The sequence below is a fragment of the Helianthus annuus genome, chromosome 13, assembly GCF_002127325.2.
Source record: "Helianthus annuus cultivar XRQ/B chromosome 13, HanXRQr2.0-SUNRISE, whole genome shotgun sequence".
Taxonomy (NCBI): Eukaryota; Viridiplantae; Streptophyta; class Magnoliopsida; order Asterales; family Asteraceae; genus Helianthus; species Helianthus annuus.
Window position 1 is genome coordinate 74,226,265 of NC_035445.2, and position 72,089 is coordinate 74,298,353.

Consider the following 72,089-nt stretch of genomic DNA (forward strand, 5'->3'; position numbering starts at 1 on the left):
TCGATTTCGACTTTTAGGGTTTTCCCAAATTTTGCTTATTATTGCATCGTAAAATTTCATCTGTATGATCACGAGAATCTCGATTGCTGTATCGAGCTTGCAAATTGATTCTTTAATTAAGAAATTTAGTTAACCTTAGGTCAATTAGGTTTAATTATTGTTCTATTGATAGATCATGAATAGGTTGTTGTTGCTGTTATGAATTTTGGATTCGTATTTGAAGGTAATTATTGCATAATGTAGTCTTGATTGTTGATAGAAGATTGATTGCTTTGATTTGTTGTTTATTTGATCTAAGATCAGAAGTTGTATGCTTAAGAGTTAAGTAATTAGAACTGTTTTATGGATCTAGGGTAATTTATAATGAATTGAAACTGAAAAATGTTTTTTTTTAATTATTATTATTATTGTCTTTTTAATGGAGTGTGAAGATTTGGTTTAATATTTTGAAGTTTCTTGCAGTGCCTAGAAATTTCAGGTTGCTCGAGGAGCTTGAGCGTGGAGAAAAGGGGATCGGAGATGGCACTGTGAGTTATGGAATGGATGACGGTGATGACATTTACATGCGGTCTTGGACCGGAACCATCATTGGCCCTCACAATGTATGATCTTTAAAATTTCAAGAACCAAGAACCTTGGTTTTAAAATGCGCGATGCGCTCCGATGTGTTTTGATCCCTGAACCCGATGCGCGATGCATGATGCATGTGCATCACGTATATGAGGCGTTTGTTATTTAAAAAAAAATATTTATAGATGGTATTTTAACTTGATAACTTTAAACACTATAAATTTGGAGATTAAAATAAATAATTACAACAAAATAGCTCTAGTACCATGAAAGAAGTTCAATTTAACCAAAATAAGCCTTGAACTCTTAAGTCAAGTAGTCTATGCAAAAGGCTCATTTAACAACTTCATCAGCTCATTGTACAAGCTTGTTAAGCACATTCTACAAGCTCATTGTACAATTTTACTGTCGATTTCAGAAAAATGTGCGCATCAGGAGCGCGTTATGCGATTTAGGGCGCATCATCCTCGCATCATGTACTCCATAGATGTCAATAGCGGCTATAGCGTGCTATGTAGCGAAGCGACCAAGTGTCGCTATTTGGGTCATAGCGACCAATAGCGTGAATAGCGACAGTTAGTTTAGCTTTTTTAATGTAAATAGCAATTAAATATAGCTATAAAATAGCTGGATTTATAGGTTTTTGTTAAATATACATGTAAAATAGCATATATACCAAGGTATTTTGATATAATATACATATAAAAATTTTCAAAGTTCTTTTTCTAGTGTATCGCTATATATAAAATAGCGCATAGTTATCAAAAGCGCTCGCTCTTCCCGCCTAGGCGATATTTTTGGGCGAGTCGACCTACCTGCGCTTCTCCCTCCTAGGTAAAAAAAGCCACGTGACTTTTTTTTTTTTTTTGAAATCTTATCTTATATATATACTAGATTATAGTTACAGATATTTATCTATTTTTTTGGAAATTATATCTCAATCAAATTTGAATTTTAAAAAAGTTGAGAGATATCATATCTTCTGTAAAAATATATTGTTATATACAGCCTATGTTGTAAACAAACGTTCATTTTTTTGGCTGGCAAAACATACAATACTACAATTATTTTTCGACCTTACGAGGATTTGCAGTATATTTTTCGACATTATGAGGATTCATGATGATTTTGGTTTTATTATAAGGATTATGGTATTCGAATACTTTTGGAATTTGAAGAGTGTTTTTTTTTCAATACATAATATTATTTTTTTATGTTTTTTTTGCTTGCGCTTTTTTTTCCTCAGGCCCGCGCTTTTTTTGCGCTTCTCGCCTAGGCGACAGCCGGGGCTTATGCGCCTAGAGTGCGCCTAGCGCATTTGATAACTATGAAATAGCGGTCGCTGTTTGTCGCTATTCGCTATGTAGCATATAGGTCCTTTGTCGCTATTCGCTATTAACAACTATGATGTAATCGCAGCGCATCACCTGATGCGATCTCATGCACGCGTTTTAAAACCAAGCCAAGAACAAAGCGAATGTAACCAACCAGTATCGGTTTGGTCGCGTTTGATTCGGTTTTGTTGGTCTAGGCTGGTTATTGCATACCTTGGTTTTGTTGCTTCACTTTGTGAAAAACATGATTTAGATTTCGAACTTGAGATTTGAGATCATGTATATGTTATTCAGTATATGAAAAAATGTATAATACTATTGTTTTTGTGGGTTTTTTAGTCTGTACACGAGGGCCGCATCTATCAGTTGAAGCTATTTTGTGACAAAGATTACCCAGAAAAGCCACCTACTGTTCGTTTTCATTCTCGGGTCAACATGACTTGTGTCAACCATGAAACTGGAGTGGTAAAAATCAATGCTGTTCAATTATTTTGCATCATAACTGTCGATCGTTGTGACATGTCGCTAAATTCTTGGCACGCTACGAACATAAATAAGTTTTGAGTTGTCATATCTTGCCTGTTTAAAAAACAGGCTGTGTTCAGGCTGGCCTGTTTAATACGTATAATTAATAGGGCCGTTGTAGGGTCACACGACTTTAAGTGTTCGGGTTACGGTTGATGTCTTTGACATGAATAAATATATGGGTTGTGTTCGGGTTCAACGATTCAATTCGCAACCCGATACAACTGACACCCTTAATTCTATGTATTCAAAACAGAAAATCAGTTTCAAGATGAAACATTCAAACACCCTCTCTAACTTAGATGTTGAGACTTCAAGATTTCATTTTGTTGCTAAAAAATTGTGTTTTTTTTTTTATTCACAGGTGGAACCAAAGAAGTTTGGGATACTGGGCAACTGGCAAAGAGAGTACACAATGGAAGATATACTGGTTCGGTTGAAGAAAGAGATGGCATCCCCACATAACCGCAAGCTTGTCCAACCCCCGGAAGGTACCTGTTACTAGGGATCTTTAAGAATGTTGTGACAGTTTAATTGAATCAAAATTGACACTTTAATGGGTTTGGGATGTCTTGAAAGAAAAAGCCATCTGATGGCAGAAATGTGGACTTGTTTGATTAATGGGATTCGTGTTCGTGCTTAATATATGTATTGGTTTGCAAAATATATGTTCGATTTAGTTAGTTTCGAGGCTTTGTTGAACTCATTATGTTACGAGTTTGTTGACCAAGGAACTTTTTTCACAGGTGTTATAATTTTTTCGGTCTGGATTATACTATACCCGGTCGGGTCATTGAAATTGGTCAGTTTTGTGGTTGGGTAATGGGTCAAAATGATAATTTGGCATAGGTTGCGCGGGATTAAGCTAAAGGCCGTTTTTTGTTTGGATATGTAGTTGTGTTAAATTGTTGTTGGGAAGGTTTACATTATTATTTTATAATTTATCTATAGTAAACCAATGTGTGACACGTGTCATTCATTAGATGCACCTATTTTTGGGTTTTCCCGCCTTTCTTTCATATTTATTTTCTAATAATTTATCTTCTAATTTGTAGATAATAATAAATAGAAAAATGTTTATCTGATAATTATAACCCTTTTATTGAAATTCGGAAAGGGTTTCACGCTTTTTTGGATTTTATTAAAATTCATGACTACATTATATAATTATAAGTTTGAATATATATGTCAAAATTAAAATTATTCTTCAAAAATTCAGTAACATCCATACTCTATATATACATTTAGAAAAATGTTAATAATTGCAAATAATACTAAATAGAAAAATGTTAATTGAATACAAAAAAAATATAGGATATCATCAAATGTATATCAATTACTTAAATGAGTATACACATGCATGGGCGGTGATAAGGGTGTGCGGGGAGGACCACCGCACAGGGTCTGTGATTTCGAGGGGCACATGTTTTTTATAAAAAAAAAAACCCGATATCTATGTTAATTTTTTTAAAATAGCATACCAAACATACTCTTAGTGAGCCCAATACCCATTAGCATTAGCTTTAGGGCATGTTTGGCTAAGCTTTCTGAAAAAATTTATTGACTTATTGGCTGTTTGAAAAGTCATAATCTACAAAATGATGTTTGACAATATGGGTGTATGTGAGAGGAAAAAACCAATAAGTCAATAAGACACTCTATACTGACTTTTCCAAAACCCCAATAAGTCTATAAGTTGTTTCAAAAAACATAACCAAACATGCTCTTACTGAGCCCAATACCCATTTTATTTTAAAATTAAATAATAATATTAAAACATTACGAAAGAACATATTTTTTCGAGCTCAAACAGGGTACATGAATTCTTACAGACGACTCTATACACATGTATGAGATTTTTTTACTATTATTATTAGTTTCATTATTTATCAAATATATATAAATGTCTCCGTCTTTGATTTGCATTTACAAGAAATATTTATTATATAGTTTAAATTGTTCAACCCGTGTAACACACGGGAACTAACCTAGTTATTATATATACATAATTCTGATTGTTTCAAAACTTCGTATAGTTTCTATAAAGTCCAATTCCATTAAGTAATGGGCTGGCCCCAAGTATATTGCATTTGATTAATAGTTAATTGTTGGCTAGTAAAAGCCCAAACCATTGGTAATGGGTTGGCCCAAAATATATCCGCATCTAGATATTAATGACGGTTAAAAATTAATTAAAATATGACAATATATGATAATAGGCATAATATTAACACAACTGAACAAAGGATACGCCAACTGGGGCTAGCTCAGTTGGTAGAGGCTCTTGCCTCTTAGTGAGAGGTCCTGGGTTCAAATCCAGGCAAGGTACATCCTTTCGTGTGGTTAAACTGAATGGGTTGTTCTTTGGTGTGTAAGCACGATGGTAGGCTAAGAAAGGCATAACTTTTACGATATAGTCGGGTTGTTCTTTGGTGTGTAAGTAGGTTAACAAAGGTATAACTTTTACGATATAGTAATCTTTCGAGTAGGTAGAACTCTACACACGTGTGCTTTAGGGACCGACTATCTGTCAATATTTATAGACTTTGGTAATTCGTTAAGGGGGAAGGCGCATATAACCCACAAGGCCTCAAGTTCAATCGAGTAGTTGCGGGTACACTGCCGTAACCGCGACGAGTAGGGATGGCAAGTACCACAACCCTGAGAAAGAAGGCTCACAACCCGCATCACAACCTCCGTCGCATTCTTCCCCATCAAGAACCCTAGTTCACATCCCGACCATAAATCGAAAAAATCACTTTCGATTTTCATATATTAACATCCCAACCATGGGGTTTTTGATCGGAACAAAGAGACTAGCTGATTGGCATTAAAATCACCTCCAATGTCGCCTGATTTGATGATGGTGAACCTTGGCCCGAAAACAAAGACGACGGTGGTGGTGGTGTTGAGTTGTTCGGAAAGCAAAAACGACGATGCTGGTGAACCTTGGCCTATATTGATTTTGATTAGCTATCTTAATTTAAAAAAAAGGTTAGGTTTTGAGTTGAGTTAGATGGGTGCCCCATTCTTTTTGGTTGAACTGGGTTTAATGGGATGGCATGGGACAATCATATTGGCTAATGGAGACTAATAATGTGGGTTGTGGGTTAAGTGTTTACATTGACCATTTCTGTAAGATGACTAAGCAGTTGCCCACCTCATGATCGACTTTTACACTAGTTTGTTAATTATGTTTTAAATATACGTTAAACCTAAAAACACTTTGTAGTGTATGCATTTCAAACCAAGGTGTGGAGTGAAACACCACCATTATTTATATGTTACGCATATTATCGTAGTTTGGGTAAAAGGGAAAATATCTTAAATTACCCTGTAAATACATTTTTCATAATTTCATTATTGTTGTAAAGATTCTTTCTTTACTAGTGACTTTTACTTTACGTTAAAAGTCGTTGATAAAGAAATGAATCTTGACAACAATTATGGAAAGGAATTTACAGGACCATTCAATGTATTTTCTCGTTTATCCAAATTACGGTAATATACATAACATATAAAATAAAATAAAAAAATCTGGTGTTGTTTCACCCCACACCTTATATCTTAGTTGCCCACATCATGATCGGATTTTACAAATTTTTTTTAAATGGTCAGCGTAAACACTTAACAGATTAGCGAAGTCTTAAAATAGTTAGTCAGTTGGCCTCTTAAAACACACATGTGTAAAGTTCTACCTACTCGAAAGTTCACTGTATCGTAAAACTTATGCCTTGTAAAGAAAGGAATCGTAGCAACTATGTATTTTATAAAACTATGCTCTTTTTAATCAAACGAAGCCAGAAATCTAGCACAACCATGCGAGATCATCTTACAAGCCTAAAGCGCAAAAATAATCTTAGATTTATGCCCCTGATAAACAAAACCAGGATGAAGAAGATCACCAAAAATGACACGCTTAGAATAACAATCAATAGACACATAGTGACGAGTTAACCAATTCATCCCAAGGATCACATAAAGTCACACATATGCATTGAATAAAGGTCTACTTTATGCACAATAGATTCAACACGAATAAGACAATCTTTATATAGTTGAGTAATTACGATCAAATTTCCATTCGAGTGGAATCAGACAGGATGTGCACTAACGTAGTTGATCTAATCGTAACCTACTTACTAAACGAGTGAGAAACTGTAGATTTCGTCACCCTATAGAATAGCATATTTTGTAAAAGGAATAATGGTTTTTAATAATCCAAACTATTAGCCGTTGGTCGGCAACAGTTCCAACTTTAAAATTAAGGGAATATACCATAGAATAGTAATGGAGTTTTAGGAGTGTTCCAATTAGGTCACTAATAAAATTTATTGTTTCAAATAGATCATTCTACTTTATTTTGATGTTCTATTGCTAGATATTTTACCTGAATAGCAGGTCATAGTCCTAGCATTTATTTATTCAGATTTTTCTTTCTGATGATAAATTCATTTACACGTAACATAACTTGTTTTTCTCAATTTTATAATGTTAATCAATAATCATGTGAATTCCTTAAGCATATCGTCTTCTGGTTCATCGGTTTTGAATCCGGTTTTTGTTTGGTACTTTTTGTTTGGCAATTTTTGTTTCACTTTATGATAATACAGCATGTATAGTGTTTAGCATATAGTTTCTACTGGCCTTTAAGTTACCAAATCCAACACATATATTCCTCAAGCATATCAAAAGGCAACTGTCAACATATTTTGGTCTTATGGAAGTGGGGCATCGAATGAGTCTCAAGATTCAAGATATGGTTTTGATGGAGTTCATGCACCAATAGAAGAGGCGAACGGAAAACGAGAGTGGCGGCCGCCATGGCTTGCTGCGACTTCTCCGAATGCTACGGGACGAACCGAGTGGTGCCGACCATGGGACGAACCGAATCACATTTTTTATTTATTTTATTTTTTTTTTGCATTTTTCTAACTTTTCTACAATTTTTTAAAAAAAATTTAAACCTATTTCGCATTTTTTTTTCTAATCCATTTGGCATTTATGTGCTATGTCAACAATTTTTTTTAAATAAAAAACCTAAATAAATGCCATGTAGGATAGATGACCTTCTATTTAGGTAAAATATCTAGGATTGAAACATCAAATGAAACTTGAATGACCTAATTGGAACAAAAAAAAAATATGAATTACCTAATTAGAACTAGGCCTGTAAACGAATCGAACGTTCATGAACTTGTTCGGCGGGAAGTTCGTTTAAGTTCGTTTATTTAATAAATGAACGAACACGAACAAAAAAAATTGTTCGTTTAATTAAATGAACGAACATGAACACACCTTGTGTTCGTTCATTTATGTTCATGAACATTCTTTTATGTTCGTTTATGTTCGTTTAAATTTTAATAAATACATAAATAGTTATATTTATATAAAAATTAGGTTTTCTAACTACTTATATAAATATAACTATAACTAATTAGTATATATATGAACACTTATTTAGATGTGTTTTCGGATGAAACGTAATATATTAGACTTGTTTCTTCAATCATGTTAATTTATGTTTATTCAAATATGTTCAGTTAATTTGTTTATGTTCGTTTGTGTTCATTTATGTTCGCGAACTGTTCGTTTAGGCTTTAAACGAACGAACATAAACGAACACCAACATGCCCGATTTCTTAATGAACGAACACGAACAAAAAAATGTGTTCGATTATATGTTTGTGTTCGTGTTCGGTTAAAGTTAAATGAACGAACACGAACATGCTTATGTTCGTGTTCGTTCGGTTCGTTTACAGGCCTGATTAGAACACTTTTGAAACTTGGTTACTATTGTACAAAGTTAACCCTAAAATTAATCAGTGGTGGTCCCCAAGGGCGTAGCTTTCAAGGGGCCGGGAGGGGCGCCCGACCCCCCGAACTTTTCGCTCAGTAGTGTTATGTATGTACATTTTGTGTAGAATTTTTTCGGTATATACGTTTTCGACCCCCCGGTTTTATAAATCTTTTTTTTACTTATATGGAATTTTTAGGTTCGGTGACTTCCGACCCCCCGGTGGAAATTTTCAAGCTTCGCCACTGGTGGTCCCACCTCTTAATATATTGTAAACTAATGAACCTTTACTAACATAATCTTAATTTCTTGTTGTCCCCTTATTCTTTTCGGTTTAGTAAAGGTCCATTAGTTTATTATATATAAAAAGATGGGACCAACATTGGTTATTTTTTAAGTTAGGACCGTTGCCGGCCAATAGCTAATAGTTAGGATTATTAAAATCCATTATTCCTTCCTAAAACTATGTTAAAAGTAGTTATAAAACTTTGTTAAAAGTACTTAAAAATACGTATTAATGAAAAAGCCATCTTAAGCTATCGATCCTTTGTAAAACTATGTTAAAAGTTGTTATAAAACTTTGTTAAAAGTACTTAAAAATACGTAATAATGAAAAAGCCATCTTAAGCTATCGATCCTTTATAAAACTATGTTAAAAGTAGTTATAAAACTTCGTTAAAAGTACTTAAAAACATGTATTAATGAAAAAGCCATCTTAAGCTATCGAAAACATCACATAGGACGAGGTTTAGTCGAACCCATTGACCAATTTCATGATTATGTTATGTTTAGTCATGAAAAAGGAAACGCTCCATACCATTTTAGGAAACACATGACTCATACCACGTGCACATGCTTGTTTCACATGGCATGATTATTAGGAAGCTACCAAGAAACAAACGTTAATTTCGAAGATATCATACAGATTTATGGATGCTTTAATAATGCTCTTCCACCAACATGTATATTACTTTATTTCTAGTCTTATGAGTATATTAATTAATATAAAAATATATGTTAAACATGTCTAAAAGTAGCACGTTCGGAGAATATAAGGCATCCACCATAAATTAAGATTGTATGGTAACGGGTAAACCGAATCAACTCATGACCCGACTTACCATTAGAGATAACGTCTTTAGTAGAATTCTACAAACGTTTAAGCAAAAAAATTCTTGTAACTTTTTTATTACAAGGTGAAGGATAAGTCACATGGGTTTTATTACAAACATATGACCCATTACATTCTACATGTCGCGTAGGACCCATTGTTTACTACGAGGTAAACATGTGTAGCGAAGGTAAGATACTAAGATCGTCCAAGTACACAAGAGCTTTCAATGACGAACGGTTATCAACGTCTAGTCAAACCAAAAGTAGTTTGTGAAAAGGTTTTAAACATAAAAACAAAACAATTAAAATTAAACGAAAGCAATAACAAAAAGAATCACTTGGATCCGACTCCCATTTGATATCTAAATTGACTTATTTGGCTATGGACATTTTAAGAGATCATTATACGAAAAATACACATCTTCGGTTTATTCTCCCGAGTACTCTATGAGAATACACCTAAAGTTGTTCCATGAAAAAATGAATTTATATGTTGTTAGTGCCAATAAGTGGTAGGTCTCCTTGGCCGGGCAGACATTACCATCGACTATATTGGTCAGAAGCAGCAGAGCGGTCATCCAGAAAAGTCGGATAAAGTATTAAATAAGTTTTGATTATAAGGGATTAGACCCATTATCTACTATGACTCCCTCGATTTGGTGCTATCTCCTCGAGAGTAGTAGGAACATGAAAATCCAAGTCCTTGCACATCGAGTATACAACCTCTCTGTGCAAGGCAAGAACTTAGCCCACACCACGTTTCTAACTCCCCTCCAAGTAGTTAACGTGTATTTATAAAGACGTAAAGATACGAATGTTTGAATCAACAAACACAAAGTAATCAATGGATTAAAACTCACTTTTAATATAACAAAATCATATTCAAAGTCATTAACACGCACTAAATGAAAAGTCCAAAACTAAGAAATTAGAAAGACATTAAAGGTTTGTCTTCACTAAGTGATGCAAGAACATTAGCCAATAATGGCCATAATGATGAATAAACATGTTAATCAACAATATTGAATTGTTACAAATATAAGTTCTTACAATTTGGGATCTAAAGACAAACCAAACTCTATACAATATGAAAATGGTGATGGATAGTGGTGGTGAGTGAGAGAGAAGGAGTTGGTGCCGAAGGATGAGGAGAAGGGCACCCCAAGCACTCTATTTATAGGCTAATTATGAGGTGGGGGCACGACCTCGTGTAAATGCTCTTTTGAACTCTTTTTGTCTTTTCTGATCAGGTTCGTACATAGACACGAACCATATGAGATACTTTGTGGGTCCCATTGTGTTAAAATTTCAGAATCTTCTGAGGATATGACACAGGGGCGTGCCAAAGAGGCACAACCTCGTGCATGGTGGCCTATGTTGTCTTATTCTAAAAAAGCTTGACACGAGTGCGTGTCAGGTAGGCTTGACCCATGCGTGGTGGTATATTTTGTCTTGTTCTACTGCAGGGGTGACACAGGGGCGTGTTTGATCAGGCACGACCCCATGTCAGAGGGTATTTCTGACTATTTCTAAGGGGATGAAGCATGAGGGCGTGTACTCTTCTGTTTTCTTGCAAAGTCTTGTTTTCGCCGTGAATTCGCTTCTTTTGTCAGTTTACGCATTTTTTTACTCTGAAAATCAAAAGTAAACAATAAACGACTTGTTTCCAAAATTAATACAAGAAAACAGTAAAAACGAGCTACATTTGATATAAAATATATATTAGGTTTTACATTTATCAAGAGGTATATACACAAAACTCACTTGAGTTTCAAAATCTAGTAAAAACTCAGGTATATCTAGTGACGTGGTGGCAAAGTTGTAAACAAAAGAGGATGTTGAAATGAGCTAATCAATTACTCTGGGTATATCTAGTTACAGAATTACTCTAATTATATCTAGTTAGACAATGTGTAGTGGGGCGTTATATGCCCTCATAAAGCCCCTATAAAGCCCCAAACACCACTACGAGGGGCTTTATGAGACAAAAAAAGGTGGGTGGCGCTATATATATGGCGCCTGATTGGGTGGGGGGGGGAGGATTTCAAAAATGGACCAATCAAAAATTAGTTAGTGTTTTTATAATTAATTAATAAAAACGAAAATTAATAATTAGGTATTGATGGGTAGGGGCTTTATGACTACGGGCTCTAGTGATATAACGCCCCATAAAGCCCCTATGTGACGTGGCACGACACGTGTCGCATAACGCCCCACAAAGGGCTTTATGACTACGGATGGCCTTATATAAATACATACGTACGCAAAACTTCATCAGATTCAAATAAGGCCATTCATAATTACCCTAATTATCATTAACTAATTACGCTACTTATGCGAATAATTACGCTAGTTATACAAATACATATGCAAAACTTCAGCATATCAAAATAGGTGATTACATAGACACTCTAGTTATGATTAAATAATTGCTCTGGTTATACAATATATACAACTTTAACAAATTCAAAATAGGTTATTTCATAATTATTCTACTTGTACAAACAATTACTTTAATTATACAAAGTAATTACTTTGGTTACAAGTAAAGTGATTACTATAGTTATGTGTAGAGTAATTGTTTGTATAACTAGAGCAATTACGCTACTTATAACCAAAGCATTTATTACCAACTCTAAAGCTAGAGTAATTTTTATTATATTATATATATATGGGTGAAGTTATTCTATAAAGGCTTCTAATTGTAAGAAGTGTAAGAAGGATTTATAGAGTGACAAATGTCCAATAAGCTAAAACTAAACCCATTACATCACCACAAAAAACCTAACCCCCCCCCCCCCCGGGCAAAAAACGAAAAAAACAAAAAAAAACTATACCTCACCAAAAAAACCCCAAAAAACCTAACCCCCACCCCCCAAAAACCTAAAAAAAACCTAACCCCCCACCCCCTAAAAACCTAAAAAAACCTACCCCTCACCCCCAAAAAATCTATAAAAAAAAAAACTAAACTGTCACACCCCAACCGATGGCGGAATCATCGGGGCGCGGCACTGAGCGAAACAGATTGTTCAGAAGTTTCCACAACAACTATCATACAATTCAGTTATATAACACGTCCCATACCGTGTCCCAAATAATAACAAGTTATCATAGAAATCAACTAAACAATATGGGAACTGTTCCGACAACTCAAATTCTTAATTATTACAGACCGTAAGTAAATATTGTTTTAAGACTTCTAGACGGCTAACTATAGATCTTACTGACTACAGGTGCCAGTACAAGATCTACAGATAATTATGACCCTGGAGCAGGTATATGGACACTGTCCTAAGGTCACAGGCTCCTAGAAGCTTATTATTGCCTCGCTTCCCTAGCACGCTAGTAGCTTAAACACCTGTCACATACGTTAAAAATAAAAGTCAATACATATAATGTAAAGGTGAGTACACAAGTTTGATATAGCATATAGAGTTCGAAAAGTTTACGCATAACCAAGCACGTACACAAGGGCAAACGATGCATGTAAATTATCAACATGGGACCATCGATACCAACGACTTCGGGTTGACTGTCCGAGACAGTTCGCAATACATGATTACCACTGTAATCCATGCAGGTAATTGTCCTTAGCAACCCCCGTGTGAACGGGTGCTGAGTCCAAACTATAGTACTACGTTGCTAAAGCAGGCAGATAGCACTCCACGTGTAAACATAATAAACAGCAATCATTTAGACAAGTAATACATGCAAGTAGGTTAGCGTTCAAATAGTTTGTGTTGTTTGTGAATTTGATAGATTACGTATGTAACACCCAAAAGTGCTGAAAGCAAAAAGGGATCGAGTATACTCACAGTGGTTGATCGTGGATTGAAGGGAGCACTGAGAATAGGTTAGCCTGAATAGTTCGATAACACAACGATGAGTAACGCGGAAAAAGTAAACAATGTACTTGGATCGAGTAGGCCATTCGATCGGACAGCAGTTCGATCGAGTGGGCTGTTCGATTGGTTTGAAAGTCCGTTCGAACATCCATTCGATCGGCCGGCTGGCTCGATCGGCTGGTTCCTTCAAGTGGATTGTTTCTTCCTTTGATGAGAAGGATGTGTTTGTGTATGATGGTTTGTACTACCTTTCAAGTTGGCCGATCGAACAGCTGTTCGATCGGTTAGCCCAACCGATCGGCTAGCACTTCATTGTTTTCAAATATGTCACTCGATCGGTTGGCATGCTCGATCGGGTGACATTCCAATGTTCAAAAAGGTTAAGTGTTTTGAAGTAGAGTATCTCATGATTCGAGCAGTAATGATTACAATCGAGTGGCGTAGTCGATCGAACAGTACCTCGTCAATACTACACTTCATGAGTTTGTGGGACTAAGTGCTAGTCGATCGGTTAGCCTAGTCGATCGGCTGGCATAGTCGTTCGGTTGGGCTGTTCGATCGAACAGCCTAGCCGTTCGGCCAGCTTCTCGATTCGGTTAACCTTTCACTTAACACTTGTTTCTTCCCGTTAATTGTTGATGTTTTAGAGATATTTTGACTACGAGTTGAACCACAAAGCTGAAGTCCCTACTTAGTCTACTGACTCGAGCAGGAATCACCCAAGCTCGGCCAGAGGCGGTTTGGAACTTAAGTTTAACATTTAACCCGGAATCGGTATATCTCTCGGTAGAACCCGAATCTTGAACCATGTGTTTGTTTAGATTGATTTGTAAATCGGTTCAAGTCTCGTTTTCACCTTTTTGAGTGTAAAAGAGTTGAAAGATAGATGAAAACCCATCTTCCAATCCTTTTCCATCGTGAAATGTTAAGATCTTTGGAAGATTTTAGGTTATTTGTGTGGAAATCGGTTAGATCTAAGTTATTCATGGTGGAATGATGCCAAAACTTAGTGTTCTTGAAGAACACATGATGACATCACCCAAGAACACCTAGATCTTGGTGATTTCATGGACGAAATCCAAGTTTTGAAAGATAGAAAGATAGAGAATCGATTAGTGAACAAAAACGTACAAGGATTAGAGCGGAATACTTACCGGTTTGAGAGAAATCTGAGATTTAGTGAGAAGAAGAGGCTGGTCGGTCAGAGCTTTCCCAAAAGTGGAAAGTTTGACAAGGACAGCCCTATTTATAGGCTTCCAAAAGAGGAAAGGGTCAGCTGATCGAACAGCATCCCTGATCGAGCAGCTGTCCGATCGAACAGCCTGTTCGATCGGCTAGCCTGTTCGATCAGGTTGCCCTGTTCGATCGGCTTGCCTGGTTTTGAGTGTTTCGCGACGATTTTTGATTTTTCGACTTCGATGAACGATGATTTGAGAATGATAGAATTCCTAATCAAATTACTTTTAGTCCCAACTACTATATCTAACATACAAGCATCCTTACACCAGTTCGGGTTCGATTTCCATTGAGTTTGATTCACCTTTGAGTCTTGACTGATTTGATTGATTCACCACACACTTTAACATAAAAGTAAACATGCACAAGTAACACATAAGGCACACACACACGTATAAAAGTACTAAAATCCCCACACTTGAGTTCGATGATTGACTTGATTAGCTTGATTATTGATTGACTAGCTTTATTGCATTGTTACTTCCTATCATTCACAGTCGGTCGTTGATTCACAGTTCGATTATCGGTCGATTAGTTTGATTATACAACACTTACTCCAAATAATATGAAAATCAAAATGAAACTAAAATGAAATTAATCTTTATTTATCTTTAATTCCAATAACAGTCAACACTTGACTTTGACTTTGACTTTTGGAAAACACGGGGTGTTACAGTCTCCCCTCCTTTAGGGAATTTCGTCCCGAAATTAGGCCGAGAACCGTACATCGCCGTGTGATTTTACCAATTTGATGCTTCAGATCTATCTGAACAACTGCGGGTACTTGGCCTTCATGTCACTTTCGAGTTCCCAAGTGAACTCCGCGCCTCGTTTGCCTTCCCATCGTACCTTTACAATAGGAATGCGAGAGCGTCTGAGTTGCTTGGTCTGTCGGTCCATGATTCCGCCATCGGTTGGGGTGTGACAGATGTTCGATCGGTTAGCCCAACCGATCGGCTAGCACTTCATTGTTTTCAAATATGTCACTCGATCGGTTGGCATGCTCGATCGGGTGACATTCCAATGTTCAAAAAGGTTAAGTGTTTTGAAGTAGAGTATCTCATGATTCGAGCAGTAATGATTACAATCGAGTGGCGTAGTCGATCGAACAGTACCTCGTCAATACTACACTTCATGAGTTTGTGGGACTAAGTGCTAGTCGATCGGTTAGCCTAGTCGATCGGCTGGCATAGTCGTTCGGTTGGGCTGTTCGATCGAACAGCCTAGCCGTTCGGCCAGCTTCTCGATTCGGTTAACCTTTCACTTAACACTTGTTTCTTCCCGTTAATTGTTGATGTTTTAGAGATATTTTGACTACGAGTTGAACCACAAAGCTGAAGTCCCTACTTAGTCTACTGACTCGAGCAGGAATCACCCAAGCTCGGCCAGAGGCGGTTTGGAACTTAAGTTTAACATTTAACCCGGAATCGGTATATCTCTCGGTAGAACCCGAATCTTGAACCATGTGTTTGTTTAGATTGATTTGTAAATCGGTTCAAGTCTCGTTTTCACCTTTTTGAGTGTAAAAGAGTTGAAAGATAGATGAAAACCCATCTTCCAATCCTTTTCCATCGTGAAATGTTAAGATCTTTGGAAGATTTTAGGTTATTTGTGTGGAAATCGGTTAGATCTAAGTTATTCATGGTGGAATGATGCCAAAACTTAGTGTTCTTGAAGAACACATGATGACATCACCCAAGAACACCTAGATCTTGGTGATTTCATGGACGAAATCCAAGTTTTGAAAGATAGAAAGATAGAGAATCGATTAGTGAACAAAAACGTACAAGGATTAGAGCGGAATACTTACCGGTTTGAGAGAAATCTGAGATTTAGTGAGAAGAAGAGGCTGGTCGGTCAGAGCTTTCCCAAAAGTGGAAAGTTTGACAAGGACAGCCCTATTTATAGGCTTCCAAAAGAGGAAAGGGTCAGCTGATCGAACAGCATCCCTGATCGAGCAGCTGTCCGATCGAACAGCCTGTTCGATCGGCTAGCCTGTTCGATCAGGTTGCCCTGTTCGATCGGCTTGCCTGGTTTTGAGTGTTTCGCGACGATTTTTGATTTTTCGACTTCGATGAACGATGATTTGAGAATGATAGAATTCCTAATCAAATTACTTTTAGTCCCAACTACTATATCTAACATACAAGCATCCTTACACCAGTTCGGGTTCGATTTTCATTGAGTTTGATTCACCTTTGAGTCTTGACTGATTTGATTGATTCACCACACACTTTAACATAAAAGTAAACATGCACAAGTAACACATAAGGCACACACACACGTATAAAAGTACTAAAATCCCCACACTTGAGTTCGATGATTGACTTGATTAGCTTGATTATTGATTGACTAGCTTTATTGCATTGTTACTTCCTATCATTCACAGTCGGTCGTTGATTCACAGTTCGATTATCGGTCGATTAGTTTGATTATACAACACTTACTCCAAATAATATGAAAATCAAAATGAAACTAAAATGAAATTAATCTTTATTTATCTTTAATTCCAATAACAGTCAACACTTGACTTTGACTTTGACTTTTGGAAAACACGGGGTGTTACAGTCTCCCCTCCTTTAGGGAATTTCGTCCCGAAATTAGGCCGAGAACCGTACATCGCCGTGTGATTTTACCAATTTGATGCTTCAGATCTATCTGAACAACTGCGGGTACTTGGCCTTCATGTCACTTTCGAGTTCCCAAGTGAACTCCGCGCCTCGTTTGCCTTCCCGTCGTACCTTTACAATAGGAATGCGAGAGCGTCTGAGTTGCTTGGTCTGTCGGTCCATGATTCCGCCATCGGTTGGGGTGTGACAGATGTTCGATCGGTTAGCCCAACCGATCGGCTAGCACTTCATTGTTTTCAAATATGTCACTCGATCGGTTGGCATGCTCGATCGGGTGACATTCCAATGTTCAAAAAGGTTAAGTGTTTTGAAGTAGAGTATCTCATGATTCGAGCAGTAATGATTACAATCGAGTGGCGTAGTCGATCGAACAGTACCTCGTCAATACTACACTTCATGAGTTTGTGGGACTAAGTGCTAGTCGATCGGTTAGCCTAGTCGATCGGCTGGCATAGTCGTTCGGTTGGGCTGTTCGATCGAACAGCCTAGCCGTTCGGCCAGCTTCTCGATTCGGTTAACCTTTCACTTAACACTTGTTTCTTCCCGTTAATTGTTGATGTTTTAGAGATATTTTGACTACGAGTTGAACCACAAAGCTGAAGTCCCTACTTAGTCTACTGACTCGAGCAGGAATCACCCAAGCTCGGCCAGAGGCGGTTTGGAACTTAAGTTTAACATTTAACCCGGAATCGGTATATCTCTCGGTAGAACCCGAATCTTGAACCATGTGTTTGTTTAGATTGATTTGTAAATCGGTTCAAGTCTTGTTTTCACCTTTTTGAGTGTAAAAGAGTTGAAAGATAGATGAAAACCCATCTTCCAATCCTTTTCCATCGTGAAATGTTAAGATCTTTGGAAGATTTTAGGTTATTTGTGTGGAAATCGGTTAGATCTAAGTTATTCATGGTGGAATGATGCCAAAACTTAGTGTTCTTGAAGAACACATGATGACATCACCCAAGAACACCTAGATCTTGGTGATTTCATGGACGAAATCCAAGTTTTGAAAGATAGAAAGATAGAGAATCGATTAGTGAACAAAAACGTACAAGGATTAGAGCGGAATACTTACCGGTTTGAGAGAAATCTGAGATTTAGTGAGAAGAAGAGGCTGGTCGGTCAGAGCTTTCCCAAAAGTGGAAAGTTTGACAAGGACAGCCCTATTTATAGGCTTCCAAAAGAGGAAAGGGTCAGCTGATCGAACAGCATCCCTGATCGAGCAGCTGTCCGATCGAACAGCCTGTTCGATCGGCTAGCCTGTTCGATCAGGTTGCCCTGTTCGATCGGCTTGCCTGGTTTTGAGTGTTTCGCGACGATTTTTGATTTTTCGACTTCGATGAACGATGATTTGAGAATGATAGAATTCCTAATCAAATTACTTTTAGTCCCAACTACTATATCTAACATACAAGCATCCTTACACCAGTTCGGGTTCGATTTTCATTGAGTTTGATTCACCTTTGAGTCTTGACTGATTTGATTGATTCACCACACACTTTAACATAAAAGTAAACATGCACAAGTAACACATAAGGCACACACACACGTATAAAAGTACTAAAATCCCCACACTTGAGTTCGATGATTGACTTGATTAGCTTGATTATTGATTGACTAGCTTTATTGCATTGTTACTTCCTATCATTCACAGTCGGTCGTTGATTCACAGTTCGATTATCGGTCGATTAGTTTGATTATACAACACTTACTCCAAATAATATGAAAATCAAAATGAAACTAAAATGAAATTAATCTTTATTTATCTTTAATTCCAATAACAGTCAACACTTGACTTTGACTTTTGGAAAACACGGGGTGTTACAGTCTCCCCTCCTTTAGGGAATTTCGTCCCGAAATTAGGCCGAGAACCGTACATCGCCGTGTGATTTTACCAATTTGATGCTTCAGATCTATCTGAACAACTGCGGGTACTTGGCCTTCATGTCACTTTCGAGTTCCCAAGTGAACTCCGCGCCTCGTTTGCCTTCCCGTCGTACCTTTACAATAGGAATGCGAGAGCGTCTGAGTTGCTTGGTCTGTCGGTCCATGATTTCGACAGGCTTTTCCACGAAGTGTAGTGTCTCATTGACCTGAAGATCGTCGAGTGGTATTATTGCGTCGTGGTCGGCTACGCATTTTCGAAGGTTTGAAATATGGAAAGTCGGGTGGACATTGCTGAGTTCCTCCGGTAATTCGAGTTTGTAGGCAACTTTACCGATCCTTTCCAGAATCTTAAAAGGTCCAACAAATCGAGGCGCAAGTTTCCCTCTTTTGCCGAATCGGACTACTCCCTTCCAAGGGGATACCTTTAGGAGCACGTAGTCGCCAACTGCAAATTCGCGGGGCTTGCGTCGTTTATCGGCGTATATCTTTTGTCTGTCCCGGGCCCAGTCAATTGTGAATGACCGACCTCGTGCCATACAATAGGCGAGCGACATCTCCTACCATACAAGGCTTCGAAAGGTGCCATTTCGATGCTGGAGTGATAGCTATTATTGTACGAAAATTCGACCAACGGTAGGTGTTTGCTCCAACTACCACCAAAATCGATAACACACGCACGGAGCATGTCTTCAATAGTACGAATCGTTCTTTCAGTCTGCCCGTCGGTTTGCGGGTGGAATGCGGTACTCAAATTCAGCGTCGTACCCAGAGCTGCTTGAAAAGTTTCCCACAATCTCGATGTAAACCGAGCATCGCGATCAGAAATGATGTCTCGAGGCGTACCATGATTCTTAATGATCTCGTCGGTGTAGATTTGGGCTAGTTTGGCCACCTTGTAGTCTTCTCGTATTGGCAGAAAGTGGGCTGATTTGGTTAGACGGTCGACTATAACCCAAATACTGTCGTGACCTGATGGCGTGGTCGGAAGCTTAGTTATGAAATCCATAGCTATGCTTTCCCACTTCCATACGGGTATCGGCGGTTGTTCGAGTAAGCCTGAAGGTCTTTGATGTTCAGCCTTGACTCTTGCACAAGTTAAACAGCTACCAACATATAAAGCAATATCCCTTTTCATCCCAGGCCACCAGTACTTGTAGCGAAGGTCCTGGTACATTTTGTCCGCACCGGGATGAATGGAATATCGGGATTTGTGGGCTTCGTTCATGATGATCTTTCGCAAATCTGTCCTCCTCGGAACCCAGATTCGGTCCAGATAATAGAATATCCCGTTGGCTTTGCTCACGAGCTGAGTTCCATCGTGATAGATTCGTTCTTTCTTCAACGTACGCTCGTTAAAGCAAGCGTGTTGTGCTTCGCGGATGAGAGCTTCGAGGTTATACTGAGCCTGGATGTTTCGAACACCTATCACGTAATTCTTTCTGCTGAGGGCGTCTGCAACTACATTCGCCTTGCCTGGGTGATAACGGATCTCACAGTCGTAATCGTTGAGAAGTTCCACCCATCGGCGTTGACGCATATTGTGTTCTCTCTGGTTAAAGATATGTTGTAAGCTCTTGTGATCGGTGAAGATCGTACACCTTGTACCATACAGGTAGTGTCGCCAAATCTTTAAGGCAAAGACAACAGCGCCTAGCTCGAGGTCATGGGTTGTATAGTTCTTCTCGTGGATTTTGAGCTGTCGAGATGCGTAAGCTATAACCTTGTCTCGTTGCATGAGAACACAGCCAAGTCCAAGGTTTGAAGCATCACAATAGACAACGAAGTCATCGCTTCCGTCCGGCAGTGTAAGAACTGGTGCATGGCACAGCATGTGTTTGAGGGTTTGGAAAGCAGTCTCCTGTGCGGTTCCCCACACAAAAGGCTTGTCTTTATGAGTAAGGGAGGTAAGCGGTACAGCAATCTTTGAGAATCCTTCGATGAATCGCCGGTAGTAACCTGCTAATCCGAGAAAAGAGCGAACTTCTGACGGATTCTTTGGCGTAACCCATCCCTTGACTGCCTCAATCTTTGCAGGATCAACGTGTATACCCCGACTATTCACAATGTGACCCAGAAATTGAACCTCCTCCAACCAGAACTCACACTTGGAGAATTTGGCGTAGAGTTGGTTTCCTTGAAGCAACTCGAGAACCAATCGCAAATGCTGCGCATGTTCGGCCCTCGATCTGGAATAAATCAGGACATCGTCGATAAATACAATGACGAAACGATCTAAGAACGGTTTACACACGCGATTCATCAGATCCATAAAGACCGCGGGTGCGTTGGTCAAACCAAAAGGCATGACAACAAATTCGTAGTGGCCGTATCGGGTTCGAAAAGCGGTTTTGGGTATGTCTTCCTCTTGTATCCGCAACTGATGGTAGCCTGAACGTAGATCAATCTTGGAGAAACACTGAGCACCTTGTAATTGGTCAAACAGGTCATCGATTCTTGGTAAGGGGTATCGGTTCTTGATGGTCAGCTTGTTCAATTCCCGATAATCGATGCACATTCGGAACGACCCGTCCTTCTTTTTGACGAAAAGGACTGGTGCGCCCCATGGAGAAGTGCTCGGGCGAATGAAGCCTTTTTCAAGTAACTCTTGGAGTTGGTTTGAGAGTTCTCGCATCTCAGATGGAGCGAGTCGATATGGAGCTTTGGCCACTGGGTTGGCTCCTGGAATAAGGTCGATTCGAAAGTCGATATCACGACTTGGAGGTAATCCAGGAAGATCATCAGGGAACACCTGAGGAAATTCTCGGGCAACGGGGACATCCTTGACTTCAACTTTCTTTTTCTTGTCCGTCTCTGCTACAACAATGTTGGCCAAGAAGGCTCGATATTCCTTGCGGAGATATTTGCGAGCTTGAAGACAGGACATGAGCTTGAGATCTTTTGCAGTAGTTTCACCATAAACACATAGAATATCACCACTAGCTAGCACAAAACGAATCATCTTATCGGAACACACAACTTCAGCACGGTTTTCACGAAGAAAGTCCATGCCTACTATGACATCGAAACTTCCGAGCTGCATCGGAATGAGATTAATCGGAAATATATGATTGTTGAGCTCGAGGGTACAATCACGGAGCACAGAATTGACAGCAATGGTTCTTCCGGTAGCGACTTCTACTTCGAAGGGTGACGAAAGATAAGAGCGCTTACGTCTAAGAAGTTTCTCAAACTCAAATGACACAAAGCAGTTATCGGCTCCAGTATCAAACAAACATGATGCATATATACCATTCACAAGGAACGTACCATTGACCACGTTGTTGTCAGCTTGAGCCTGGCGTGCGTTGATGTTGAAGGTTCTGGCGTGAGCGGCTTGTTGTTGAGGCTGCTGTTGTTGTTGCTGGGGTTGTTGGGCTTCTTGTTTCACCACCCTGTTCGGGCACCGGTTTGCGAAGTGGTTAGGGTCACCACATGCAAAGCAGGTCCGAACATTGTTTGCCGGGGCTTGTGCAGCTTGAGGAGCTTGAGGAGCTTGAGGAGCAGGGAGTAGAGCCTGGTTGACAGCGGCTTGAGCTTGAGCTTGACGGGGACCATAGCGACAACTCGCAGTGAAATGCCCGTAGACGTTACAGTGAGCGCAGAATCGGCAAGCCACACCCGCTGGGTGATGATAGGAACACGTTGGGCAGAGAGGGTGGGGTCCGGTATACGCACGCTTAGCTGGTGGCGCATTGATCACTGGAGCGGTGCGCTGTGGTTGCTGCTGCTGTGCTGGCACAGACTGAATGGGAGCAGCAGTGGTTGCGGCAGCGCAACTCTTGTTCTTCTTTCTCCTTTTTGAAGACTTGGAGGCTTGGGCAGTGGTGTTATCGGTTGGTGCTGCGGTGACTTGATGCAGAGACTTGGTTTGTTTATCCCAGAAACCAGCCTTCACCCGCTTGTCGTTAATCTCAGCGGCGAGTAGGTAGGTTTCCTCGATCGTTGCGGGCTTGGAGGCGTAAACAAAATCTGCGACACAATCCGGAAGAGCACGGATGTATTTCTTGATGGTCATGTCAGAAGTCTTGACCTGGTCGGGACATATGATACTCAATTGCTTGAAACGGGCGGTGAGACCAGCATTGTCTCCCTCCTTTTGCTTGATACTCCAGAACTCATCCTCCAACTTTTGGCGTTCGTGGGGAGGACAGAACTCGTCCATCATGATCGCTTTCAATTCTTTCCACGTCAGCTCGTATGCAGCGTCGTTCCCGCGCTTGTTCCTTTCTGCGGTCCACCAGTCCAAAGCTCGCGACTGGAAGACACCGGTAGCATTGAGAGTACGGAGGTGATCTGGGCATCCGCTTTGACGAAGGGTGACTTCTACCGAGTCAAACCAATGAAACAGAGCCGTAGGGCCATCTTCACCGGTAAATTCTTTTGGCCCACATGCCTTGAATTGTTTGAAGCTAAAAGTAGCTTTGTTGGAGTCTTTGGGCGTGAGGGTTCGGGATTCCTCAGATGACTTGCTTGCGTTCTCGAACACATCACTGACGGCCTTTGCCACAGACCTTGAGATGATCGCGGCGAGACGTCGATCTCTCTTTTCCTGACGGGTAAGAGGTTGGCGAGGCCTTGATGATGACGACATGGTCTGCAATAGACATCGCCATAGGGCTCAACACAGCGAATTCGAATCTCATCTCGCACGTCTTAGTTTACTAAAGCTTAGAATCACGTCGCATCTCACGTCACGTAACACATATAATCACATAAGCACATAATCATAGAGGCACATAATCACAGAAGCAATTAGAGCACATAAGCAATTAAGCAAATAGAGCACTTAATTTCCTAAGCACGTACGAAATTTTATCACAGAGGCTTTCAGAAAACGGAAACCTATAACCACAAGTCGAGTGTCGTTCGTTTTGCATATCGGATAGCATCACATTGTATCGTCTAACTTAGTCGTATAGCGTAGCATAGCACACTGGTTTCGTTTAGATCACATCAACAGGGATTCGAATCGAGATAGGATAGTAACAAAAGTCACGCAGATTGATAACAAATGGAGTAACCAACAAATCTTAAAACACGTAAACAGGTAAATCATATAAAATCAACGAAGTAACACTCAAAATCGGAAAATGGATTGTCTGCGGCTACTAGACTTTGACTAACCATGGCAATTTAACTATTCACAGTTTAACTTGTCGTCACTTTCGACTCTAGGGGACATGTTTCTGCCTCGATTCTTGGGCATTATGCATGCGCATTCTAGGCCATACTCGTGAGTTCAGGTCGTTGGAGTCCGTCAATTGCCTTGGCGAGATAAAATAAAGTCGGAATAACTGCCAAGGTTAGGGTTTCACCCCTAGCTCAGCAATTTCTTCCTTGTTTTAAGAAAATTCAGAGGAAAGTTTTCATCAAATTTCGGGTTTCAGCCCTGATTTGGGTATAATTCTCCCCCGTTTGTTGATAGAAATTTGCACAAATAATTGGCAAAAATTTGTAATTTAGGCAGGAATTTGCGGGTTTCACTCCTAATCCCGTCCAAATTACAAAATTTGGCTCGGAGTTCGGATGTAATGATAGAATAGAAGGAAACAACATAAAATAAGCACATAAACTTGGTCTCTTGGTTTCTAACTATAGTCTAGGTCTCTAAGACAGCGATCCGGACTAGATCGTGTCTAACCTAATTCCCTATAGTTATGGCTCTGATACCAATCTGTCACACCCCAACCGATGGCGGAATCATCGGGGCGCGGCACTGAGCGAAACAGATTGTTCAGAAGTTTCCACAACAACTATCATACAATTCAGTTATATAACACGTCCCATACCGTGTCCCAAATAATAACAAGTTATCATAGAAATCAACTAAACAATATGGGAACTGTTCCGACAACTCAAATTCTTAATTATTACAGACCGTAAGTAAATATTGTTTTAAGACTTCTAGACGGCTAACTATAGATCTTACTGACTACAGGTGCCAGTACAAGATCTACAGATAATTATGACCCTGGAGCAGGTATATGGACACTGTCCTAAGGTCACAGGCTCCTAGAAGCTTATTATTGCCTCGCTTCCCTAGCACGCTAGTAGCTTAAACACCTGTCACATACGTTAAAAATAAAAGTCAATACATATAATGTAAAGGTGAGTACACAAGTTTGATATAGCATATAGAGTTCGAAAAGTTTACGCATAACCAAGCACGTACACAAGGGCAAACGATGCATGTAAATTATCAACATGGGACCATCGATACCAACGACTTCGGGTTGACTGTCCGAGACAGTTCGCAATACATAATTACCACTGTAATCCATGCAGGTAATTGTCCTTAGCAACCCCCGTGTGAACGGGTGCTGAGTCCAAACTATAGTACTACGTTGCTAAAGCAGGCAGATAGCACTCCACGTGTAAACATAATAAACAGCAATCATTTAGACAAGTAATACATGCAAGTAGGTTAGCGTTCAAATAGTTTGTGTTGTTTGTGAATTTGATAGATTACGTATGTAACACCCAAAAGTGCTGAAAGCAAAAAGGGATCGAGTATACTCACAGTGGTTGATCGTGGATTGAAGGGAGCACTGAGAATAGGTTAGCCTGAATAGTTCGATAACACAACGATGAGTAACGCGGAAAAAGTAAACAATGTACTTGGATCGAGTAGGCCATTCGATCGGACAACAGTTCGATCGAGTGGGCTGTTCGATTGGTTTGAAAGTCCGTTCGAACATCCATTCGATCGGCCGGCTGGCTCGATCGGCTGGTTCCTTCAAGTGGATTGTTTCTTCCTTTGATGAGAAGGATGTGTTTGTGTATGATGGTTTGTACTACCTTTCAAGTTGGCCGATCGAACAGCTGTTCGATCGGTTAGCCCAACCGATCGGCTAGCACTTCATTGTTTTCAAATATGTCACTCGATCGGTTGGCATGCTCGATCGGGTGACATTCCAATGTTCAAAAAGGTTAAGTGTTTTGAAGTAGAGTATCTCATGATTCGAGCAGTAATGATTACAATCGAGTGGCGTAGTCGATCGAACAGTACCTCGTCAATACTACACTTCATGAGTTTGTGGGACTAAGTGCTAGTCGATCGGTTAGCCTAGTCGATCGGCTGGCATAGTCGTTCGGTTGGGCTGTTCGATCGAACAGCCTAGCCGTTCGGCCAGCTTCTCGATTCGGTTAACCTTTCACTTAACACTTGTTTCTTCCCGTTAATTGTTGATGTTTTAGAGATATTTTGACTACGAGTTGAACCACAAAGCTGAAGTCCCTACTTAGTCTACTGACTCGAGCAGGAATCACCCAAGCTCGGCCAGAGGCGGTTTGGAACTTAAGTTTAACATTTAACCCGGAATCGGTATATCTCTCGGTAGAACCCGAATCTTGAACCATGTGTTTGTTTAGATTGATTTGTAAATCGGTTCAAGTCTCGTTTTCACCTTTTTGAGTGTAAAAGAGTTGAAAGATAGATGAAAACCCATCTTCCAATCCTTTTCCATCGTGAAATGTTAAGATCTTTGGAAGATTTTAGGTTATTTGTGTGGAAATCGGTTAGATCTAAGTTATTCATGGTGGAATGATGCCAAAACTTAGTGTTCTTGAAGAACACATGATGACATCACCCAAGAACACCTAGATCTTGGTGATTTCATGGACGAAATCCAAGTTTTGAAAGATAGAAAGATAGAGAATCGATTAGTGAACAAAAACGTACAAGGATTAGAGCGGAATACTTACCGGTTTGAGAGAAATCTGAGATTTAGTGAGAAGAAGAGGCTGGTCGGTCAGAGCTTTCCCAAAAGTGGAAAGTTTGACAAGGACAGCCCTATTTATAGGCTTCCAAAAGAGGAAAGGGTCAGCTGATCGAACAGCATCCCTGATCGAGCAGCTGTCCGATCGAACAGCCTGTTCGATCGGCTAGCCTGTTCGATCAGGTTGCCCTGTTCGATCGGCTTGCCTGGTTTTGAGTGTTTCGCGACGATTTTTGATTTTTCGACTTCGATGAACGATGATTTGAGAATGATAGAATTCCTAATCAAATTACTTTTAGTCCCAACTACTATATCTAACATACAAGCATCCTTACACCAGTTCGGGTTCGATTTCCATTGAGTTTGATTCACCTTTGAGTCTTGACTGATTTGATTGATTCACCACACACTTTAACATAAAAGTAAACATGCACAAGTAACACATAAGGCACACACACACGTATAAAAGTACTAAAATCCCCACACTTGAGTTCGATGATTGACTTGATTAGCTTGATTATTGATTGACTAGCTTTATTGCATTGTTACTTCCTATCATTCACAGTCGGTCGTTGATTCACAGTTCGATTATCGGTCGATTAGTTTGATTATACAACACTTACTCCAAATAATATGAAAATCAAAATGAAACTAAAATGAAATTAATCTTTATTTATCTTTAATTCCAATAACAGTCAACACTTGACTTTGACTTTGACTTTTGGAAAACACGGGGTGTTACATAAACACCTACCCCCACCACCACCCAAAAACCTAAACCCCCACCCCCACCCCCTCGGCAAAAAAAAAAAAGAAAAATTGGGTGGGTGATGGGGGGGGGGTTTAGGTTTTTGGTGGTGGTGGATGTTTAAGTTTTTTTTTTTTTTTTTGTAGTGGGGTTTTTTTGTGTTGTGGGTTTTTTTAGGTTATTGGACACTTGTCACTCTATAAATCCTTCTTACACTTCTTACAATTAGGATCCTTTGTATTCGATCCTAATCCTTATGTATAATAGAAGAATTCATTAGCTACAATTAACTATATAACTAAGGTTTTTTATTTTTGAATTTGACCACCTGTCACCACCATACCCTAACTTTCATTTAGACCATATAATTCTTTAGTTAGTTTAACATTTAGTCCCTCAAGTTTTACTTAGTTATGTTTTTATTTTGAGTAAACTGTCATTTTGGTCCCTGTGGTTTGGCCAGTTTTGCCACTTTAGTCCAAATCTCAAACTTATTACATCTGGGTCCCTGTGGTTTGCATTTTGTTGCCATTTTGGTCCAAAATTTAAAAACCCTATTTTTTGACTGTTGCAACCTCCTATTTTGTCTTTTAGTTCAGGGGCATTTTGGTCATTTTGCTTTTCATTTAACATTTTCTTAATTCAAAAATTAATATATATATATATATATATATATATATATTAATATACACACATCACAGATCTGAGTTCATCTTCATCATCGACCAGCTCTCTCTCTCTTCTCTGAGAACCGGCGACATTATTCCGGTCACACACACCACGACCACTCATCTCTCCCTCAACCACCCTTTTATCTCTCCACAAACACACCTGAAACAGAGAGAGAGAATCGGAGAAAGGAGGATGGCCGACACCCAGTTTACAGCAACAGTGGCAGCGACGCCTCCGCTCACGGCGGCGGTAGTGGTAGATGGGGGCGGTGGTGGTAGATGAGGGTGGTGGTGGTAGATGGGGGCAGTTAACGGTGAAAAATTTGGAAAAAAGGGAAAATCTGTTAGGGTTTTGAGATGGCGGCGCTCAAGCAGTTAACGGTGGTGGTAGTGCTCAGCAGGTTGTGACGGTGGTCAAGTGGCGGCAGGCGAACTTTTCATTTTTTTTCTTTTGTTTTGAAATCGGTATTTATAGTTGATCTGATTTCGATTTGATTTAGTGGGCGTTTTGTAATTTGGATACGGTTATTGGGTTTTGTCAAGATTTGATTTTGTTTGTGGGTTTGTTTTTTAAGTTTGTGGGTGGTGTTGGAATCTGGGTTTTAATGATGTTCTTGATCTGGGTTTTATTGCAAATATGATATTTGATGATGTTCTTGATCTGGGTTTTGATGATGTTCTGATGATGGTTTTGATGATGTCTGGGTTTTGATGATGTTCTTGTCTGGGTTTTGATGATGTTCTTGATCTGGGTTTTGATAATGATGTTTGGAGTGGCGGTGGTGGTGGTGGTGGTGCTATAGAGAGAGAGAGAAGATAGAGAGAGGGAGGAGGTGGCGGTGGTGGTGGTGGTGCTGCTATATATATATATAGAGAGAGAGAGAGAATAGAGAGAGAGAAGAGAGAGAGAGAGAGATGATTATTTTGATTTGGGTTTTATTGAAAAAAAATGAAATTTAAAAAATGACCAAAATGCCCCTGCACTAAAGGACAAAATAGACAGCTTTTAACAGTCAAAAAGGGGGATTTTTGGATTTTGGACTAAAATGGCAACAAAAACCAAACCAAAGGGACCAAAATGGCAGTTTACTCTTTTATTTTTCCTTTTCGTTAACTCATTAACGCTATAATCTCTAAACTTTAATAAAGTTATCATTTTGAGTGTTTAATGAATTTCCAGTTACGTGATTTATTTATGGGTTTATTTTTTTATACCAACATCCCACGTAAGTTATTTTTATCTATGTTTCGACGTGAATTTTCGTAACATTTTTAAACTATCGGTTTTTTAAACTTTTTTATACCATTCGGTTTTTCAAACTGCTCAACACTCATATCTAAATAGACCATTACTATGTGTTTTTATCTACATTTAAAACAAACCACTATAATCCGCGGCCGCCACACCATGTTTATCTTTGCTTTTGTTAACGTATAGTTTTTTTAGTTTATCATAACTCAAAGTTTATTTAAAACCGTTTATTTTTAAGACAGAGTGACTACCATTACTAATTTACTATGTTGGACTACACGGTAACGCATGGATTTGAAAATAGCTAGCTAGTATACTTTATTTACAAGGATAATAATTAAGAAAACAAACATGCATTATCTCTTTGTCAAAGTAATAATGAAATTAGTGATAGGTTTAGTAATAAAACCAATGTATCTATTCAAGAAGGAAAAGGGTAGCGACAATTATGAATTATACAAAAACTAAAAACCAACACTCATTGTGAGCTCTTGGAATCACATGACAGTATACCCCCATACCCCTCCCTTCCTCCCTCCCTATATCTATTTATATATATGTTGCATGTATATATAAACTGGCAAAGCTTGTGTGCATTGACAGCATAGTTCATGATTACAAAGGTAGAGGTGAACCGTTTGACGACTATGATTAATTTTCCATATTTCCCCATGAAGACTTTATTATCACATTTACTCCTATGCTGTCTCCATTTACTTGTGGTAATTAAAAATTAAAACGTATAGCTTAATTTTTATTTTAATTGTGTACATAAGACCGGTATATAACTGTATTTCACTCGGTCTCTCTCATTATATTTGGTGGGCACAACAACTTACTTATTATTATTATTTTTTTTTAACTCTGATACATAATACGGTTCTTATGGTTATAATGTATTTTGATCCAAATGTGAGGGTCGATTCTTTTATTTTACAAGTTTGTTGTGCTTTTTATAGACGTAGGAAAGCTCTATAGCTAGGCAAAGGAGAAGTCGCGAAGATAACCGTTCTTAGGCAACTAGCGCGGTTGCTATAACGTACCACTTTTGTAACATTGATATACGTACATGACCAATACGACTGTATAGAAGTTAGAACATAATTAAGAAGAGTTATATATTATTTTCCTTTTTTATTTGATAATTCTATTTTTACATGAACTCGCATTGATTCGTTACAATATACATACGAATATAAATGCACCTACCTCAAAAGCAAATTTCAAAGCAAGTGTTTTTGAGAATTCATTTCACTGACAACTTAATTCAATGTTAAAAATTGAAGTCCATCATCAATTTCATTTGATGCGGTACAATCTACATGAAAGATTATTAAAACACTTTAATACACAATATCAAAAATCTATTAAATGTTATCTTTATAAAATGTTATCTGTATATACTTGTGATATATTAATGTTTAGCCGATTGTGTATTTATTTATGTTTATAACGTTGAATTCTATGAATGTTGAAATATTTAATTTTGTCATTAAATTGCATTAAACCACACTGAGTTGCACTTGTTTATATTTTATAAAAACTTACAAATCCCGATGGTTTTTCCACTTAAAGACAACTGTGGCTCTCCAAACCCTATGTTGTGCATCTTTGACCAACACACCCACTTATTTTCTTTTCTTTAGAGAAATAACATTGAAGATATAAACATATATTTGTTTGTTTGTCTATCATCCAATGTTTGTGACTATTTAACGATATACAATTCATGAATCGGAGTGGAATGTTATGGGATAAGTAGAAGTTGTATGATAAGACCATTAGATCTTATATGAGTTGGACCCAAGTATAGTTTAAACTTTAAAGGTTTTTTTTTTTTATGTAAATACTTGTTTCTTTGTAAGATTTCGTGTGTGTCTTTCCTTCGTGTTTAATTTAGGCATGTAAAGGACAGTTTGAGATTTACTTATTTATTATTTAATTATTTTCTATCTATATAATCATTTTGTAAGTATTTTTATGGTAACGACCGGAGATTGAGTCCCTTGGGGAAGGGAGGTTTTGGACGGAGCTAGGTTGGGTTTTTTATTTTAATTGATATAGTTTTTGTTTTATTTTATGTGAACTATTGTGAAGTGATTTTTTATTGGGTTTATGACATCATATGCATTAGTAACTTGTACATCATATTTAATTTTAATCATTATATATGTAGTATGTACTATGTAGTAATTGGGAAGAATGATAAAAGTATACAATGTTTTAGTTTTAGAAACATTCATTTAAATAACTTATTACACTACTTTTATATCTCCTAGACAATATTTTATTATATATATATATATATATATATATATATATATATAGGTATATATTATTTTAATAACAAATATGCATTTATTTCTTATTATAAGTTAAGTAAACTTTTGCAAAAAGTTTGATTTGTTATAAAAAGACAATTTAATTGTGAAAAAATAACGCAAAAGTGGCGGTGATATATATTAATTTAAGGATATATATTGTGTGTGTTTTAAAGACTTTGGTACATAAGAAATATTGAGAATCCTAATTCAATAAATCATTCAACACACATATATGCATATATGCACAAAGAGGAAGGTTCCACTACAAAGTGGAGATACACACAAGACACCAAAAACACAATAATACAAATTAAGAACATTGCATTAGTTATATATAAGATGTTAACACTCAAAGTTACACAGATTAAAACATCATTTGCTAACACTAACACTAACACTACACTAAACTAACACAAACTAAATCATTACAATATTATAATAAATGATGTTGTTAGCACTTGAAATAAACACATTCCAAAAACCATTTTTACTTCAAGTGCTAATAACATCACATACTTGATACTCCAACCCAACCCAACCAAACCAAACCCAACTTTGATTTTGTCTCACATTAATTCAACAAAACCAAACCAAACATAAAAAAAAAAAAAAAAAAAAAAAATTAAGGAAGAGAGTTGGGTGACACATCACTTGCACATGAATCAATTATTCAATGTTTCAATCACCATGCATGAGTTTTGAAGCCAAAACATTGTTCCAAATTTCCGTGAAAGCCCTAATGATGATTCCATGATAATAAGGAGAATTCAACTGCAAAAAACAGTTCAAAAGCTCCCTCAAATCATCTCTCCCATAAATCTGTTTCTCCATGATCATTTGCAACATTGAGTCTCTAAAATCCACGTAAGGATCATCAGAATCTTTCTCCACAGCCAAACTGTTGCCACCGATCCGCCCGAACCCTTGAACCGCTCTTAAACTCCTCACTTCAGACTCATCCACCGTAGAGTCCGGTGAGAATGTGGTAGTAGTGGTGGTAGTAGTAGTAGTTGAAGGGGTGGTGTTCCATGATGTGGATGTGGATGAGTGGTTGTGGTGGTAACGGCGGTGGTGGTGTTTGTATTTGTTCGGTTTCGGGTGGAAGATTTTCGAGAGTTTGATGCCGCGGCAGCCGCCGCCGCAGCCGACGTCCACGGTAGTGGTGTTGAGCAAGAGTTTTTTGTTGATGGTTGGCATTTTGTGTTAAGGTTAGGGAAGTTGACTCATTTGATAAATAATATGTGTGTATGTGTATATATATTGGTAACATGTATGTGCTAGGGTTACAGTACCTTTGTTTATGGTTTTGTGACAGACCAATCATGATAATGGATAGGTTATAGTTATAATTTAGAGCGATGGTAGTGGGGCGCCATATCCAGCCAAAAGCCAAACATAGCGCCGCATGACGCCATGAACACCGGGACGGGGGGCGGTATGGGACGAAAAAGAGATGGCAGCGCCATACATATCGCGGCGTGATGGAGGAGCTCTTTTTTTGTTTGGCCAATCAAAAATTAGTCTGTGTTTTTTTAATCAATTAATAAAAATGAAAATTAATAATTAGGTATTGATGGATATAGGCTTTATGACTACGGGCTTAAATGCATAACGCCCCATAACGCCCACCCGCACACGTGGTGCGCCACGTGTCGCATAACGCCCACAAAGGGGGGTTATGACTACACATGGCCTTATAACCCTTTCTTACCAATAGAAAAAAGAAAATAGTTTAAGTAGTTTTTCCTCTTTTCCTTGTAAAAATAATACATATTTGATAAATGAATAGGCTATTAAGTCTTAAGGTAATTATTTTCAAAAATATTACTAAGTGAGGTTGTAATAGAATACAATATGCTTGTTATTTAAAGTCTAATGTATGCAGATAAAAGTAAATTTAATATTATTATGATATGCACATTTTAAATTTTACATATGATGTATAAATAATTAGTAAGTATAAAATATGCTTGTTTTTTAAAGTCTAATGTATGCAAGATAAAAATATATTTGATATTACATTTGATGTATAAATAATTAATAAGTATAAGTATGAGACTTTAAAGAATCAACTTTAAGGATAACGTAAAAACAAATTATACTTTTGGATATTTTGGAAGTAATGGTATGTATTAAAATACTCTTTAAATAATAAATTAAAGTATACTCTAGCTTAAATATAATATAAAGAAAAAACAACTTTACCTTGCAGGTTTCAGAGTGATATTTAACTTCATCTAACTTGGAAAACTAACCACCCAACCTGTTAAAGTATTTTTTACTTTTTAAACTTCATTTATTTTTTTAACTATAAATTATTTTAAGAAATATTGCAGAAACAATATGTATATAACTCTTTTTTGAGTTCTTTTTTTATGTGAGATATGATTTTGAAGGAAATAAGTACGCATGGTGTAATTTTAAATGATTATAATGTGCAGATAAATATACAAAACCAGTAAGTTTGTAAGGAAATATTTATGACATTAAAGGTTTAATTAATATATTATTTCTGAAATTACTTATTAAATTTATTTTATGGGAACTGAATCACAGAAATATTATATTGTAGTTATGTAGATGCTGCCAAAAATATAAATAAAAAATAATAACAAGGTATAATCGGAAGAGTATGGAAGCTGGCATGACAGTAGGTGATTAGATTATACTCTAGATTAATTTAAAAATATGCATTAATAATTAGAAAGTGTGCATCAATTAATTTAGAAAAAATATAATATTTAATTTAATAAATTATAAAGAAAAAAACCCATATAACCCGCCGGGTTTAACTCCAATGGATCCGAGATGCCCAGATCCCACAGGATAACATCAATTTCACACACTCCATTTATTTCCTATTTAAAAAAAAAACAACCGTTTGTGGATTTTATATTGCTAGTTTAGAAACACTCAAAAACTTTATACTAAGTTTGTGAAATTTTACCATTTTATGAAACATAATTTATCTTATGATTTTATAACTTTATTTTCTTATTATTCTTATTGTCAAAAGTTAAATAACTTATACAATAATAACTATTTAGTACAAAAGAAAGTAAAAGGCGATTTTAGTCCATGTGGTTTGGGTCATTTTGCTAGTTTAGCCCAAAGATTTGAAACGTTGTCATTTTAGTCCAAATAGTTTTAAATGTTGTCATTTTAGTCCACCGAGTTAACTCCATCCCTTTATTTTGTTAACTAGAAGGGCATTTCGGTCATTTTATATGTAATTCTGTTAACTGGGAGGGCAATTCGACCATATAAAATGATCGAATTACCTTTCTAGCTAACATAAAAAATGGACAGAGTTAACCCAGTGGACTAAAATGGCAACACTTGAAACTATTTGGACTAAAATGACAACGTTTCAAACCTTTGGACTAAACTGGCAAAATAGCACAAACCACATGGACTAAAATGGCATTTAATTCTTATTAAAACAAGGATTTAACATGTTTAAATAATTTAAATGTATATAACAATGTTTAACAAAAGGGTTTAGAAGAAAATGTCACGCTAACTCGATTATCTTTGGGTTTGTCATGGACTCATGGTGGACGGTTTGATAACATGGTGAGTCATGAATGCCATCGAAAATAAACAACCATCTAAATAAGTAACGACGCCTCTATGAGATGTATGATAGAACTGATACACGGCTAATTATAAAAGTGCATATAACGTTTAACTACAAAAGAAATTAGTAACATACCGACAGAGCGAGTAACTCATACGCTTATATGTTGCATTTAAATAGTTTAGCTTAAAGAAGTCCACTGTTATAAAATGTATAAAATGACAAAGCGTAACGTTTGCCATGTACTAATGTGACATTTTTGAAGTCGCGACTTACGCGTGAAGTGATGGTTCGTACATAACATGGTACATATCCTAAAGAGAGAATTGCCTTATCAAAACTATTCAAAAGATATGAATAGTGGTTAGACAGAAGACAACAAGAACCAACACTGGCAACACAACACAACATAACACAATGTTGTACCACATGCATCATGAGTTGTACTCTTCATTAGAGCCCATTGACAAAATTTGAGGTGAGTAATTGAAATTAAAGGCTATATGAAAGACATGACAAACAATTCATCCACCCTGCAGACTGTAGTAAAAATTAAAAATGGGCATCATGACTCTTCAGAAATAGTGTAAATATGCATTAACTCTCAACATTTAAAGATTGTTCAGCCTCAAAACTTAATATCACCATTCAATAATCATATCTTCCAAACTCTGAATCTATACAAACAACACCACTCCAGACCCCATAACAGTTCCACTATTTCAAATCCCCACTAATAATAATACAAGCTGTTTCACATTATAGTTTCAAACTAATTATTACTTAAGGGCCTGCAATGGGATCTCAAGGATATTTGTTGTAACATTAGACGTGTCGTATCAATCAGTATGGTCTACTTGGTCCTTTGGAGCTCACAACTTTGTTTTTTGTCGCCTCGGGTTGAGACTTTCTAGGGCTGACAAATCAGGTCTTATCAGGTTTAAGAGGTCTCTGACAACGCGAATAACACAAGTATTAAACATGAATACAACTTGTTTAACTACTTTATATCACATGTTTATAACACAGTTGTATGTTTTATGTACTAAGGAGAAGAAATGATGGATCATAGCCTCTTAATTCTATTTATTTTTAAAAAAGTAAAAAACCAAGTAGTGTACTTTTTCTGGTAAACAGATTTAATCATTAATCATGTCTTATACAAATATCTATTGTCATCCCTACCTACCTGTATGGCTCTATCTAAGCATGTTTAAGCGTGGAGTTCTCTACTAATAATACCCGAAACGTTTTTGCATTTGTTAACAGAAAAGAACAAAATGATATTGGATTTGTCTAAGGCGTATAATCGTGCATTTGTTAATGACAAAGATGGCATTGCTTCCCAACCCAACGACACGGTCATCCATAGGAGTTCATCCTTGCCCATGGACAACCTTGGTGGGTTCCACACTCCTCCCTCACTTAGAATCTTATTATTTAATACTATTTTATATAAAACATATCATAATTGTATGTACATAACTACATAGGTTTACCTTAAGAAAGTAACACTATGATTCTATGAACAAACTTTTGTTCATAATATGTTCTTAACAACTTATTATCCCATATCACATTAACCATTTTCGAAACACCATGCCAAACACACCCGAACGTCAAACATCTCAAACCATGATTCATACTTCGCCAATCCACGTTGGGGCGCTAGGGGCACCCATCACACACTATCACAACCAATCACAATCTGACGCCTCATTCCATCACATTTCATCACACCACCACATACAAACCCACACCCAATCATGATCCTTAAATCAAGTTCCACGACTACAACATACATCACGACCACAAACATCACCGTCATGAAACAACTGCTTGTGGCGGTGTTTCACATTCACACTATCATCACGGGGGTTTTCACAGGGCGCCCCGACCGCCTTGTAATAGAAGGGTACAACTTTTTATACATATGGTACAAGTTGTATCAAGCAAACTTCAACCATCTATAGTATAGGTTAATGATGGAAATGGGATTTCCATGATACCTATCAAGGATGCATAAATGGGCATAATTATGGTAGAGTGTGACAAATGAACACACAATGCATTGATTTACAATTAATAACAAACGTATACACACACACATATTTATTCACAAGGTTCATGTGAGCTAAGCCTATAGGCTAGTGGTGCTACAAAAGATGCAACCATGGGTCCCATCAAAGCATAGTTTTATTGATCAAGGTTGCAACATGACGAGCCACCCACACTGAACCAGACACGGTGCAGCAAAAAGAATGGGTGTGACCCTCCTTTTCCACTTCCACTACAGCATCTGGCACTTGCTTTACCACCTAGTACATTTTTTTATTAAAATAATAATAATAAAATTGTTAGAATGTTACTGTGAAAGAAGGTAGGGGTGTGAATTTCTGACATGACACGAAGCTAACACAAAATCCGCAGGTTTAGGTTTAGTCTAAATGAGTTCGGGTCAGTTTCAGGTTGAACCCGCGAACTCGTTTAGCTAAATGGGTCAGGTTCGGGCCAACCTGGTAATATTTTTTATGTTATAAATTAAATTGGGTGTGTATTTCATGCCATAAAAACTTCAAAAATAGAAATTGACATAAGAATTATAATTTAAATGTGGACTGTATTATATACTTTGTATATTTTTTAGTAAATTTTAATTTTAATATATTAATTTGCGGAAAAAAATTAAAAAAATAAAAAAAATTTGGGTTGAACGGGTCATGTTCATGTCAACCCGCAAATATTCGGGTCGTGTTCGGGTTCATATATATGACATGATTTTCGGATTCGGATTTGTCTAAAATTTTCGGGTTGAACCTGCCAACCCACGAACACGGCCGTTTAGCACCCCAGTGAAAAGTAATAAGCTTTGATGCATAAAGTACAATTCATTATAACATGGGTTGTGGATTTTGGCATATGTTCTCACAAAGGTACAAAGTTTTAAGAAAGTGATATATGGATGATATCATAAAAACAATTATGTTTTCTTATTTTTTGTGAAATTTATTATTTAACCTAATTAATTTTACGGTTTAGTCCTTCAACTTGAAAAAATACACGGAAAGTCACTGGACTAATTTTTGTTTACTAAAGTCTCTAAACTTGTCTAAAATGAAGAAATATATCATTTAACATAATAATTTTACACTTTCGTCCTTCAACTTGTAAGAAACTACATGAAAGGTCACGAAACGAGTTTTTGTTTACTAAAGTCTCTAAACTTGTCTAAAATGAAGATGCTTTAAAAAAGAATTTAAATAATGACTTGTTAACTTTTAAAATAAGATGGTATAATCTTTTTTTTTTCTCAAAAACGTTTAAATATCACTTTATCAAATTTTAAACAGTTCAACTCTTAACAAGTCATTATTTTTTTAAATAAAAACCATAAGTACGCGCATTATAGACAAGTTTAGGGACTTTTTCGTGTGTTTTTTTACAAGTTGAGGGGCTTTCAACAAACTGAAAATTAAGTTGAAGGACTTTTTTTGTTAAAAACAAAAGAGTTTATTGGTTTTTATGGTATTAACCTAAATATATATTGGAAAAAATACAAGTTCTGTCCTTTATCTTTATACCACTTTTCAGGCGGTGTCTTTTTTTACGAATGTTGACAGGCGGTGTCCTTTACTAGGTATTTTGTTGCAAGTTTAGTCCTTTACACCCAACCCAGTTAAAAAACCTTGTTAATTGTTGACAGGCGGTGTCCTTTACTAGGTATTTTGTTGCAAGTTTAGTCCTTTACCTAGGCATTTTGTTACAAGTTTAGTCCTTTACCTAGGTATTTTGTTGCAAGTTTAGTCCTTTACTCCCAACAATTAACAGGGTTTTTTAACTGGGTTGGGTGTAAAGGACTAAACTCGCAACAAAATACCTAGTAAAGGACACCGCCTGTCAACATTTCGTTAAAAATGACACCGCCTGAAAAGTGGTATAAAGATAAAGGACAAAACTTGTAATTTTTCCATATATATTGGGTAAAGAAAGTAAGAAACTTTATATTTTCTTCATTTTGAGTAACCAACTTTCAACTGTTTAGTTTTATGGTAACCAAATTTCATCCCTTTACTCCTTTGGGTAGGTAGGTGTATAGCCAAAAACAGTCATTTCAAATTTTCAATTCAACATCTACTTCAAGTTTAACATTTACAAAAAAAAAAAAAAAAAAAAAAAAAAAAAAAAAAAAAAAATTGAAGCTTGTACCTTTTTAGGAAAAAAAAAAGATTGTCATATTTTTATGCAACTAGCCCAAACAAAAATCCTGAAAAGAAAAGCTATTAAAAAGTATGCATGCCAATGTCATCAATGGTTCACCTACCTCATCATGCATGTACAATGGGGCCCAATGATCATCATCACCATACAAGAATGCAATCTTATTTTTCTTTTTTCTCATAAATTCCCAATCTGGCACCTTTACAAGCTATATAATAAAGATCATGTTTAGCAAACAAGATTAGAATGCAGTTTATCTTTTAATCAACTCCATTTCTTGTACTTTTGTTTAGTTTAATTACAAGAAAATCATGAGATTAGTCATTTCTTTTTTTTGGGTATATTTATACGTTAGTATCCATGTCAGACAAGTTTTCGCCTATATAGTTACACAATACGTGAAATTATCTACTTTATGTTCGTGTATAAAAAAAAAGTACATGGATGGTCCCTGTGATTGACCAAAATTTTGGATTTGGTCCCTAGATTTCCAAAAGTACACGAATGGTCCCTGTGTTTTGCACTTTGTAACGTATTTTCCCCAACTTTTGCCAAAAGTACATGGATGGTCCCTGACTCCCTGTGTTTGCACTTTGTAACAAACACATTTAGTCCCTAACTTGGATCTGCTAAAACCTTTAGATTTATTAGATGAGGACTAAATGCGTTACAAAGTGCAAACCATAGAGACCATCTGTGTACTTCTGAAAAACTAGGGACCAAATTCAAAATTTTGGTTAATCACAGGGACCAAAATTTCAGGGAAGAAAGATTATATACCTCTTCAAATTCAGTCATGGCCAAATAAAGCACATTGCACATTGTATGATACTGAAACAAAAACAATAATTAGCATAAAAACATTTAATTATCTCCATTAAAAAATATATATACAAACATTCCATTTTGTGGATATAAACTTTTTAAAATGAAGTCAGAAAAGGACTAAAAGGACCACTTGAACAAGAAGAAAATAGGTCCCATACCAACTGACACAATAATTCTCAATTTGAATGCATAATTATAGATGTTTCATAATTATAAATAATGTCACATACTTTTCATAAACAATTAATACCAATTATATAATCTTATAATAAATTTTTCACCTTAAGAACGCCTTTACAAAGAGCATCGATAGCAGTAGCGGACCACGATTTCCCCAACGACATTTTTGCTATAAATCTCGATACGGAAATTGGTAGGAATCCTAACAATGCGACTGTCGCACTGATCAGATTAGATTGAAGCCGGGACCTGATATGAATATTAATTTTAATAATTAACATATCATTACAAACATGAAACGGTCAATAGGTTCTAAAAGGTTCGAAATCTTATAGAGAAGAGTAAAATGTCATTTTCGTCCATGAGGTTTGGACGGTTTTGTGACTTTCGTCCAAAGGTTTGTTTTTCCGTTTCCGCATCTGGATCCAAAAGGTTTGAAATCTTGTCATTTTCATCCGACTCGTAACTCCATCCAATTTTCTCCGTTAAACGAGGGGTATTTCTAGTGTTTTAGACATTTTTATTAAAATTAAAAAAAAAAGGAAAAAATACAAGTTTTGTCCTTTATCTTTATACCACTTTTTAGGCGGTGTCCTTTTTAATGAATGCTGACAGGCGGTGTCCTTTACTAGGTATTTTGTTGCAACTTTAGTCCTTTACACCCGACCCAGTTAAAAAACTCTGTTAATTGTTGACAGGCGGTGTCCTTTACTAGGTATTTTGTTGCAACTTTAGTCCTTTACACCCGACCCAGTTAAAAAACTCTGTTAATTGTTGACAGGCGGTGTCCTTTACTAGGTATTTTGTTGCAACTTTAGTCCTTTACACCCGACCCAGTTAAAAAACTCTGTTAATTGTTGACAGGCGGTGTCCTTTACTAGGTATTTTGTTGCAACTTTAGTCCTTTACACCCAACAATTAACAGGGTTTTTTAACTGGGTTGGGTGTAAAGGACTAAACTTGCAACAAAATACCTAGTAAAGGACACCGCCTGTCAACATTCGTAAAAAAGGACACCGCCTGAAAAGTGGTATAAAGATAAAGGACAAGACTTGTAATTTTTCCAAAAAAAAAACACTATTGAGAAATAAAGATCCACATCTGCTGACTTTCTAGTAATGACTTTTCTTATAAACATTAACAAATAGGTAAAAGGACGAAAATACCCCTGACTTAACTTTAAAAAAAAGGATGGAATTAACGAGTCAGATGAAAATGGCAAGATTTTAATTTTAAAATTTTGGATCCAGATGCGGAAAAGCAAACCTTTGGACAAAAGTCGCAAAAGTGGTCAAACCTCAGGGACGAAAATGGCATTTTACTGAAAGATAAAGATCATAAATTTTAACAGTAGAGATATAAATGGTAATTTAGTGGTGGGGTATGATGATTGTGACAATTGTTTTACCTTGAAATTTTCTTTATAATAGACTGTTGCTGAGATCTTGCATTTACTGCCAAAAATGGGTATAGAGCAATAAAATACGCAACCTGTTGTACAAGACCGAAGCATCAGAAGACAGCTCGTAAGAATTACCATATCATTCAATATTACAGGTGTCATGATTGGCGGGTCAGGTAACGGGTTCGGCCAAAACGGGTCATTTTAGTACGGGTCGTCAAAGCGGTCTAAGTTGAGTTGAGTTGCGTAGACTCACAAACGGGTCATCTTTGTTCATTTCTATAGAATATCTTTACAAAAAAAAAAAATTAGGACCGCAAACTAACCGAACGTTCAGCGAACAGTTCGTGAACCGTTCGGCGGGCAGTTCGTTTGTGTTCGTTCGTTTAATAAATGAACGAACACGAACAGAGGCCACGTTCGTTCATCTATGTTCGTGAACGTTCGGTAACGTGTTCATTTGTGTTCGATAGTTCATTACAGTTTTAGTTTTTATATTTTATTTAAATACTTCAAAATTCCGACAAATAAAATATTTAATAGGCATCAATGTATTATATATTTTGTTCGTGAACGCATGTTTGTGTTTGTTTGTTTGTTTCCAATTGTGTTCATGAACATTAGTTTGTGTTCATGGTCGTCCGTTTGCGTTCGTTGCCTAAAATTAACAAACGAACACGGACACATTCATTTCCTTACCGAACGAACATGAACATAAAATCTCGTTCGGTTCACGAGCAGTTCGTGAACACATATATTTCGTTAACAAACGAACACAAACAAGGTCTTGTTCGTGTTCGTTCGATTCGTTTGCAACCCTAAACAAAATTGTTAATATAAAAAAAAATCAACAAAACAACTGTGGAGGTCTTATGTCTTATGCATTGAAAATAAGCTTTGGGCAATTTTCAATCCGTTTGACCCATTTTAGCTAAATTTTTTCACCCGACCCGTTGAAATTAAACACAACTCAAACTGACCCATTCGTAAGTAAATGGCGGTTTCTTAAATGATCACCTTTTCAGGAATTTGTTTAAATATTTCCAATGACATAAACGACCCAATCGAGTGTCCCACCTGCAGAGAAGACATGACGTACCGAACTTAGGTAGTTGATGCAATAAGTGAGTCCGTTACTTCATTTATTTACAATAAAATGCAAGTAAAATAAGAAAATAAACAATATCATGTTTCATAAAATATAAAATACTTCATATATATTTTAACGCACCAAAATAAGAGGGACTTTAAGATCTTGCAATTCCTGCTCGATGAAATTGATCTAACGGAACAAGAAAAAAAAAAGATTAATAATGGCATTATGTCGATAAGCGGTTATTAATGTTTGGAGAAACAGAGTCTACTTTTATGGATTAAATTTTTTGGAAAATTGGATTTTAGTAATCCAAACTTTGACCTATTGGCCGAGATTAATCCCAACTAATGTTTACGGACAGTCCCAACTTTAACCATATTTTCCTAATCCCATACTGACCGAAGGTTAACCCAGTTAATTTTTGCTGATGTGGGCTGCCACATAAGCGGTCAACGTCAGCAAAACTTTGCCACATAAGCAGTCCACGTCATCAAAACTTTGACTTATTTGCCACATCAGTAGTCCACGTCATCAAAATGTTGGCTTTTTGCCACATAAGCGGTCCACGTCACCAAAACGTTGGCTTTTTGCCACATAAGCGGCCCACGTCATCAAACTTTGCCACACAAGCAGTCCACGTCATCAAAACTTTGACTTATTTGCCACATCAGTAGTCCACATCATCAAAACGTTGGCTTTTTGCCACATAAGCGGTCCACGTCATCAAAACGTTGGCTTTTTGCCACATAAGCGGTCCACGTCATCAAACGTTGCCACATGAGCAGTCCACGTCATCAAAACTTTGACTTATTTGCCACATAAGTAGTCCACATCATCAAAATGTTGACTTTTTGCCATATAAGCTATCCACGTCAGCAAAAACTAACTGGGTTAACTTTCAGAGTTTCAGTTAATATGGGACTAATGAAGGAATATATATTCAAGGTTGTGATTGTCGGTAAACATTTCCTGAGTTGGGATTAATCCCGGTCAACAGGTCAAAGTTGGGATTGTTAAAATCCAATTTTCCTATTTTTTTAAACAATTAGAATTTGCTGACATCACAAATGATTATTGGATCATTACAACTTCAAACAGCAAAAGCGCATCCAGTTATCCAAACACTATCGCATAATTCTAAAATAATGAGAAAGATTACCTTGTGATCTATTTGTTCCTTTAATGTGAACACATTTCCGTGCTCCCAATCCTTAAAAAATCAAACAAAATCACGTAAATATCTCGAAGATTTCAAACCATACTGGATCATTGGGTAAACATGTATTTTCATAACGAAGAATTCGGGTTAGAAAAGATCTCAAGAAATATAACACACGACCGAACTAAAAATTTTGTTTTTTTGTTTTTTTGCTGGAAGAAAGAAAAAGTTTGTTCATTGTTAATAACTTTGTTCGTGACATAATTAAAAACATTTATTTATTTATTTATTTATTTATTTATTTTATTTTACCCAAAAAAAAAACATTTATTTTAGCCGAATATAGAATATTATTCCTTTGAAAAAGATTCATCATTTAGCTGACCGTGTAGCTAAACAGAAGTGTTTGAAAATACAACATAACAAGTTGTATATACGTTCCAATTTCCAAACACTAGATACTGAAAAAAATGCACAAATTGGATAAAATTACGGCTTGTAACACTATAAAGAATACCTTTTCCGAGTGTGATATATGCCCAATTGCTGACCATAAACACAAGCAGTCAAATTACGAAGTTGATCGCTAAAAAACTAATAAAAAAACCAACTTGATTTAAAATTAGTAACTGAAAAAAATGAAAAGGAGCCAAATCTCACCCGTTATAGAAGCGGCCTCTCCCATTTGCTCATAAAGGGACTCCAAAAAATCGGTGTAAAATGAAATCACTCCTGTATTACCCGAAAGATTGTTTATCAGAATAATTCATTAAAATTAAGCATAAAACATTGGTAGGGTGCTTAAATGATCATATCAGGTATGTGAAGGGATAACACTCCAAATGGTCCAATTCAGGCACGAGATATTCAGGACCGGTGCGGAAAATACGATGGTGATTCGGTATGCGCGATGCAACACCGGTTCAGATCGGATAATCACTATATTGGAGGAAACTAGATAATGACCCAACCAACTCACCATTTAAAACCATACTGACTCAAATAAACTACCTACTCTTAGATATATATTTAGAAGATATATTATTTGTATAGATGGTATTGATCTTATGTAATTGTATGGTGATTATGTTTCCTTATTATAAGTAGGTTATGATTGTATCTCTCCCTATATAAAGGGCTGATTATTATCAATAAAGATCATCAAAATTATTCACCATAAACTCCTTTATGGTATCAGAGCTACGGTTCTGACGTTCCCTTCTCCTACCGTAGCTTTTATTTTCCGGTTCCTCTTTATCGAGAACCTTTCATCCCAGCCACTGATATTAGTTTTCTTTTCTTCCAGCCGATGATATAATACTCTATTATATATCCAGCCAATAACTAATATAGTAATATCCCTTATTATTTTTCTTTTCTTCCAGCCAATGATATAATACTTTATTATATATATCTAGCCAATAACCCTTGATCTCCTAACCTCAATTCTGTCCGCCCCCAACTACCCTCAATTTTGTCCAATATCTCCTAACCTTGATTCAAAGCCCATCGACGATTATTGCAAATAACTTAAGGATCTTGCAAATCAGCTCGCTGATGTTGACCAACCAATAACTGAAGACCGTCTGGTCTTACAACTTGTTCGTGGCCTATCCAAGGAGTTCGATACCACTGCTTCATTAATTAATTCCCAGGCCGCAGATTGGGACACAGCCAGGTCGATGCTGAATGATGAAGTCATCAGACAGGCCGCTCGACAACAGCAATCTTCCACGGTTCTCGTAACCCCAGCCGCCTCTCAATCTCCGCAACCGGCTGTCCCCAGTAATCAGTACCAGCAGCCCCGTGACAGCAACAATCAGTACCAACAATCCAGCACTCAGTACCGTGGTCGTGGTCGAGGACGAAACGGACAGCAGTCTCGTAGCAGAGGAACTCGCGGCCGGGGATACAGAAGTAATAATTCAAACTGGACCTTTCAAAACTTCATGGGCCAACAATACTACCCACAGTGGGCTTGGTGGAACACACCGCCCTGCCCATACCCGACCCAGCCCAATGCACCTACACAGCCACCGTCAGCCAACTTCACAAGCTATTCGGCCCCTGCCACCTACGGCCCAAACATGGCAGCCCCTCATGTCACAGGCTGCAATGCTTTATGTCCATCAGATTTAAGTACCGCCATGAACATCAATCTCACCTACACGGACCCGACCCCACACATGGATACAGGTGTTGAGCGTCATGTCACTGACAATCAAGGTATGATTCACCACCCTGACTTATTTACTGTTAACACTAAACTTTTAGTCGGCAACGGAGAGTACTTACCAATTGAGGGCTCTGGCACTGGTTACCTCCCAATAAACAACCTTACCTATATTCTCCCTGACCTCCTTTATAGCCCCCATATTATCAAAAACTATTGTATGTCCGCCGTTTTACCCGTGATAATAATGTTTCCATTGAGTTTGATCCTTTTGGTTTTTCCTTGAAGGATCTCAAAACGGGACGACTCCTTTCCCGCCACAATAGCACAGGCGCTCTTTATCCAGTCACTCCTCCAACACTCCCACCGCTAGCCTGCTCTCTTACAGTTGCTACCTTACCCTGGCATGACCATCTTGGCCACCCTGGAAAACAAGTTTTTGATATTTTGTCTAGAAATTTTGGATTATCATGTAATTCGAACAAACTTTCTCCTTTTTTGCAACTCTTGTCATCTAGCTAATAGTAAACGTTTACCATTTTATGAATCTAATTCATTTACGTTTGCTCACTTTGATATGATACACTGTGATTTGTGGACATCTCCCATTACGAGTAAAACGGGCTATAAATATTACATGGTATTGATAGACTTTTCAAACTTTGTGTGGGTCTACCCTTTAAAATATAAATCTGAAACCTTTACCACATTTACCAAATTTCACCGACTCATAGCCATCCAGTTTAACCGATACATTAAAACCTTTCAGTGTGACCTGGGGGGGGGGGGGTTGATAACCATGCCTTTAAAGACTTTGCACACCAACACGGTCTTCTATTCCGTTTTTCATGCCCTCAAACCTCTTCCCAAAATGGAGGAGCAGAGCGCATGATTCGTCGGCTTAATGACATCATACGCTCCTTACTTATTCATGCTCATCTCCCACCATTATTTGGGTCGAAGCCCTACATACCACAACCTATTTACATAATATACTTCCTACCAAACGTTTAAACTTTTACACCCCCACCTTTGCCTTATATCTACGTCACCCCACATACGACCATTTACGCATGTTCGGATGTGCTTGTTACCCCAACACTTCGGCCACACAACCCCATAAATTACACCCTCGTTCCGTGAGGTGTATTTTTCTCGGGTACCCCCCCCCCCGATTTCCGTGGATATCGGTGCCTTGATCCTACCACCGGGAAGGTCTCCATCTCCCGTCACGTTACATTCGACGAAAACACCATCCCCACACGCACGTCCAAATACACTTTCCTTGATGATACTCTCCCACTCGGCTTCACTTTTAGCCCACCCGTACCCACTTCCGTTAAGCCTCCTACTCGCTTACACTCCACCTCACCATTCCAATACACCTACACACATCGGCCTAAACCACCTCAGCCACCACCATACGCTCCCACCCAACACCCAACTCATCCCACGGCACCCACCACCTCAGCTCAGCCCCCACCACCGTCAAATACACCACCAGCTGTACCACCCCAGCCCACTAACACTCACCCAATGACCACCCGATCCAAAGCCCAGCGTAGCTTTGTGGCCCAAACGATCTCCCCGGTACCCACATCTTACACCAAAGCCTTTGCCGACCCTCATTGGATGTCTGCCATGCAGGCTGAGTTTCGTGCTTTACAGGAAAATGAGAAATTGGAACTTGTCCCCAGACCGTCTGATAGACCGGTCATCAGGTGCATGTGGCTTTTTCGCCATAAATTTAAGTCCGATTGGTCACTTGAACGTTACAAAGCTCGACTGGTGATTAATGGTAAGTCACGAACTGTGGGTATCGACTACGAGGATACATTTAGTCCGGTAGTAAAACCAGCTACTATATGTACCGTCCTCTCCATTGTTGTTTCCGTTCTTGGCCGATTCATCAGTTAGATGTCAAGAACGCTTTTTTGCATGGCAATCTGAATGAGACTGTATTTATGCATCAACCCCCATGGTTTGTGGACAGGCGATTTCCTAATTTTGTTTGCAAATTGAAAAAGTCTCTTTATGGCCTTAAACATGCGCCTCGTGCATGGTACACCAGATTTGCCACATTTATATTATCACAGGGTTTTCGAAGCAGCGTGACAATTCTTTGTTCACTTTTTCACGGGACTCTCAAACGGCTTATCTGCTTTTATATGTTGATGATATTGTGTTGACAGCTTCATCTAATGATCTCTTACAGGAAGGTATTCGCATGCTCTCACAAGAGTTCGCCATGACCGATTTGGGTCAATTGCATCATTTTTTGGGGCATCAAGGTCACTAAGTGCTCGGATGGGTTATTTTTGGACCAATCTCAATATGCAAAAGACATTTTATCATGTGCCTCTATGTCATCTTGCAAACTATGCACCACCCCTGTTGACTTATCCTCAAAACTAAGTGCTTCGGATGGTCCCCTTTTTCCTGTTCCTACTCTCTATCGCAGCCTTGCCGGTGCCTTACAATATTTGACGTTTACTCGTCCAGACATTTCTTATGCTGTCCAACAAGTTTGCTTGTTTATGCATACACCTCGTGATCCGCATTTTGCGTTTCTAAAACGCATCCTACGGTATTTACAAGGCACAATTGACTATGGCATTCGGCTTCGCAAATCTACTACAGATTCTTTAGTTGCTTATTCGGATGCAGATTGGGGTGGTTGCCCGGATTCCCGCCGCTCTACTAGTGGATACTGTGTTTTTCTTGGAGATAATTTAGTATCATGGTCCTCCATGCGTCAGCCCATCATCTCACGTTCGAATGCTGAGGCAGAGTACAGGTGCGTCGCTAACGCCGTGGCGGAGACCACTTGGCTACGCAATCTACTTCTTGAGTTACATCTACCGCTTCATAGAGCTACAGTGGTTTATTGTGACAATGTTTCAGCCGTATATATGTCGGATAATCCGGTCCAACATCAACGGACGAAACACATTGAGATTGATATTCATTTTGTTCGCGAAAAGGTTTGTGTTGGGGATATTCGCGTTCTTCATGTGCCTTCCCCTCTTCAATATGCGGACATTTTTACCAAAGGCCTTTCCCGTCAGTTGTTTCAGTCCTTTCGTTCCAGCTTGAGCGTCTGTCCTACGCCCGCTCAAACTGAGGGGGAGTCTTGGCGATACATATTTAGAAGATATATTATTTTGTATAAATGGTATTGATCTTATGTAACTGTATGGTGATTATGTTTCCTTATTAGAGGTAGGTTATGATTGTATCTCTCCCTATATAAAGGGCTGATTATTATAATTAAAGATCATCAAAATTATTCACCATAAACTCCTTTACCTACTAATATGACTTAATATAACTACTGTGACCATCCCACGTCAGCATCCTAAGTGCGCATGGTTGAGCTGGACGTAATTGCGCGTTCATTATTGTTGTGTGTGTCGTGCAACCCATGAAGACGGAAATTCTATGCACCATCCATCCTCATGCACGTGAAGTAGATTTCTAGTAGTTAGTTTTGTGATGGATGATTAGTGGATTAATAGTGGGTGGTTGTTTATTTAATTTGAAGAATAATATTAATTTTCTAATACATAAAAAAAAAGTTCATTGTACGCTTTATTTTTCTCAGGCCCTCGCTTTTTTTGCGCCTTACGCCTAGGCCCCAAGCGAGGCCTATGCGCCTTGAGTGCACCTAGCGCCTTTAATAACTATGGATAAACCGGCCCGTGGGCTCGATACTAAAACCCTAAATACTATAGGTTCCAATAGTTTTTTTGTAAGGCTATAAATATTAGCCAGTTTATTATGTTTGCAGTCATAAGTATTATGAATTGATCTCCTAAACCTCTCAATTATTTCATGCTTCTTTCTGTTCATCTTCTTCCCAAATTGGTTCAAACCCAATTTGATACATTATCACTTTTTGTGAAAATAAATACATAAATTTTGCTTTTGATCCTATGATTCCTATATCATCTAAGTGTATGCATAATAAAAGACCACACTGCCTGCCCCCATGGGCGAAGCTTTTAAGGGGCGGGAGGGGGCGGCCGACCACCCAAACTTTTCGCTCAGTAGTGGAGAGTATGTAGTTTTGCGTATAGAAATTTTTGGATATATACGTTTTCGACCCCCGGTTTTATAGGAACTTTTAGGCCCAGTGACTTCCGCCCCCCGGTCGGAAATCTCAAGCTTCGCCACTGCCAGCCCCCTACAATCCAAAGCGAAAATTACCTACATAAAATTTTCTTTCTACCAGAAGAAAGACGCATGGTACTATGGTAGAACTAAGAAGAAAAGTACTGGTATCGGGAAAATCCGTGATATAGGGTCAAATATCGGTGAATATCACCGATAATATCGGTACTGATATTCTGGCCGATATCTCACCAAGGGACTGGATATTAACTACATAGCTTTATTTCCCTAGCCGCCCCTGACCACATGCCACGTCACCTTAACCGTTTAGGTCATCTCTAAAGTATATATATATAACGCTGGCAAGCTCAAATTAGGTCAGTATGCTTCCCGATAGATATCCATCTACCAATACCATACACATAATACTAATTCTCACACTAGAGCATGGTCACAAAGAAACCACCTTGTCTCTCTGTGGCGAGGCTAACCGGTCTTGCTGTGCGCAGAAATTATTCATGATTATACGTTAATGAAGCCGACGAAAACTTCGGAGACAAAACACTTGGAGATATTTTGAAGCTACAATATGAGAGCTTGGTTTAAAAAAGTGTGCCTTAGGCGCAAGGCACACTTTAGGAGAGTCAAAGTCAATCGTTGAATTTAGGGGCTGAAGTTTAGGAAGTAACTCTTTTATTTTTCATTTAAGTATTTCATTTCATCTTCTAGTTTTCTATGTCTTGTTTATTTGGAATTGGATTATGTAGTGTTTTTGTATCGAAGATTAGCCTCTCTCGAATCGGGCCAACTATCTTAATATTTCAATAAATCAACCTCATGTTTCCGAGTATCTATCACGCAGCAAGCTTTTGACAGCATAAAGCGCTTTTTGAATTTTTTTCAAAAAGCGCACATGAAGCATGATTTCTTGGCAGAAAATCGACCCCGAGGCGCGTGGCGTGCCTCATGTATTTCCCATATTTTGGTGCAGCAGGTTGTTGTACAACATGCTTTTCAGGTTGCACATGTACATAATTCCCATATTAAATTAAAACATATATAAAGCTTATATGTCTCTAAATATCGGGTAAATGACGCTAGAAACCTATAGGAAATATATAAAAAATTGTATAATTATTTGCGCATCGTGCGAAAAGCGGTGCACTTTTGCGCTTGGCGCTTGCCTCAGTTTTAGACCTTGTCGCTTTTGTGCGCTTCCCGCTTTCAAAACCAAGTATGAGAGTCAAAAATTTCACATATGATCAAACCTTTACTTAAATACAAGATTTATAAGGTGCTCATAAGATCATATCATATATTATTTGTTCTACTTACACTATTTTCTAAAAAATCCAATGTTGTGTACAAAGATTTACCTGGATTTCCAGGAACAAAAAGGATATGAAATCTGGGATTTGTGGGATGAATCTCAACTAACTCTGTCTTCCTACTGCATTCCCCAAATCAAAAAAAAAAAATTTGAGATGAATCATAAATACAAAACCCATGAAAGATGAAAGATAAAAATCAAAACTTTTGCATACCCAGAAACGTTGCAGAATCTGAAATTGGGAAGAGCATCTGATTTGGGGCGAAGTAGTTGTGATTTCTCATGACCCATTTGAGAAATCTTACTGCTGATAGATGCAATTGCAGAACTAAATTGAGTGTTTGTTGAATTGTTAGTTTCTTTCTTGATGAAAATGTTTTCAGATGAATTTGAATCGAGAAAATACCTGAAACGAATTTGGGGAGTGAAAGAGAGCATCACCGGCGGACCCATAATCAGTAACATACTTGTACGTTAACGTACAACTTCAAGAAGCATAACCCAAGTTTTTTTTTTTTTGTGACACCGGGCGCTGTGGCCAAGGTCGACTATTCAACCGCCGCCAGCCTCTTGGCTCTCCCCAGATGCGCGGAAACCCGACCTCTACCCGGCCGAATGCACGACAGTGGAATAATCGGTAAAACCTCACATCCCATCCAAGTCGAATCGGCGCCACCCGTATTCGCTCTTTACCTGGATGTCATAGAAAATAATGAGAAGAGTGGGAATCGAATCTGGGTCATAAGAAACACCAGTTCTTTCCCTAACCACCCCACCACTACATCATTGGCCTATAACCCAAGTTCCTTCGCTAGGGTGGGAAAACGAGTCGAGCCCATGCTCGAGCTCGATTAACTTGTGAGGGCTCGAGCTCGACTCGTTTGTAGTTTCTCAAGCTTGAGCTCGGCACGTTTATTATATATTTTAGTTAATATATTAAATAAAAATAATATGAATAATAGACTTAGGCTCGCAAGCTCGATATTAGTGGTGTAAACAAGCTCATAGGCTCGAGAGCTACTCGTGATCAGTTCGGTTAAAAGTTCGAACGAGCCGAGCCTTCACAAGCTCGACCATGAAATAGAGCTCGTTTAGTTATTTAGCCCAAGTTCGAGCCTAAAATACAAAGCTCGTTTAGATTCGCGAGCTTAAACGATCCCAAATAAAGTTTGAGTTTTTTATATATAATAATAATAATAATAATAATAATAATAATAATAATAATAATAATAATAATAATAATAATAATAATAATAATAATAAGAGTAAACTGCAATTTTACCCCCTAAAGTTAGGGATCATTGGCATGTCTACCCCCCTAACGAAATAATTGCAATTTTACCCCCCACTATTCACTGTTATGTCACAACATTACCCCCTGTTAACAGATTCTGTCAAGTCAACGTTTGTTTTGACTGTTATAATGTGTGAAAAGTCGTTTTTGCCCTTGTCTTATTAAAATTATATAAAAAATCAAGAATCAACACAAAATAAAAATTCTTCATCATCATCAGTTCATTCCAAACCCAGATCAGTTCATTCTTCATCTTCATCATCAGCAGTTCAATCGTTTAATCGTTGTGTGCTTCTTCATCATCATATTCAAACGTTTTTGCCAGATCAGTTCATTCTTCATCATCATCATCATCATTCCAAACCCAGATCATCATCATCATCAGCAGCAGCAGCAGTCCAAACCCAGATCAGTTCATTCATTCATCATCATCATCATCATCATCATCATCATTCCAAACCCAGATCAGTTCATTTACATTTGAAAGAAGCACACAAGTTCAACATCATCAGCAGCAGCAACAAATCCAGATCCACAACACAAATCACAAAATCAACGAAACAAGTTTATCATCATCAACACAAATCACAAATCACAAATCCAGATCCACAACACCGTCCGATTCGCCGCCGCTGAGTTGAATGAGATGCAACGCCGCCTGCATCTCCGGCCTTGACCACCACCACCATCAACTCCACCACCACCGCCTTCTCCTCTTCTGACCACCGCCACCATCAACTCAGCCACCACCTCCTTCCCCTTTCTCACCACCGCCACCATCAACTCAGCCACCACCTCTTTCCTATTCCAAACCCTAACCCTAGCCGCCTACAGTGGTTCCTATTCCAGATCTGGGTTATTAGATGATGTAGAAGTTGGAGTGGTGGCTAGGGTTTGTGTGCTTCTTTCTTGTCGCAAATGAACTGTTGCTGATGATGATGAACTTGTTTAATTATCAGTTCATTCCAAACCCAGATCTACATCATATTCAAACGTTTTTGCCAGATCAGTAATGAACTGTTGCTGATGATGAACTTGTGTGCTTCTATCTTGTAGGAACGACGTTGATGGTGGCGGTGGTTTGAATATGAAGAATGAACTGCTGTAGCAAGAATGAACTATCACCCTCACCTGGGATAGTGGTTTGAATATCACTGCTGTAAATTCCAATCAATATGATATTATATGAAATGGTGCAAAGCCACTAAGTAGGATGTGGTTTGAATATGAAGAATTAACTGCTGTAGCAAGAATGACAACGATGGTAGGTGAGAAGTGGGTGCAAGAATCTGTAGGCTCCATGGTTTATGAGGAATCGATTTAATGGTTTTGAATAATAATAATAATAATAATAATAATAATAATAATAATAATAATATAGGGTAAGATTACCAAAATACCCTCACCTATAAGGGTCAAACAACGTTGACTGTTAACAGGGGGTAAAAGTGCGACATAACCCCAAACAATGGGGTGTAAAATTGCAATTATTTCCTTGGGGGGGTAGACATGCCAATGACCCCTAACCTCAGGGGTAAAATTGCAGTTTACTCTAATAATAATAATAATAATATTGGCGTGCCGAACTTTTAGCTCGTTTGAGGTTCTCAAAATAGCTCGAGCCGAGCTCCGAGCTTTGGGTTTTACTCGCGAGCCGAGCTTGAGCTCAAATAAGTACGCTCGAACCGAGCCAAGCTCTAGCTTCATAAAAACATGATGAACCGAGCTCGAACCTAGTCAGGCTCGGGCTCGTTTTACTAAACAAGCTTGTTTTTTAGGTTAGGGCTCGACTCGTAAACAATTTTAAATAAACTCGGCTTGGCCCATTTACTAGAGAACTTTAAATAAGAGGTAAATGCTATTAAATATTAATAAAAACTAATATTAAACTAAAGCTCCTTAAGGCTCGACGAGCCTGATGAGTTCACATGCTAGGCTCAAGCTCGGACTCGAAAAATAAACGAGCTTTATTTTTGTCTCAAGCTCGGCTCGGGCTCGATAAGGATCGACTCGTTTCGAGTTTTTTTCTCAAGTCGATCTCGAGTAGCTCGCGAGCCGCCCTGCTCCTTTGCACCTCTATCCTCCACACAGACCCGGGTTCAAATCTTGTTGCCAACAAATTTCACCTGGAAAGAAAGTTAGAGGGTTTTACGAACCAGTTGTATTACTCCTTGAACAGTTCGGCATTATTCTCAAACGTCAAACTAATAATGAATTTCGTTTATATGCCTAAGCTATGAAGAGACATGTTAAAAAAAATAGACCACTACGAAGTAATTAAGTAAAGGACCGTGCCTAATTCATTTAAGTGTGTCTCGTTGTGATCTGTATGTCCAAAGCATCAGTTTGACAAGTTCATAAAATTTAAAGTTTGAGCATGGTGGCTGAAGACTCATATCCGAAGTCGGATATGATCCTCCGGGACGGAGCAAGATACGTATCCTTCCCCTATGCGGACCTCACTAAGTATGTCCATGCCCTCATAACTCCGAGGACGAAGATCACTTCAAGTGCGTCTAGGCGGATGACGTCATCTCAGTTGACCACTATAAATACCTTGTCAAAGTACAACACCAAGTATGATTTTCTGAACCTCCGTCCTTACTATCTCTCTCTAAATTCTCTTTCTACAAATACTTATCCTCACGCCGGAGGGTGGTCGCAGAGGGGCCCTCCCAACTCTGCGACGAGCCTAACGGTTTTCTGTTTTGCAGGAACCTTTTTCAAGTCTCTCAACAAGATCCAAACCCTCGATTACAGGCTCCGGCTTGAATTCGATTCTTTGGTTCTTCAATTGGCGCCATCCGATTTCACAAGCTCACAGTCCTTCACTTTAGTGAATTTCTTGAGCAACGAACTGATCTATGGCGGCCTCGAGTTCTATGAATTCGGGAACCATAGCTGTTAGTACACAAACTACAGCACCAGCAAGTGTTAGCTCCATAACTTCAGCTCCCTTGAGTTCAGGGCCAGGAACAACTCTGCCGTTCATACTGATTCCAACCTCTCAAGCATCAGAATTCGATGCCGAATTCTTGTCAAAAAATGCAAGTCTTCTTCGAAGACTAAAAGCCCAACAGGCCAGAAATGAAGAGATCCTCGGTTTACGAACCAGGCTCTTTCATGACGAAACTCCAGTAAGGACTATGGGTCCTACAACATTCACTCCTCCTACTTTCCCTACAGTTGTTACCTTGGAGACTTATACTGGATACGTGCAGGGATCCTCCGGACCATCTCCAGCAATGGCAATACGAAACGAGATGCAAGTAGAAGCAACTCCTGATCCGGAACTCACTAAGCCGCATCATCCGGTCTCCATGACTGCTAAGTCCAAATTCAGTGCTCGTATCACACACGCCAAGCTCCCTCTGAAGCTTAAGATGCCTACTACAGTCAAGAAATATGACGGTACCACTGATCTGGACGATCACATGTTTGACTTCGATGGGGCCGCACATGTGGAACAATGGCCGATGCCGGCATGGTGTTTCATGTTCGCACAGACCCTTACCGGAGCTGCTCGGGTATGGTTTGATGCTTTGAATGAAGGAGAGATTAATGACTTTGAGGAATTTCGAAGATTATTCCTCCAGAACTTCAGCCAGCAAAGGCATTATTCCAAAGAAATCACCGAGGTACATAACATACGGAGGAAAGACGGGGAGTCCCTGGATAGTTTCATCAATCGGTTCAACCGAGAGAGTATGCAAATCAGCGGAGTCGTGGACCAACTACGAATTTCCGGATTCTGCCACGGAGTCCGGAACAATCAGTTGGTCGAAAAATTACATGAAAACTTCCCTAAAACAATGGAGGTACTCATGGAACGAGCTAGGGCATTCGCCCGAGGAAAAAACGCATGTAATCCGGCACCAGAGTAAGAGCACAAGATGTCTTCTTGGAAGAGAAATGGCGGTTCCGTGTTCGACAAAACTCTGTCCGGAAGTAGGGGCGATCCCACCTTTACAACAGAAATGACAGGCCTCAACGGGGGAGAAGCTCTGGGGCAAGGTTTTACAACCTGTCAGATCTTTCCAAGACTCCGAGCGAAATTCTCAGTGCCGAAGGAGCAAACTTCCCAGCCCCACCTAAGCTCCGAAATCCAGGAGACAAAAACTCCAAGAAATATTGCGAGTATCATCATGCACGAGGTCATAATACGGATAATTGTTGGTCTTTAAAGCAAGAAATAGAAAAAGCAGTACGGTCCGGTAAGTTGTCGCATCTAGTGAAGGAAGTTAAAGAAGGAAAATCTTCAGGAAATTCGGCAGATAATCCGAACAATCAGCCAGCTATTTTCATGATCAAGAGAGCAAATAATCAGGGCATCAAGCGGTCCAATCAGCACATGGCCGCTTGGATGCAGCAACCAATTGCCTTCCCCCCAATTTCCCCTGGAGAAATTAAAGACGGACCTATCATAATATCTGCAGTAATAGCATGCCACAAGGTTCGGAGAATCTACGTTGACAGCGGAAGTGCCACCGAGATCATGTACCAACAATGTTTCCAACAGCTAGCTCCGCAAATGAAAGCGAAGCTGATACAAGTCTCCATACCGTTGGTAAGCTTTTCCGGAGAGGTCGTACAGCCAGTTGGACAAATCACCTTGCCAACAACATTGGGAACCGGAAGTTTGGTAAGAACCGTCAATCTAACATACCTAGTGGTGAGAGCAAGGTCTATCCATAATGTCATATTGGGAAGACCAGGGATGTGTGCTTTCGGTATCATTAGCTCCACCATTCATGGGTCGTTAAAGTTTCCCACAGAAACAGGGGTAGCAACCCTAGACTCCGAATCAACAATACATGTAGCCGAAGTGCGACAGAGCGAAAGGAACGTACAACCTACGTCTCTCCTAACGGAGGAATGGGCCATACATCCCCACTTTCCAGAGCAGAAAATTGCAATCGGCGCCCAGCTTCCTGAGCGTACTAACAAACGGTTGTGGAAACTCCTGTCCAGTTCACTTGACGTATTTGCATGGCAAACCTCCGACATGGTTGGAGTTCCCTGGTGTCTGGCCAAGCATAAGCTAAAAGTATCGCATTCAGTAAAACCAGTCGCTCAAAGAAAAAGAAACATGGCTCCAGATCGCCAAAAGGCCATCTCCGAAGACGTACGGAAACTGCTAAACGCCGGAATCATCAGAGAAGTGCGGTATCAAACCTGGGTCTCCAATCCGGTAATGGTAACAAAGAAGGACAAAACTTGGAGAATGTGCGTTGATTTTTCTGACCTGAATAACGCATGTTCGAAGGATTGCTACCCTTTGCCGGAGATTGATCTGAAGATTGATTCCTTGTCCAGCTTTCGCCTCAAATGCTTTTTAGACGCATATAAAGGTTACCACCAGATACAGATGGCTCTGGAGGACGAGGATAAAACGGCTTTTGTAACAAATGAAGGCCTTTTCTATTATACTAAAATGCCATTTGGGCTGAAAAACGCCGGAGCAACGTACCAGAGGTTGATGGATAAAGCATTCAAGGATCAGATTGGATGAAACTTGGAGATATACGTAGACGATCTGGTCATCAAGAGTCAAGCCGAAGACAACATGATCGATGACATACTCGAAACCTTTGCGCGGCTTCGGAGTATCAACCTCAAGCTTAATCCAAAGAAATGTTCGTTCGGTCTAGAAGAAGGGAAGTTTTTGGGTGTTTGGGTAACTCAATCCGGAATCAAGGCACATCCGGATAAAATCAAAGCAGTAGTATCCATGCAATCCCCAAAAACGGTCAAGGAAATTCAATCGCTGAATGGTAAGTTAGTAGCTCTCCACCATTTCATCTCAAAAGCCGCCGACCGCACTATTCCTTTCATGAATGTGTTGAAAAAACGAACCGGAAAGGGTCAAATAGAATGGACGACGGAGGCTGACACGGCGTTTCAGGAATTAAAAGTTTGCATTGGGTCTTTACCCACACTAACTGCTCCGATCACCGGAGAAACTGTTACAGTTTATCTCTCCGCTTCGCATTTTGCTATAAGTGCAGTACTTGTGGTACACCGGGATCAGGCGCAAATACCGGTCTACTATGTAAGCCGCGTCCTGAAAGATTATGAAACTCGGTACCCAATAATAGAGAAACTGGCACTTGCTCTAGTTCATGCATCCAGGCGCCTCCGAAGGTACTTTCAGGCATTCAATATAGAAGTACAAACTGATCTGCAGATCCAACAAATTCTCAGAAAGCCGGAAGTTTCTGGACGCCTCACCAAGTGGGCAATTGAGCTCAGCGCTTTCGACATCACCTACCGAACTAGGGGTCCGGTCAAAGGTCAAGCTGTGGCAGACTTCCTTGCAGAAGTACCGGTCGGAGAAAGCACCCAAGGGAAGTCCACTCCCCCAAAAGTCTGGAATTTGTATACTGATGGAGCCTCCAGTAAAGAAGGGTCAGGGGCCGGATTAATCCTGATAGATCCAGAAGGGATAAAGTACACTTACGCTCTGCGTTTTGAGTTCAAAACTTCCAACAATGAAGCAGAGTATGAAGCCCTACTCGCAGGACTCCAAACCGCGGCCAAGGCTGGTGCTACCTCCGTGCTGGCCCATGTTGATTCATTACTTGTTGCCAATCAGGTCAATCAAGAATACGAAGCCCGTGAAGAAAACATGATCCGGTACTTGAGTCAAGTTATTAACAGTTTGATTTCCTCATTCGATTCATGCAAAGTAGTTCACATACCACGAAGCAAGAACAAAAAGGCGGATGCTTTGAGCAAGCTTGCTTCAGTAGCATTCTATCACTTATCAAAAGAAGTGCTAGTCGAAACTTTACAAACTCCGGCCATCCACCAAAAAGAGTTCGTTATGTCAATCTCCGTCCAGGAAAGGTCATGGATGACTCCGATCTTGGAATATTTGGAAGATGGCACACTACCGGAAGAAAAAGGTCAGGCCCGAAAACTCAAGGTAAAAGCATTACAGTATCAGGTCCATGATGGACAACTTTACCTAAAGACCTTCTTGGGGCCGCTTCTGAAATGCCTAACTCCGGAGGAAGCCAGTTATATCATAAGAGAAATTCATTGGGGAATATGCGGCATCCACTCCGGGCCAAGGATGGTGGTAGCCAAGGCTATGAATGCTGGTTATTTTTGGCCAGGCATGCACCAAAGTGCAGTTAATGAGTTACAATCATGTGAAGATTGTCAGCGGCACGCTCCCGTCAGTCACCGAGCAAAAAACAACTTGGTTCCCGTAACCTCCGCATGGCCATTTCAAAAATGGGGGGTTGACATCGTTGGTCCTTTTCCAGTTTCTACCGGAGGAGTAAGATTTTTATTGGTGGCCATCGATTACTTCACGAAATGGATAGAAGCCAAACCCCTCCGAACCATCACAGGGGATCAAGTGCTGAGGTTTGTCTGGGAGAATATAGTATGCAGGTACGGGATGCCGCTCTGCATCGTCAGCGACAACGGGAAACAATTTGCAGAGAAACCATTTAAAACCTGGTGCGAAAGGATGCATATAGAACAAAGTTTCACTTCGGTCGCCCACCCCGGGGCCAACGGGCAGGTAGAGAGAGCCAACCGCAGCATCGTGGAAGGCATCAAAAAGCGGTTGGGGAAAGAAGACGTCTCTTGGGCGGATGAACTACCGCACGTCCTATGGGCTCATAGGACGATGCCGAAGACAAGCACCAAGGAAACTCCTTTCAGTCTGACGTATGGTACGGAAGCAGTCATTCCTGCCGAGGTAGGAATACCCACCCTTCGCATGCGACAAAGCCAAGAAGAAAACGAACAAGAACTCCGAATGAACCTTGACTTGGTCGAAGAAAGGAGAGAACTTGCGGCCATTCGAGAAGCGAAATATAAAAAAGAGTTGGAAAAGCATTACAACTCTAAGATAAAGGAGGTCCGGTTCAAAGTCGGAGATTACGTCATGCGGAGTAACAAGGCGAGCTTGGCCGAGGGGACCGGAAAAATGGCTCCAAAGTGGGAGGGTCCTTACCAGATCAAAACGGCAGGAAAAGATGGTGCATACACTTTTAGCAGAATGGACGGAACCTCCGTCCCTCGCACTTGGAATGGTGCGCAACTTAAGAAGTGTTTTCTTTAAAGAACTTTATGTTTTGATAATAAGTTTGTAAAATGGAGGTTACGGCCTCCGTCATTTCTTAGTTCCTTGTAAAGCGGATGGTTCTTCCCGCACCCTTTATACTATTCAAAGAACTGCGGAGGGTTTTACCCGCATCCTATTTTAAATGTTTTTACCATGAATTAACCGGAGGAGCGTAATTCCGGACAAAATACATAAAAATGATATAGATTTATCATAAAGTTGCAACTTATAAATAATCATCGGCCGAATCAGGGGACTAACCCTAAAAGGAAGGGACGAACTGGTATCGTTCGTATTTCCTTCACTTAGAAAATTATCCTAAGAAAGTAACAAAACATAAGTCGGATCCGTACCTAAATAAGAACGTTCTAAAAAATCGAAAATGTACACATTAAAACATGGAGGCATGCACAAAAATGGCTACATCAGAATAACCGGATGTACATAACCGGAAGATATTAAAACTATTTACACTGAAAAGGATAATTGTCAAGTAAGAACATCATTACAAGTCAGAACAAGGTGCATACCCCAAGCTACCGGATATGTCCACCCTAAAAAAAATCACAATTCAAACAAGTTAAAAACTACCAAGGTGCATACCCCAAAGAGCCGGGTATGTCCACCTTACTTCTCCGAAGATCCGCTATTTGCAAAAGTTAAAGCCTCTTTTATTTTGAACAATGGTTCGTTAACTAACTTGGGGAGATCTTCAACCACCGGAAAGATAAGAGAATCGAAACATGCAACCGCCGTATTCAGCTCCTCTGCGGCATTACGATTCAAGAGCGGAACCTCTGCGTAGGGGGTCTTCAATTTTAAAGCATGAAGAAAGCCGTTGTGAAGGCCGGAATTAACACCAACCGCACTCATGGCATTGTTCACAGCAGCTACGGTGGCTGTCATCTCCCGACCCTTGTGTATATTCTTAGCAAGGAGTTGTGCTCCCTCCGAAAGAAGCCAGGTCTTCGTAGCATGAAGATCATCAACCGAAGCTTTTAAAGCAACATTCTCTTTCTTGATTTCTCCAACCTCGGCTTCATAACTGCACTTCATTTCTTCATTTGAGCTTTCAGGTCGGCTTCCCCTGTTTTTAGCACGTCCCGCTCTACACAAAGTGTTAGAAATAATAATGCAAAAAGAAATTATAATCAAAAGAGGTACGTACCGGCCATCATGTTTGCATAAGCTAAGCGAGCATTATTAAAGGATTCCTCCATCTTCGCCAGCACCTACTTATGCTCCTCATCTTTCTTTCGCATGGACTCAGAAAAATTCTTTAACTCCGTATTATCCGGTCCCTCTCCTCGACAGCAGAAGCAGCAGCTGCTTGGGAAGACTGGTTCTGAAGAGTTAAGGACTTGATTTTTTCCTGATGAGTCTAGAGCTCCAAAGCAAGCTGAGCAATCTTCTTCTCCGCCTCCGGAGTTTTTTGGATTTTACGTTTCAAAAATCGGGTCTCTTTTTCTAAGTTTTCCCTCACCGACTCCGCCTCCACCCACCGCCGATAGAGCTCCGTCACAAAAATGTTCGATTGGGCTTGATTAGTCAAAACAGCCACACCCAGATCTTGGCTCTTCATCTTCCGGCTCCTAGCGTGATCAATCGGAGTATTGATATTGAATAGGAGAGTTCTGGTGACCAGCTCATCCATCATAGAGTGTTTATTTCGAATATCCCAATGCGGAACAAACTTATCCTCAGCCGTTGCGGGATCAATCTCCATATCATCTGAAAACACATCTGCATACCGAAAGAATGACATCAACTCAGGTCCGAACCAAGAGGGAGGAAGAGAGGACACTTGGTCTTCTTCCTCACCAATAAAACAGTCCGGACCCAAGGATGAACCCAAAGTCGTACCTGAAAAAGTTACCATCTTGTGCTCACCAGGAGTTTTTCCAGCCCCCTTACTGGACACCTCCGGGTTCTCAACATCCATACTCTCCACCTCATTGACCGGAAGGAAACCACCAGAAAAAACAGGAGTAGGTTTGGAACGCACTAAGGCGGCTTCCTTCCTCGAAAACTTCCCACCTGTAAGATGCTCATCCAGCTCAACCATCACATCGCTGCCCGAATAAGAAGAACCCTGCTTACCTTTCTTTAATTTCGGCATCGGAAGAGCGTCAGAAGAACGGATCTGCAAAGACTCCGTCTTCCTTTTACGAACCAGAGTCTGCTGTTTTACTTCATGATCAACACCTTTATTTTTCAAAGAAGCAGAAGAGGGTCGGTATCGAAGGGCCTCATCCAAACTACGAACCTCCGGGTCGCTATCCACGTTATCAAGAATTGATTTCTTGCCAGCCTGTGAGCCGGAGGAACCGGCAGCACCTTTTGAAGACGTAGGAAAAGAAGTAGTTTCCGCCGCAACTTGATCGAGTGCACCTTGGGGGATTTAGGAAGTGGTTTCCGCAGCAGCTTGTTCGGGAACATCTTGGGGAATGACAGACCGAATCTCCTGGGCCGAAGGGGCCACTTGCTTCATAAGAGGAACTTCTTCCTCGCCTTGATCTTCAAGATCGAAGTCAAAAACGTCAAAACTTGGAACCTTCAGAGCATCCAGGAGAGACATTATGGCACCTACATTTTCGGAGAAAAACAAAACAAATTAGTCAGGCAAGAAGATAAAAACGCCAAAGGGGAGGCAAAGGGCCGGAACTTACGATCGTGTTTCCTACGAATGACCGGCCAATCCCTATCCCCTTGGCTCCACTGAAAACAGACTCGACCTAGTAAAAGAAAATGCTCATGGAGGGGACGGATAGGGGACTTGTGCTCTATCAAGGCACGAGCAAGATCTTGGTCGAAGACGAAGTCTTCGCCTAATTCAAAAGACATTGTCTGGTCCTTGAACCGCCATCTCATGTCCTCCGGAAGGCAACGATCGTCCAGCCAGAAAAAATTATCTTTCCAGTTCTTCAGGCTGGACCTTTCGTCGGACGAAGGGGAAGGTATGCCCTTCCGATGGGCAAACGTGTACCAATCCCCTGCGGTAATAAACTCATAAAAGTACTGGAAGACATTTAAGTCCGGTCTCCGGTCTAGAGCCCTACATGATATTTCAAAATGATTCACACGACTAAGTCTGAACGGGTTCACTTGACTAATGTGAACTCGAAAAAACTGAAGCACCCTCATCAGGAATCTCGAAAAAGGAACCCGATAGTTCGCGAAATTGCAAACACGGGTATAAAGAGGAAACTTCCCCTAACGGAAAGGGTAAATGGTTTCGTTCTTTGAAGGAAGAACCGGACTCAAATCTAACGGGATCTTGTATTCGCGAATAAACTTATCCAACTGGTGTTGGGTAAGCACGCTCACACTCTCCGACATATTATCTTTACCCGGAGCCATATTATCAAAGACAAGAAAGAAGACGCACCTTTGAATGGAAGAGGTTAAGTAAAAAACCAGAGAATAACAGTGGAGAAGAAGAAGATGAGAAGAAAAAAGAAAGTAAAAAGAAAGTGGTAAAAACTGATTTTATAGGGGCTTTTAAGTCGGTTTGGGAGCCATCAAATCGAGCCGTCGTTTCAACTGACGTTTACGGTTTCCAACGCAAGGTTCCGCAACAGTCACATGTGGGTGACTGACGGTCAAATAACTTAAGAAACCCACGATACATCAGCACCACTCAGATCACGCCACATCATTCTGCTCAAACCACTCAGATGGTGACACGTCACTCGCATAAAGAACAAATCGAACAATAGTTTTGCTAAGTCCTTTGCAAGATTTAACAAAACTGGGGGACTTGAAGACTCATATCCGAAGCCAGATATGATCCTCCGGGACAGAGCAAGATACGTATCCTTCCCCTATGCGGACTTCACTAAGTATGTATGTGCCCCCATAACTCCGAGGACGAAGATCACTTCAAGTGCGTCTAGGCGGATGACGTCATCTCAGTTGACCACTATAAATACCTTGTCAAAGTACAACACCAAGTACGATTTTCTGAACCTCCATCCTTTCTTTCTCTCTCTAAATTCTCTTTCTACAAATACTTATCCTCACGCCGGAGGGTGGTCGCAGAGGGGCCCTCCCAACTCTGCGACGAGCCTAACGGTTTTCTGTTTTGCAGGAACCTTTTTCAAGTCTCTCAACAAGATCCAAACCCTCGATTACAGGCTCCGGCTTGAATTCGATTCTTTGGTTCTTCAGTGGCAGAGCAATCAGCAATCATATGTTTGTTTATAAACAGATAATTTTTATCGGATAGGATCACTAAGATCTTTTTGTTAGGTTAAGTTGGTTATTGAATATTTTTTGCCAGATTTTGAGTGTAAATCTGGGATTTTGTATTTGGTTTGTAAATTTGTATAAGTTTTTTTTATGTGATTCCAATTTCAGCTTAAAATTTGTTTGGGGATGAAAGAATTGTATGTACTTGTTGATACAACAAATAATAGACCAAGGCCTGTAGCGATATCTCAGGGGTAAAAGGGTTCAAGGTTTCGATTAGCCTAACGCAGGTCGTGGGGTCCCCCCACGTTTGTAGCACGTGGAGGCGGATCACTTTGTTATTATTCACTTTGAATTCTGGCTTGAAGGGTTCAACCCAGAATGTCTATGTTAAGTGAGATAATATTGTAGTGAGCCGAGAATAGAACAAGCATGGAGCAGGTTCTAGAGAGGAGAAGTAAGATCAGAGATCAAGGGTTATCTGAGTTGATCTGGAATGGCTGGAATGAATGGCAATAGGCTGTTATTTATAGGGAAAGAATATTCTATAAGAGGAAGCCTTTGACCAGTGATCCTTGGCTACAGTGAGGGACTTGCCCATTTGAGGGTTGAAGGGTTTAGACCTGCGGGTAAAAGCGTGTTCTCTGTGCACTTACTCTCTTTTACGGCTATGAGAGTGTTGGACACGCAGAGGGTGATGTGACAAGGCCCTGACTTGTCTTTTTACTGTTCATGACCGTTGGACTATTTCCGAACCTTTTAACCTTTCAACCTTTTAAGCTGTTGTGTTTCTAATCAGGTTTATTAAGGTTTGAGCTACCCCTGTCATCAGCCCCCCAAGTCAGAGGTATTTGGGGTGTAAGCTCAAATGATTCTGACTTTTGTACACGATTTTTATTGCTTAAAGGCTTCAAGGCTTGAAAGGTTATCAGGTGTCTAAGTTTTTTGGATTTGAATTTTGAAATGACAGTTAATGTGATGGATGGCAGTTTTTTGCCTTTTGCGTAATAATAATTGCCTAGACTTCACTTTATTTTTTCTTTCGATCGTCTCTCCTGGGTGCTAGCAAAGATATGTATGTGAGTTATTCTTGTCTCACTAGAGGAAGTTGAGGCTTTTTGTAAATAATGGGGGATCGATCCAAAGTTTAATCCGGTGGCTCTGGGTTTACATAAATCGATCGATCAATGTCCCGCTGGTTCAATTGCTCTTTATTGTTGTCATTTCGAGTTTTACAACTTGTGTCATCCGTTTTCAGTCTTTGTTCTGAATATTTTAGAGTATTATCGTGTGTCATTTGTTCAGTTGCATCCTCAAGGTCTTGCTAGGATTTTACATTTTGAGGTTTTATGATAGGGTATGACCCATCGTTGTTGTTCCGATGTTTCTTCCGTTTGACCAAGAACGACGATTGGGTCACGTTTGAGATATCCCAAGTTGATGTTTGTTTGACTTCCTCAATGGTTACTACCTTTGGTTCTTTGAAGGACCGATTTTTTTGGATTTCAGAGTCCATTGTTCCTTTCAGGCTTGTTTGGAGGCATCCTTATGTTGTTTTGAATGAGCTTGAACCTTTCAAACACGAGATAGATGGTTGTTGAAGTTTATTAGGGGGTGTCCTTCCAGGCTTTGTCCCTTTCCCGAACATCTTTTAGTGTTGGTGGATGTTAGCAAGTTGTGGGACAAGCCGGATCGTGACCCTGTGCTCGTGAGAGATGATCAAGGTATGATATTTTGTATTTTCTGCTTATGTTATATTTTATTTGTTGCAGTTATGTTTGCCTTAGACTTTATCAAGAGCGATGACACATCTGATGTTGTGTTTGGAGATGCCGAGGCTACAACCGGCGAAGATGTTGTTGTTAGGGGCACTGAACATAGGTTCGAGGGTTCAGGCTATGTGAACGTTCCCAATGTCAAGGGTTTCACCAAAGTTGTTGCTTCCAAAGTCTCTACTCATCGTTCGAGCTGTTGTTTGATAAATACTGCTGACCAACCATCGGCTTCTGAGCCGGTGGAACTAAGTAATGACATAGAGGCTTCAGATGATTTAGAAGTTGGGGTTGGGGAAAATCAAAAAAGGACAAGGGACGGCCCTTGGTGGTTTGGCGGGTAAAAAGGTTGTGAGCTTGAAGGGTTCCGGGAAGGGTGGTGAAGGTTCCACTAATGTTAATCTAGGGGAGTTTTATGTGCCGGATTGGAAGGTCACAGTTGGTGACAGCTTCAAGCCTTCATCCGTTTGTGAGGATGTTCTTACCCACTTTGATTCTCCTGTTGTTCGAGGTTCTTGCTCATCATGGACGATGAACTGATGATTTTGAAAATGATGATGGGTGCTTGCAACCTTGCTACCTTGCTTCTTGAGGGTGTATCCCGATTTCGAAGAAAGGATGCAAGAATATGAAGTCTTTTCGAAGAAGAGGGATGGGATGAAATCTTCAATGGTTGCTTTGAAAGAAGCTGAGGGATACGCTAAGAGGGAGAAAGCGTTGCTGTTTGAAGATTTTTAGGAATTTTCTTCCCGCACAAGACTGAATTGGAAAAGCTCTTGGAGACTGACAAGGTTCAAGTCAGGGTCGATAAGGCTGCCTTGGAGCTTCAGAAAAAAGGCCTTATTAGAGGAGAAAGAAGGGTTAAAGGCTTCACTTGCCCAGGCAACTAGTGATAATAAATGGCTCATTGAGCATGAATTCCAGCAAGTGGTTAACTATCTTCTCCATTCATCGGAGTTCAAAAAGGTCTTGGGTGATGTGTACACCGAGCTTCTTGCTCATGGGAGACACCAAGATTTGTTTGCTGGTTACAAAGCTTTGTAAGCCTGGGGAGCCTTAGGAAAAGTCTTCTCTTTTTCAACCCAAAGCCTTCGAAGTTTTCAAGGAAACTGTTTTGAAGGTAGGGCATATTATTTACCCTTATGTGGGTGAAGTCTCCAAGTATTTTGGTAAACCTTTGCCTGTCTTGCAGGAGCTAAAACCCAAGGGCCTTAATGAGGCTGTTTGTAACGAAGTGTTGAAGTCCCTCTCGAAGAAACGTCCTTGCTCCGGAGATAGCGAGGAAACGTGTGCTGAAGGTGGTGAGGGCTCAAAGGGTTCAAACCTTGAAGCCTCCGAGGCAGTGGGTGCAGCAGGGAGGAAAAAGAGGAAGGCTAAAAAGACCCAAGATGATGGAGGTTCGAAGAAGGATGATGCATCAAAGTCTGCCATCCATGACGTTGCTAAGTGAAGAAGAAACCTTAATTCATAGCTTTCTTAGCATGTCGAATAATGTTATGGGTTGTTTGTTTGAACATCTTTTTATTTTAAAGGAATCGTCTAGATCCCTTGGTGGTTAAAGCCTTGAAGGCTTGTGGACAATGTTTTATGTTTGATGGCCAGTATGGCCGTTGCTATCTTTAACTTATCTTGCTATGTTGTTCTATTTATTCCCTTGCGTTTTCATTGATTTTGCATGTTGTCTTTGTTTTGGGTGGTGCATCTTATGTTATTTATACCTTAAAGGGTTCAGTGCTGCAGTCACTTAGTGATCGATGTCGTAAGGTCGGTCAAAAATATAATTATAAAGTGTCCTATTCACCTTTTACTAGTAAAGGGCAAGTAGGGTGTCGAATCCACGGGGAATCAGTGGAAAGTATGAAAGCTCGTTGTTTTTAATGATTATCTAATTCTAAACTAATTGCTTTTTGCTGATTAAGAGAGTTATTAGAAAAACAAATGTAATGAATGTGGTTGTAAACAATTATGAGAAAAATGACCAATCTCCGGGTTTTCAGGTTGTGTAGAAACACGGGTAACCTAATTACTACCAATTGGAAATCACATAGACATGATTTGCTAACTAATTGTTTTGATAAATAATTAACAGATAATATATTTGGTTGCAATGATCCACGATCGAAACCGAAAGATTGATGCAACTGAATAGTAACCTAATTAATTACCAATCCTAGATTTCATACACATAAACAAGTTCAATGGTTAAAGGTTGAAGAACAATGACAACTTAGAATTTAATCCCAATTGTTGATGACAAAACCAAATAACTGATGAACGAGTATGCAATGATAATCCAACAATGTTTAATCAAAAACAAATAAACAATAAAGATAAACTAACCAAATGATTAGTCAAATCTCAATCCAAAAGTTTGTAAAACTAGGTCAACCTGGTTCCTAACACAAACCCTAGTCCCGAAGATGATCACGGGAGGTTTAGCCGCTCATGCTCTTGATTTGATCTTCAATCTTGATGAGAAATTGCATGATTGATGATTAGAAGATGATTGGAAGGTGTAGAATGGTGGAAGAATGCCCAAAAATCCCCTAATGGTCTCCCCAAAATCGTCACCCCAGAATAGAATAGGAGATCCTTATAAAAACCTAATTTTCGCACTTTAAACCTGATTTCCGTAACCCCTGAACCGTAGGCTACTGTCAGAACCGTAGGCTACTGTCGGCAGCTTATTCACAAAACTGTTTTCTTCATAACTTCTTCGTTTTAACTCTGTTTTCTTCCCCGTTTGCGCCCACATATTTGTAATCCAATTCTCTATCATATCATGCTTTGATATCTTTATTTACTCTCCATTTGCATTCTTCAAAACACCTCTAATCTTCATATTTAACCTGCAAAGCATCATTTTCTCATAGTTATCCAATTCCACACATATAAACACTCAAATATGCATAAGATTGGACATTAAACACATATAAATCACAATCCAAATACCATCCATCACATCCCCACACTTGACCTTTGCTTGCCCTCAAGCAAATCCATTCGAAACGTTATCACGGATAAATAATGAATACCCCAAACGCCCCCACTATGCATTAGCTAGGGTCCAAAGTCATACCCCATTCCTAGAGTAGCATTAGATGTGTTGATTCAGCAAGCAAACACAGTACACATTTTTGAAACAAAACTCGCCCAACTAAGCCTAACATGCTCCCGGTTTTTATTTTCATGCAACACACCCCTCACAATTTGTCGCTCCCCTCGGTTTAATATCTGAACTAGCATGTAATGCGCTAGTATGAAACACTCACTAACCAAATATGAAACTCTGTATTCATATGCTTGTATGACAATCACACCTCCACTCTATCACATAGACAACGCACATATCTAAAGGACTTACGGGTTTTGGGCTTAGGGTAAAGGTGGTGAATTTTTGGCTATTTTAAGTGGCTAAGAGAACATGAAGATACCAACACATGACAATTTTTATTCACTCACACTAAACTTAATAAATAACATAGATATATTTTTCTTTAGCCGCCTATTTCGACCATTTGGCCTATTTACTTGGCTGAATTTTCTCTTTTTTTTTTTCACAACATAAACAACTGAACACATAGATTGTCATTTGCGGTTGGTAATGTAACGGGTCGGTTTGGATAATGATTCGGGTTTGACAAACGAACAGGTATAAGGCTCAAAGTTGGCTACTATGGTTAATCTTTTTTTTTTTTTTTTTTTTTATGACAATCGGTTATCAAAGGTGTAAAAGAAAAAGGGGATCCTAATGTGCCTTTATCATTTATGTGCATATATCAAATCCAGAGTCTCAGCATGTATCGAATCACACAAGTTCTAAAACAGAGAAACATACGGCCTACTCTCAACAAATGAATATATAAATCTCAATTCAACTAACATTCTAGTAGGCTCAAAATCTCACTAACGTGGGGAATAAGGTTACCGATGTGTGCATGCATTTATTACCAACAACTTGTCACCCCTAGTTAGGCAAGTTCTAACCATTTTTTTTTTAAAAACACCTGCTGAAAACGGCTCATATTACTATTCTGTAAGATTAGACCATGACTAAGGACCCACGCACCACAAGCAGAGACGATTAGATGTACTGAACAAGCCGCTTTAACGCCCGATTAGACCACTTTTAAGACAAAAAGTTAAAAATTTTCAATTTTTCAAAAACTTCCCTCATCCCCACAATTGGGATACATTGTCCCCAATGTATAGGTTTTATGGTCAAATGTGTGATTTACCAACATGCAATTTATCCCATTCAAGCGACTCATTTCAACCACCCATCCATCTACACAAGACAAAAACCCACTAATACCATACCCAACACATAGTATAATGTTTTACACCACCAAAGAGACAACCACATAAATCCTACACAAATAAACAAAACAAAACACCGCCAAACCGCCTATGGTCTAAACCACCACCCAACACACAATATAAGAAAATTACAAAACACAAGAGATAGGAAGAACACATGGACCTGATCGACACCGATCAGCGAGTGCTCAGTGATAACGATGCTGAGGAGGTCCAAAGATGGACGTCAACGTGTCCACAAATTCCCCGAATCCAAATGCTCCTACTACCCGACCTTCCTCCTGATTTTGAGTGCGCTCTCGGTGTGGGTCCACCCACTCTGAATGGTGAACCGGAGGCACCGGGTAGTCAACTGAACCATCATAAGGCGGAAGTGAAGTGTACTCAATGTGTGGTGGGTTTTCCACCACCGGTTGACCTGTACGCCATGCTGTGTGCAACCGCCTCTGTCGAACCATCCTGAACACTCGATGTCCCAACTCTCTTTTGTCTTACGGATCGTGCTGACGCTGGTTCGGACAAACTAGCAACACCCTTATTCTTGCTTTTGATTATCCTGCCCATCCTTTGTCGCTTAAAACACTTGCGTGGACCTAGATTGAACGTCTGGTAACAAAAAAAAACGAAAACCCCCATTTTTAAAACTTAGGGTTCGTCACTTCCTTCTCTGATTCCTTACAAACGAGCGAGAATCATAGAA

The 72,089-nt window shown here is 39.1% G+C and overlaps 3 protein-coding genes across 5 annotated transcripts in view; 1 reads left to right on the forward strand and 2 right to left on the reverse strand.

Moving 5' to 3' along the window:
- LOC110898172 (ubiquitin-conjugating enzyme E2 variant 1D) overlaps positions 1-3,131 on the forward strand; it is a 3,349-nt gene extending 218 nt beyond the window's left edge. The window contains exons 2-4 of the mRNA XM_022144928.2: positions 463-602; positions 2,244-2,369; positions 2,794-3,131. Coding sequence (XP_022000620.1) covers positions 463-602; positions 2,244-2,369; positions 2,794-2,934 — 407 coding nt within the window. The 3' untranslated portion in view covers positions 2,935-3,131. The remainder of the gene's footprint in view (positions 1-462; positions 603-2,243; positions 2,370-2,793) is intronic.
- Positions 3,132-32,119: 28,988 nt separating this feature from the next.
- On the reverse strand, positions 32,120-33,177 carry LOC110898176 (transcription repressor OFP6). The gene has a single exon (XM_022144932.2). It carries the CDS (start codon positions 32,842-32,844, stop codon positions 32,326-32,328), a length of 519 nt encoding a protein of 172 aa, XP_022000624.1. The 5' UTR covers positions 32,845-33,177; the 3' UTR covers positions 32,120-32,325.
- A 4,023-nt stretch (positions 33,178-37,200) lies between these two features.
- LOC110898177 (lipid droplet-associated hydrolase) lies at positions 37,201-52,241 on the reverse strand. Of its 3 annotated transcripts, none has more exons than XM_022144933.2 (13): positions 52,133-52,241; positions 51,941-52,054; positions 51,773-51,846; positions 44,771-44,842; positions 44,628-44,656; positions 44,111-44,161; positions 43,087-43,137; positions 42,873-42,932; positions 41,862-41,944; positions 40,555-40,702; positions 40,226-40,276; positions 39,549-39,653; positions 37,201-37,545 (listed from the first exon to the last, which is right to left on the reverse strand). In XM_022144933.2, exons 1-13 carry the CDS (start codon positions 52,189-52,191, stop codon positions 37,411-37,413), a joined length of 1,032 nt encoding a protein of 343 aa, XP_022000625.1. In that variant the 5' UTR covers positions 52,192-52,241; the 3' UTR covers positions 37,201-37,410. The 3 variants fall into 3 exon arrangements, with proteins under 3 accessions (XP_022000625.1, XP_022000626.1, XP_022000627.1); XM_022144934.2 differs by having other exon boundaries at positions 51,941-52,033; positions 52,133-52,239; XM_022144935.2 differs by lacking the exon at positions 39,549-39,653 and having other exon boundaries at positions 37,225-37,545.
- Between the last annotated feature and the right edge of the window lie 19,848 nt (positions 52,242-72,089).

Bases quoted from the DNA above. Each gene is read 5' to 3' on its own strand.
- LOC110898177 (XM_022144933.2), bottom strand. From the start codon at position 52,191: ATGTTACTGATTATGGGTCCGCCGGTGATGCTCTCTTTCACTCCCCAA. The intron at 43,138-44,110 runs GTAATCTTTCTC...TTGTTCCGTTAG, and splicing joins AGGAACAAATAGATCACAAG to ATCAATTTCATCGAGCAGGA. The intron at 41,945-42,872 runs GTGATCATTTAA...CTTGTACAACAG, and splicing joins TTAAACAAATTCCTGAAAAG to GTTGCGTATTTTATTGCTCT.
- LOC110898176 (XM_022144932.2), bottom strand. From the start codon at position 32,844: ATGCCAACCATCAACAAAAAACTCTTGCTCAACACCACTACCGTGGAC.